Here is a 72,089-nt window from a genome sequence, read left to right on the forward strand (position 1 = left end):
TGCAGATATACAGATATTGTGCTTCCATCCTCAATTTTCATTGTCTTACCTCCAATTTCCTGTTACAGTAGTTTTGCATATAGTAGGATCTTGCTCCTTGCTGGAGTTTGAGGACCTTCTGCCTTTTCTTTTGAAGACCAACTACACCAGATGTGTATATACCAAACACGTTTGAGTGCAAGGGGCAGGACACAAACACTGCTGGAGATTAGGCGAAAGCATCTTTAGGTATCTTCTAGCTGGTTACAGACTGTTCTTGGTGTTTAAGGCATGATAAGTCCTTGTCCAGCTTATGCCTGACCACCTTTTATATGTCAGGTTATCAAGCTTTTGTTGACAATGGTTATCAACTTGTTTATCTTTCAATAGACTGGTCAACTATAGTTTTCAATTAGAGAGATATTCTCAAATTCTCCCTCTAGATGGCACTCTAGTATCAAACATGCCATAGGTTATATATGTCAGGTTGTCAATCTATTATTTACGACAGTTACAGAACAGTTGACTGAACAACAGTCAACTCAAATATAACAATGGTATCTAAGTTCCCATTGTTTGACAGGCTGTGTACTTGACTAATGTATAACATATGTGCATATGCTACCAATCTATATTCCAACCTTCCCCATTTATGTAATAAATAAGAAACCATACAATTTCTGGAGTAAAATAGGCTGTAGCAGCCATTAATTTATTAACCAAATTGTATAAGTATCCAAAAATAGATATCTCTTTAACCACTTTCAGACCGGACCATTTTGCTGGTCAAAGACCAGACCACTTTTTGTGATTCGGCACTGCGTCGCTTTAACTGACAATTGCGCAGTCGTGCGACGTGGCTCCCAAACAAAATTGACGTCCTTTTTTTCCCACAAATAGAGCTTTCTTTTGGTGGTATTTGATCACCCCTGCGGTTTTTATTGTTTGCGCTATAAACAAAAATAGAGCGTCAATTTTGAAAAAAACGCATAATTTTTTACTTTTTGTTATAATAAATATCCCCCAAAAATATATAAAAAAACATTTTTTTCCCTCAGTTTAGGCTGATACGTATTCTTCTACATATTTTTGGTAAAAAAAATCACAATAAGCGATTATTGATTGGTTTGCGCAAAAGTTATAGCGTTTACAAAATAGGGATAGTTTTATAGCATTTTTATTAATAATTTTTTATTATTTTTTTTTTACTAGTAATGGCGGCGATCAGCGATTTTTATTGTGACTGCGACATTGTGGGGGACCCATCGGACATTTTTGACACATTTTTGGGACCATTGTCATTTATACAGTAATCACTGCTATATAAATGCAGTGATTCCTGTGTAAATGACACTGGCAGTGAAGGGGTTAACCAGTGGGTGGCAGTGTAGGGGTTAAGTGTTCCTAGGGGTTTGTTACTAACTGTGGGGGGTTGGGCTTTCATTTAGTGTACACTGATCTCTGCTCCAATCACATGGAGCAGAGATCTGCATCACTAGTTGCTAGGCAGAATGGAGAAATGCTGTTTACACGGCATTTCCTCCATTCAGCCATCCCCTGAGACGATCGCGGGGATGCCCGCGGCGATCGAGTCCGCGGGTCCCGCGACCGGACTCACGGGGGTCCCGACCAGCGATGGCAGGGCGGCATTGAATATTGGACGTACCTGTACACCAATATGCCTGCCCGTGCCATTCTGTCGACGTACATCGTCGTGCGTTGGTCGGTAACTGGTTAAATAACGTAAACATTAACAAAACAATAACAAAAATCAGTTATGACAAACATCAGCTCCTCCTAGTGTTGGTCTTCACATATAACACTCATCTGTATCCAAAATACGACACTGCAGTCCCTCTGACGTGAGTTATTAGGCCTCAAGCTGACAGGCTGGCTCAGAGACACCCATTCCAGATAACCTCCGTTAACTGGGGTACCATCCTCAGGACCCATACCACCGACAGATCCTGACTCTTCATTCAAAACTCTCTTGCTTCACCCGCAAAGACCAAACACCTGCCACTGCCACGACATTTGCTGTCCTCGTCCTGCAAAGAAAAAACAACAACACGCAACACAGAAAAGACAGCACACTGCAACATCTACCACCTAGTCTTAGGGAGAGAGGGTGGGAACTTTTCGGCGCTCTGCTGCCTAGGGAGGGGGCGGGGTCCACCTTTCACATATACTACAGAAACCCCTCCCCCTTTGCAGCCTGCCCAATCCTGCTCCCTCTAACATCCACCGCTGATATGCACTGTTAGACACAGTCATGCCAGCCCTCTGTCTACAGGGTTTTAAACCCTACGGAGCCGGGCTTTCCTTGTTACAAAGGCATTTGTTTGAGAAGCATGCATTGAAACACACTTAACAGTAACCAGATTTCTGTTTCTATCTAAACAGATTGTTTTTCTTTTTTTAAACTAGTCTGATGGAGAAAAATCATTCTTAATATCAAACACAACATAGTGGGGCCATCAAGACAATTATGTAGATTTGGTATTGTGACCTTACCTTGATCTGCAACCTAACACCTATTATTAATTGTTAAACCTTTCAGGCTATTGTTTTGTCTCAGGGTCAACCAATCACAGTTAGGGTTGGTTCACACAGGGGCGACCCGTCAGGTGACTTAGCCGCCTGACAAGTCGCGTCGCGCTCTATGCAATGGAACCGTTCTAATTGGAGCGACTCAAGTCGCTCCGACTTAGAAAAAGGTTCCTGTACGACTTTTGAGGCGACTTGCATTGACTTCTATACAGAAGTCATTTCACAAGGCGCCACTAAAGTCGGATCCCAGTCACCTGAGGCAGTCGCGCTGCAAGTCGTGCTGCCTCAGTGTGAATGGGCTCTTACAGTGCTGATTTTGGGAAACGCACACTTATGAGAGGCCTCTCATACAGAGTAGCTCCAGGCATTTCCCTGAAGGATTCCACTGCACATTGGGGGGTATAGCTGTTACATAGCAATTTAAAGGTTTTTCAATCAAAAATCAGTCACCAATCATAACATGAAGAGTGGATTATACTCAGACAAAAAAGTGTGAGACTTCAATTGGGCTTTATACGGCCTGTATGATGTTTTACCCCTTCCTTGCGCTGCTTGTTTAGGCAGCATATCAGAAGATATGTAGGTCTGCATGTCCCACAAGGGGTCCAGCAGACTGAAGCAGCGTGAACAGCCAATAAAAGTACCTTGCAGGGGAGCTTCAAAGTGCTGCGACTACAGAGGAATGGGGAAGGTCAATTACAGTTTTCACTGTTTGATTACTAAAATATCCAGCAAACAAAAAATTAATTATTAAATACTTTACTACCTCTTTAATGAAGTACTGAAATTCCGTTACAAGTTGTTATATAGATATATATATATAATAGTTAGATATATATAAAATATATAGAAACTTGGCACATTTTAAAACTTATTTAGCAGTTTTATAATTTTTGGGGGGCCCTGCGCTCCCCGCCTTTTGAGCCCCGCACTGCCCGCCGGAGTTTGGCCACCTGCGGTGCTGGTCGCATGCTGGCTGCTTGCTAATGTCACTTGGAAATACAAAAGCGCTGCTTCTGTATTTCTAAGTGACAGCGCTCCTCTCCTGGAGGCCGCTCTGATCATTCTGGTACACACACCGATCTATGAGTACAGAGGAGGAACGGGGTGGGGAATCAGCACACCTCAAACTGGCATGCTGCACGGACATCAGAGGACTGGACAACATGCTGTGAGTAGCATTTGGGACAGATGAAAACTCTGGAATGGTGCGGGGGGGGGTTTGGGGCATTGAGGGAGGAAAGTTTGGTCTTGTACTTAACTTGGGGGAGAGTGGAGTGTGGAGCTCTGTACTGGAATCTGGAGGGGAGGAGAACCATGCATCCCTGCACTCTACAACCACCTCACCCCCTGCACTGTGCACCCACCCCTCACCCCCTGCACTGTACACTCACCCCCTGCACTCTGCACCCACCTCACCACCTGCACTCTGCACCCACCTCACCCCCTTCACACTGCACCCACCCCTCACCCCCTGCACTCTGCACCCACCTCACCACCTGCACTCTGCACCCACCTCACCCCCTTCACACTGCACCCACCCCTCACCCCCTGCACTCTGCACCTACCTCACCACCAGAACTCTGCACCCACCCCTCACCCCCTGCACTCTGCACACACCTCACCCCCTGCACTCTGCACCCACCTGACCCCCTGCACCCACCTCACCACCTCACCCCCTGCACTCTGTACCCACCCCTCACCCCCTGCACTCTGCACCTACCTCACCCCCTGCACTCTACACCTACCTCACCCCCTGCACTCTACACCCACCTCACCCCCTGCACTGTACACCCACCCATCACCCCCTGCACTCTGCAACCACCTCACCACCTGCACTCTGCACCCACCTCACCACCCGCACTCTGCACCCACCCCTCACCCCCTGCACTCTGCACCCACCCCTCACCCCCTGCACTCTGCACCCACCTCACCCCCTGCACCCATCTCACCACCTCACCCCCTGCACTCTGTACCCACCCCTCACCCCCTGCACTCTGCACCCACCTCACCCCCTGCACTCTACACCCACCTCACCCCCTACACTGTGCACCCATCCCTCAACCCCTGCACTGTACACTCACCCCCTGCACTCTGCACCCACCTCACCCCCTGCACTCTGCACCCACCTCACCCCCTGCACCCATCTCACCACCTCACCCCCTGCGCTCTGTACCCACCCCTCACCCCCTGCACTCTGCACCCACCTCACCCCCTACACTGTGCACCCATCCCTCACCCCCTGCACTGTACACCCACCCCTCACCCCCTGCACTCTGCAACCACCTCACCACCTGCACTCTGCACCCGCCTCACCACCTGCACTCTGCACCCACCTCACCCCCTTCACTCTGCACCCACCCCTCTCCCCCTGCACTCTGCACCTACCTCACCACCAGAACTCTGCACCCACCCCTCACCCCCTGCACTCTGCACCCACCTCACCCCCTGCACCCACCTCCCCACCTCACCCCCTGCACTCTGCACCCACCCCTCACCCCCTGCACTCTGCACCCACCTCATCCCCTGCACTGTGCACCCACCCCTCACCCCCTGCACTCTGCATCCACCTCACCACCTGCACTCTGCACCCACCTCACCATCTGCACTCTGCACCCATCTCACCCCTGCACTCTGCAGCCACCCCTCACCCCTGCACTCTGCACCCACCTCACCCCCTGCACTCTGCACCCACCTCACCCCCTACACTGTGCACCCATCCCTCACCCCCTGCACTGTACACCCACCCCTCACCCCCTGCACTCTGCAACCACCTCACCACCTGCACTCTGCACCCGCCTCACCACCTGCACTCTGCACCCACCTCACCCCCTTCACTCTGCACCCACCCCTCTCCCCCTGCACTCTGCACCTACCTCACCACCAGAACTCTGCACCCACCCCTCACCCCCTGCACTCTGCACCCACCTCACCCCCTGCACTCTGCACCCACCTCACCCCCTGCACCCACCTCCCCACCTCACCCCCTGCACTCTGCACCCACCCCTCACCCCCTGCACTCTGCACCCACCTCATCCCCTGCACTGTGCACCCACCCCTCACCCCCTGCACTCTGCATCCACCTCACCACCTGCACTCTGCACCCACCTCACCATCTGCACTCTGCACCCATCTCACCCCTGCACTCTGCAGCCACCCCTCACCCCTGCACTCTGCACCCACCTCACCACCTTCACTCTGCACCCACCCCTCACCCCCTGCACTCTGCACCCACCTCACCCCCTGCACTCTGCACCCACCTTACCACCTGCACTCTGCACCCACCTCACCCCCTGCAATAGGGTGGCTGCCCTTAAGCTGCCCCCAGAGGACATCCTGCCTCATTGGAGTTGTGCCTCCTGCTCTCTTCTCTTGGGCACTCAAGTAAATTCAGTGACCTCATCATCCCCTCCCTCCTCATCACTGGAGCAAACTTGGCAGTATGCTGCAGTTGGGGAACATGACTGCCAGTTTCTTGTCCTTCTTAGGCACCCCCTCTCTCTAGGCTCACCTTACTCCCTTCCTCATCCTGGGAACCAACATCGGAGCCTTCAAATGGCTGCACATCCTCCAGCAGCATGTACCCAGTATTGTGGTTGAATAATTCTGGGGACTTTTCCATGCATGATGGTGGGGCTATGGAAGGAGTTTCTGTGGACAAGGATCCAGTGGACTAGGCTGCTTTGGCAGCTGCGTTGGAAGGCAAACTACTCTGATCCTGGGTGACAGAGGATGAGGAGGATGAGGATGATGAGAATGGCTTTGTTGTTTAGTCTACCAACTCTTCTGCATGTTCGGTGTCAATAACACGGCCAGCAGCAGAAAAAAAATGTCCACGACCAGCACTGTTGACTGTAGACACAGAGGCTGTTTGCCCTCTTTTAGTGGCCTGTGAGCATCTGCCTCTCCCCAGGTGGCCTTCCGGACATGATGCATATTTTGTTTTGCAACACCACACTACACTGTATTAGCAACTGCACTACGCTGCACTGTATTGTGTACTGTATACATTACCAGAAGTGTACTAGAAACTGTACACACTGTATTAGATACTGTGTACACTGCCTGCACTGTATTAGCAACAGTACTACGGCTTCACTGTATTGTGTACTGTGTACACCACCAGCTGTGTAGTAGAAACTTTACACAGTGTATTAGATACTGTGTACACTGCCTGCACTGTATTAGAAACTGTACAATAGCTGCACTATATTTTATACTGTGTACACCACCAGAAGTGTAGTAGACACTGTACACACTGTATTAGACACTGTGTACACCGCCTGAAGTGTATTAGAAACAGTACACCATGGAATGCACTGTAGATATAGGCTACACTGGATACACCTTGCCTTTGGCCAATTATGGCTCTCTTAGCAGACGGCGCTGTGATTGGTCAAAGCATGCAGGTCAGGTGCATGCTTTGGCCAATCATCATACAACAATGCACTGCGATCTCACAGTGCATTATGGGGCATTCCGCGGAGCTCTAATTTGCTGCAAATGTCCAATAATGTTCTCTCGTCTGCGAATGGGCGAACACCAGATGTTCAATTCGAACTTATGTTTGACCCAAACATCAAGCTCATCCCTAATCCCAACATACCTTTTCATTAATATAACATCAGCAATACATACAATAGTAATTTTTGATGGCACATTGCACTTTAAAATTTTGGATTGTGATTATCTGAGTTGCACGATTGTATCTTGTATGGGACACTTTAGTGTGATGCACTGATGTCACTTTGATCTATTCATATGGTTTTTGCCATATTTTATTTCCTTATATATGTTGCCATTTTTGTATAATTTCACTTACCTGCTGCTACTGGATTCCTGTTTGGAACATTCTTATGTTATTTAGACACTTTATCTTTACACAGATATATGCGTTTTTTTGCATGTAACAAACTTCACTTGAATTATGCACTAAGCCACTTGTTATTTATTAATGCACGGATGCACTTTTTTCATAATATTTAATTTCTTGCTATTGTTACAAGTACACTTGTATTTACACTTTGTTAGTATTAGGGTGTTTTTTACTATATTTTTTATTTATTTATTATTCTCTCATTTTACTTGGTTTTTAAAGGTAGCGCACACATCCCCACTTTATTCTAAGTCCACAATACTGAGAGTTAACTCATACAGTGATTGCTGCTTCTTTTTTTACCTCCCTCTTCTATTTCTCATAGAGCGCAGAAGCCCCTAGATACAGTAATTTTTGATGATTCAATATACTGTAAGCTTACTTGAAAAACCTCCTTTTATGTTGTGGGTGCTGCTTGTCTGCTGGTAAACTCCCATCTTGACTTCCTGGATTCCCTGCATGCTTTGCGGTTTCTCCTCTGCTGTTTACTTTCTACTTCTAAAATACTACATATCCCATGGTACCTCGTGCCTGCAAGCAGTGATTCCTGTACTGACTCCGCCTCCTGAAACTGCTCCTCTCACCTCCTATGTAGATCAGAAGGCAGGCTCTGTGAAATGCATGACAGGGCAGTGCCTACTCACAAGGCACAGTGAATAGATTTCATACAATTCGGGGAAGTAAAGGTGTGGGGATTTTCACAAAGTAAATTTACAGACTTCAGGGTGATTCCGATTTATAGGAGTAGATTAGAAAAAAATGAAATGCAATGTACAAATTAACATATCATTTTTTTTTTTTTTTTTTCAAATATACAATTTTTATTAAACACCAACAAAGGGATGGAATCCCAGCGATACATAGAAAATAAACATAAGTGCGAGCTGTGAAAACAAGTCGCATATCGTACATGGCATTAAACATCAGCTCAAATACAATAAAACCGTTATGTTGCAGGCCAAGTGCAAAAAACTTGTTGGCATATAAAGGTCAACCGGTTAATCTAAGTCTGAAGGTAGCTGGACTCCATCCCTACGTTTTCCATTATCTGAGAAAATTAGCGGGAAAATGGATAGAAACAGAATGTGGGGGGGGGGGGGGGGGACACACAAATGGAGTGGAAGGAAAGGGAAGGAGGGGAGGTCAAAGACAGGCCAAAAGCAGCCAGGGCGAGTGTGGGAACAATCAGTGTATCTAGGTCTGCAGAGATGGAGACTGTGCATGCTTGGTTAGGAAGTCAGCAGTTCAATCCCTTCATCCGAATAGATGAAGATTTTCCATTGCGTCCAGGTTTCCAAATACTTCTCATGTTTGTGTTGTGCCGTAAGGACCAGATCTTCCAGCTTACCGACCTCCTCCACCCTCCTCAGCCAGTCTACCACAGAGGGGGGGCAAGTTTGTTTCCAACGTAGGGGTATGCAGGCCTTTGCCGCATTGAGCAAATGGCGGGTCAGCGATCTTTTATATTTTTTGAGTGGGACTTCGGTCAAATGAAGAAGGAAGAAAGCCGCATCCTCTGGTATTTCGTATTCCGTGAACTTCTGAGTGATGCGCCTAACCTCCCTCCAAAAACCCTGCAGGCTGGGACAGGACCAGAACACATGAAGCAAAGTGCCCTCCTCCCTCCCACACCGCCAACAGCGGTCTGAGGTGTCTGGGAAACACTTGGCCAGTCTAGAGGGTGTGAGGTACCAGCGCGTCATGATTTTGTAGTTTGTTTCCTGTATTCTGGTACATGTGGATGTTTGGAGGGCGCAGCTGATAATCTTCTGTTTTTGTGCCTCTGAGAACGTGCGGTTGAGGTCCCTTTCCCACCCAGCAAGATAGGTCAGCTGTGGAGGCGACGAGGCGTTGCTCAGCATGGAATACATGGTGGACAGGGTTTTTGATATCGAGTCATTATGCAAGCACAACGCCTCATATGCCGTCGGTGGTCTGGTGAAGCCTCTAGGATTGGGTAGCGAGTGGAGAAAATGATGTAATCGTATCGCCTTCCAGAAAGGAAGTTGGAATCTCCCCGTCACAGCAGTCAGTTCCGCTATGGAGGGCCAACGCCCGTCTATCACGAAGGCCGAGGCGTAGTCTAGACCGGCCTCCCTCAATGTACCGTACTCATGAGGCTCCATTCCCGGCGGGAACTCCGGGTTGCCCAACACCGGATATAGTGGAGAATAAGCTGATGTAAGGGAAAGCCGAAAGGCGCACTGACGGCTGTGTCGCAGGGTGGTGCCTATAAGGGGATGATTCCTCAACTCCCCAGAAATGGAATCATAACACCAAAGCGTGTTTTGTAGCACGAGGTTCGTTTGGGCCTGCTCAATACCCACCCAGAGCTTGGAGCGCCCATTGCACCTCCAGTCCAGAATGCGGCCCAAGTGAGAGGCTAGGTAATATCGCCTGACGTCCGGTAGCGCCAGACCCCCCTGTCTTTTCGGAAGGGAAATATAGGACCTGCTGATACGGGGCTTTTTATTCGCCCAGACAAAACGGGCGAACATCGTGTGGACTTGCTTGAAAAAGGACAGAGGTATATGAATAGGGAGAGCCTGAAGGAGATACAAAAATTTAGGTAGAATGCACATCTTTAGTAGGTTGCACCTGCCAAACCAGGAGTGTAAACCACTGTTCCATCTCTCCAACAAGACTCGAGCCTTCGTCAGGACAGATGGGAAGTTTAAAGCAAAAGTACGCCTAACATCTGGTGGGATGAGAGTTCCTAAATATTTCAACACCTCACTCGTCCATTTAAAGCGAAAGTGCGTTTGCATGGCGAGCGCAGCTTGCGGAGGTACGGCAATTCCCATGGCAACCGACTTGGAAAAATTAATCTTTAAATTTGATAGACCACCGTATACGCCAAATTCCTTAAGAAGGTTGGGGAGGGAGATTGTGGGGTTGGACAAAGTAAACAGCAGATCATCTGCGTAAGCCGCGATCTTACAGTGTATGTCCCCAACTACAAGGCCTTGAATGTCCGCACTCAGTCGCACCGTACACAGAAAAGGCTCCAGCGAAAGGGCAAAGAGCAGAGGTGATAAGGGACACCCCTGTCTCGTGCCATTAGCAATAGCGAAGGGCGATGAGAGAATACCATTCGCCTTCACTTGCGCAGTGGGGTTCGAGTAAATTTGTCGTATCCAATTGAACATTCTATCTCCGAGACCTATATGTCTGAGCACCGCGAGCATAAACTCCCAATGAACCCTGTCAAACGCCTTTTCAGCGTCCGTGCTCAGGAATACACAGGGAGAGCTCCTTCTATTGGCCACGTGGAGGAGGTTGAGGACTCTTATCGTGTTATCTCGGGCTTCCCTGTTGGGTATGAAACCCACTTGGTCCTGATGCACTAAAGACTGGAGGTGGCGCGCCAAGCGCGATGCCAGAATTTTGGAAAACAACTTCAGGTCCACATTCAGTAGAGAGATGGGTCTATAACTACCACATTGTGTCAGGTCTTTATCTTCCTTGGGAATCAAGGATATATGGGCCTTCAACATTTCCCTAGGGAAGAGCACCCCCGACCCAAGTGCATTAAAGAAGGATATCATGTGCGGGCCCAGGATGTGGAGGAAGGTCTTGTAGTACGATAGCGGATACCCGTCTGGACCTGGAGCTTTGCCAGGCTTCATATGTCCGACTGCAGTACGGAGCTCCTCCATAGTGATAGGCGCTTCCAGTTCTTCCCTTATGTCTGCCGACAGGGATGGCATTTGAGAATTCGTGATGTAGTCAACTATATCGGCGTGGGAGGGTTGGTTACACGTCAAATTATATAATTTAGAGTAAAATTGCCCAAACTCGCCAGAAATCTGCTTAGGAAGGGTGACTCTTTGGCCGTCCGGGTTAGTAATGTAGGGGATGTAGGAAGCTTGTTTCTGTTCCCGTACCGCTCTCGCTAGGGTTTTACCGCATTTGTCGCCAGACACATAGGCAGTCTGTCGGCAGCGCTGGAGTGCCGCTTTAGCTCTGTAGTACAGCAGGTCAGTTATTTGCCTACGGACCGACCCTAGCTCAGATTCAAGTGACCGAGAGGGGGCATGTTTATGGCGTGCTTCCAATGAGGACATGGTGGCCAGCAACCTGGTCAACTGTTCTGATCGCTCCCTCTTTAGTCGTGAACCATGGCTGATTAGTATCCCCCTGACGACCACCTTGTGCGCTTCCCATAAGATGCCCAAGTCGCAGTCCGAGGTGGCGTTCTCCTGAAAATACAAGGACATTGCCCTTGAAACTTCAGCCACAAGCTCAGGGACTTGGATAAGGCCCTCGTTCAGCCGCCAAAATCTAGAGTCCGCCCTATGGTTCCCTGTCAGTATGTATTCTAAGGTAATGGGGGCATGGTCCGACCATGTAATATGGCCAATGGAGGCGTTTTTTACCGCGTGCAGTTGATCATGAGGTATCAGGAAGTAATCAATCCTAGAGTACAATTTGTGGGTGTGCGAGTAAAACGCGTAGTCACGTTCGCCAGAGTGCGTTAAGCGCCATACATCCACCAATTGGGCCTTGTGTAGGGAATTCGTTATGCGTTTTCTATGTAGTGGGGGAATTGAAGAGAGTCCCGAGGACGTGTCCGAAGCGGGAATCAGCGGGGCATTAAAGTCCCCCCCAAGGATCAGCTGACCCGTAGTAAAATCTCCAAGTTTATCTAGGGCCCTCGCTATAAAGGCACCCTGATGTTCGTTTGGCGCGTAAACGGAGGCTAGTGTAAGAGGGGTAGTTCCCACTAAACCTTTGATGAACATAAAGCGACCCTCCGGGTCTCCTAATACTGCTTGGCATTGCCAGGGGAGACTAGTTGATATGAGGATGGAGACCCCTCTAGACTTGGCAGAGGGATTAGTGGAGTGATAAGCAGTCTGAAAGAATCTGTTTTTAAGGATCGGGTACTTCTCTTGTTTAAAATGCGTTTCCTGGATAAAGGCAATGTCCGCGTGTGCTTGGCGGAGGTCATTTAACAAGACACGTCTCTTCTCTGGGATATTCAGACCCTTAGCATTTATTGATACAATTTTTATGGAGTCCATCGCCCTGGCTACTCGAGAGCAACAAAAAGGGGGGGGGAAAGGAGAGGGGGGGGGGGGGAGAGAGAAAGGGTCAGGGAAAAGGGGGGGAGGGGGACAAGGAATGAGGTAAAGAAGTGGAAAAGAGAAAGTGAAGGTGTAGCAGAGAATATAGATAAGAAAAGAGAAGCGACACAGAATAGTGCCGCTAAAAAGGGTATTTCTAAAATAGCCTAAACGGCTGGAGTGCTCCCTAGGGGTTCCCCCAGGTATGAAGCACCGTCCTATGTGGGGGAGTAGCGGGACAAAACCGGGAGATGTACCCGTGTCCATTCCCACCCACCCCCGGCACAGCCTGTTGGGTAACGGCAAAGGAATGAGTAAAAGAGTTAATCTGGGTAACGGTAACAAGAACGAGATCGAAACCGGCGCAGGGCGCCTCCCCCCGCAGAACAGTTTAACGGCCCGGGCGGAAACAACCTTGGAAACATGGTTAAACAGTGAATACTAGACATGCATCTACTATAACCTGGGCAGGTATTATAAAAAAAGGAAAAAGAATAATAATATACCAACAGATCCACCCACAACAAGCATGGTTAAAGTCAGCTCAGGACCTCCCAGCCCCCCCCCCCGCCCAACACTCGGGAGCGCAGCTCCCACCCACCCCCCAATTAACGTACGCCACGGTCCACACATGAAGGCGGGGGGTGCAGAAACCATTCCCCAGCTACCAAACTATAGTGGACCGGCCCCCCGGGGATCCTCTGCGTAGCCCCCTACTCCATAACATACTGTAGCGTCCCCACTCACCCCCCCCCCCCCCCACCCACAACCAAACAACAAAGGAAAAAAAAAAAAAAAATAGTAGTTCAGCCCATAAGTCATATCCGGGGGCAACAGCTGTAAAAAGAAGAAAGAAAAAAAAAAAAAAAAAAAGAGGGGGATACTGGATGATGCCTGTAGCTGCATGCATCATCCCATCCTGGTATAACCACTTCATCCATGGATATCCTACAGTCAGAAAGCAGTTAATACTCTTCTATGTACCATGTCTCTTTCATCGCTTGCTACAAAGATGCATTTAAGTGCTCAACCAGGGTCTTCATTACCTGAAATCCAAAAAAAAAAAAAAAAAAAAAAAAGGGGGGGGGGGGGAGAGGAAGGGACACTCATGCAGGGGCCAGGCCCGGGAAGACGCCACGATCCCCAAAAAATTTGTCTGGCAAGAAACTCAATGCTGAGGGGCAGAGGCAGGCAGTGGGGGGGGAGGCAGGGCAGCCAGGAGGTGCAACAGCAATAGCAGTGGCTCAAAGCCTACTCACGTATGGCGTCCCGGGATCTCGAACGGCGCCTTCCCCTGCCGCGGAGCCGGCGAGGTGACAGGGGACCACGGTTGGCCGTCGGTCCCGATCTGCTCAGTTGTCGTGGGAGTAGCTGCAGCCAATCAGGTACTGGAACCGGATCTGTGCCCAAAAAAAGAAACAGGGCTGGCAGGTCTGCGGGCGTCTGCAGAATGAATGAGCCAGTGTCCTTGCGGAAGATCACTGAAAGTGGGTAACCCCAGCGATATGTTGCTCCATGCTCCTTGGCCAGCTCCAGGATAGGTCGGAGGATAGCTCTACGTCTAAGGGTGGCCCTGGATAGGTCTTGTAGAATCTTGATCGGAGAACCCTGTATCTCCGTGTCTCCGCGCTCCCATGCTCTCCGCAGGACTTCCTCCTTCTGCGTGAACCGGTGCATTCTGCATATGATATCCCGCGGTCTGCCCGGGTCTGCGGACCTAGGGCCCAGGGCTCTATGGGCTCTATCCAGAATGACCTCTGCAGAGGGGTCCCCCAGTATGTCCCGGAATATACGCGTGACCGTGTCACTCACCTGCTCCACCCCAGCTGCCTCAGGGACTCCCCGGAGCCGCAAGTTGTTGCGGCGGCTCCGGTCTTCAATGTCCTCGAGGTGGAGCTGTAGCGACACCGCTGTGTCCCGGTGATGGCCGCGGTCCCGTTCGAGTGTTGCCACTCGTGCCTCCAGGGTGCTCAGAGAGGACTCCCCGGTGGTAACCCGCTCCGCCAGAGTGGAAACCTCGCTCCTGACCTCCTGGATGTCCCTCCTGTGCGTCTCCTCGAGCCGGAGGATCAGGGCCTCGATTGCGGACTGAGTGGGAAGGGCCTGCAGCATCTCCCGAATATCCTGGTCCAGTGGAGAAGCCTCCGAGTGCTGTGAGCCTGCCATCTCCACCTCCCGGGGCAGGTCCTCGGATGGGCTGGGTGATGACCGCTCCACGGGTTCCCAGTCTGCAGGCTCCGCTACTATGTCACGCTGGGCCGTGCAGGGCCCTAAGCCTCGTGGCGCCGCGGCCTTGGTGCCGGGGGATATCTCCTGAAGCCGCCGAAAGTAATGCTGGATTGCGCCCAAATTTTTGCTGGAAGGGGTGTTCCGGGTAATTGCTCTCGTCCTGTACCGCTTTTGTGAGCTCATGCCGATATGGGGAGCTAATGTTAGCCGGGAGGTGAGGGTTCAGGCCGGGAGCTCTCCAAAAGTACAACCTCACTCAGCCATGTCCAGGCCACGCCCCCTCATTTTTTATTTTAACCAGGGGTCAAGTGCTGGGGAAAAAAGTGTGGGAACTCTCACCCAAGATCCACTCCCCCACCAAAAAAAATAAAAATAAATAAAGGTACGCTCATATGCATATATATTTCACAGAAAATACAGTACATTTATTGTAAAGTGCCAGTTTACAAATACAAAATAAGTTAACTTGTCAAACAGAATAATCAACACAATGGGTGATGATCTTTCCCTCGCAGGGAATTTCTAACACAAATACACCCTGTTCCAAATTCAAATACAGCAAATTAGAAAATATCACACAAACTGGAATAACGTTGCCCTTGCCGTGCAAGATTATCGGCAACGGATCAAAAAACTCACGGATCGGATCATTCCTTGGATCTGAGTCACAGATCGGATCTTTTTTCGGATCAGCAAATAATAATTGAATTTGCAAAAACCTGTGAAAAATGTCACCACCATATAGTCCCCACTGCAATATACATCTCCCCTACTGTAATATCCACGTCATCTCACCCAATAATATTTTGGCTGAGCATGGATGGGTATGGCTGGGTATTAGCAGAATATGTACAGTGGTGTGAAAAAGTGTTTGCCCCCTTCCTCATTTCCTGTTGCTTTGTTTCCTGTTTGTCACACTTAAGTGTTTCGGAACATCAAACCAATTTAAACAATAGTCAAGGACAACACAAGTAAACACAAAATGCAATTTGTAAACGAAGGTGTTTATTATTAAAGGTGAAAAAAAATCCAAACCATCATGGCCCTGTGTGAAAAAGTGATTGCCCCCCTTGTTAAAACATACTATAACTGTGGTTGTCCACACCTGAGTTCAATTTCTCTAGCCACACCCAGGCCTGATTATTGCCACACCTGTTCACAATCAAGGCATCACTTAAATAGGAGCTGCTTAACACAGTAAGGTCCACCAGAAGATCCTTAAAAGCTACACATCATGCCGAGACCCAAAGAAATTCAGGAACAATTGAGAAAGAAAGTAATTGAGATCTATCAGTCTGGAAAGGGTTATAAAGCCATTTCCAAAGCTTTGGGAATCCAGCGAACCACAGTGAGAGCCATTATCCACAAATGGCGAAGACATGGAACAGTGGTGAACCTTCCCAGGAGTGGCCGGCCGCCCAAAATTACCCCAAGAGCGCAGCGACGACTCATCCAAGAGGTCACAAAAGACCCCACAACAACGTCCAAGGAACTGCAGGCCTCACTTGCCTCAGTTAAGGTCAGCGTTCATGCCTCCACCATCAGGAAAAGACTGGGCAAAAATGGCCTTCATGGCAGAGTTCCAAGGAGAAAACCACTGCTGAGCAAAAAGAACATCAAAGCTCGTCTCAATTTCTCCACAACACATCTTGATGATCCCCAAGACTTTTGGGACAACATTCTGTGGACCGATGAGACAAAAGTGGAACTCTTTGGAAGGTGTGTGTCCAAGTATATCTGGCGTAGAAGGAACACTGCATTTCATAAAAAGAACATTATACCAACAGTAAAATATGGTGGTGGTAGTGTGATGGTCTGGGGCTGTTTTGCTGCTTCAGGACCTGGAAGACTTGCCGTGATAAAAGGAACTATGAATTCTGCTGTCTACCAAGAGATCCTGAAGGAGAATGTCCGACCATCTGTTCGTGTACTCAAGCTGAAACGAACTTGGGTTCTGCAGCAGGACAATGATCCTAAACACACCAGCAAGTCCACCACCGAATGGCTGAAGAAAAACTAAATGAAGACTTTGGAGTGGCCTAGCCAAAGTCCTGACCTGAATCCTATTGAGATGTTGTGGTATGACCTTAAAAAGGCTGTTTATGCTCGAAAACCCTCTAATGTAACTGAATTAGGACAATTCTGCAAAGATGAGTGGGCCAAAATTCCTCCAGGACGCTGTAAAAGCCTCATTGCACGTTATCGCAAACGCTTGGTTGCAGTTGTTGCTGCTAAGGGTGGCCCAACCAGTTATTAGGTTTAGGGGGCAATCACTTTTTCACACAGGGCCATGATGGTTTGGATTTTTTTTCACCTTTAATAATAAACACCTTCATTTACAAATTGCATTTTGTGTTTACTTGTGTTGTCCTTGACTATTGTTTAAATTGGTTTGATGTTCCGAAACACTTAAGTGTGACAAACATGCAAAGGAACAGGAAATGAGGAAGGGGGCAAACACTTTTTCACACCACTGTATTGGCAGGGTATTGCAGAATATTGGCAGGGTATGGCAGATTATTGCTGGGTATTGCAGATTATTGGCAGGGCATTGCAGGGTAAGTATTGCAGAGTCTTGGCAGGGTAAGTATTGCAGAGTAAGTATCGGCAGGGTATGTATTGCAGAGTATTGGCAGGGTATAGCAGAGTATTGGTGGAGTAATGCAGAGTATTGGCGGAGTATTGGTGGAGTAATGTAGAGTATTGGTGGAGTAATGCAGAGTATTGGTGGAGTAATGCAGAGTATTGGTGGAGTAATGCAGAGTATTGGCGGAGTATTGGTGGAGTAATGCAGAGTATTGGCGGAGTAATGCAGAGTATTGGTGGAGTAATGCAGAGTATTGGCGGGGTAATGCAGAGTATTGGCGGAGTATTGGTGGAGTAATGCAGAGTATTGGCGGAGTATTGGTGGAGTAATGCAGAGTATTGGTGGAGTAATGCAGAGTATTGGTGGAGTAATGCAGAGTATTGGCGGAGTAATGCAGAGTATTGGTGGAGTAATGCAGAGTATTGGTGGAGTAATGCAGAGTATTGGTGGAGTAATGCAGAGTATTGGCGGAGTAATGCAGAGTATTGGCGGAGTAATGCAGAGTATTGGCGGAGTAATGCAGAGTATTGGCAGGGTAATGCAGAGTATTGGCGGAGTATTGGTGAAGTAATGTAGAGTATTGGTGGAGTAATGCAGAGTATTGGTGGAGTAATGCAGAGTATTGGCGGAGTATTGGTGGAGTAATGCAGAGTATTGGCGGAGTAATGCAGAGTATTGGTGGAGTAATGCAGAGTATTGGCGGGGTAATGCAGAGTATTGGCGGAGTATTGGTGGAGTAATGCAGAGTATTGGTGGAGTATTGGTGGAGTAATGCAGAGTATTGGTGGAGTAATGCAGAGTATTGGTGGAGTAATGCAGAGTATTGGCGGAGTAATGCAGAGTATTGGTGGAGTAATGCAGAGTATTGGTGGAGTAATGCAGAGTATTGGCGGAGTATTGGTGGAGTAATGCAGAGTATTGGTGGAGTAATGCAGAGTATTGGCGGAGTAATGCAGAGTATTGGCGGAGTAATGCAGAGTATTGGCAGGGTAATGCAGAGTATTGGCGGAGTATTGGTGGAGTAATGCAGAGTATTGGTGGAGTAATGCAGAGTATTGGCGGGGTAATGCAGAGTATTGGCGGAGTATTGGTGGAGTAATGCAGAGTATTGGCGGAGTATTGGTGGAGTAATGCAGAGTATTGGCGGAGTATTGGTGGAGTAATGCAGAGTATTGGTGGAGTAATGCAGAGTATTGGCGGAGTATTGGTGGAGTAATGCAGAGTATTGGTGGAGTAATGCTGAGTATTGACGGAGTATTGGTGGAGTAATGCAGAGTATTGGTGGAGTAATGCAGAGTATTGGTGGAGTAATGCAGAGTATTGGCGGAGTATTGGTGGAGTAATGCAGAGTATTGGTAGAGTAATGCAGAGTATTGGCGGAGTAATGCAGAGTATGGGCGGAGTAATGCAGAGTTTTGGCGGAGTAATGCAGAGTATTGGCAGAGTAATGCAGAGTATTGGCGGAGTAATGCAGAGTATGGGCGGAGTAATGCAGAGTATTGGCGGAGTAATGCAGAGTATTGGCAGAGTAATGCAGAGTATTGGCAGAGTAATTCAGAGTATTGGCAGAGTAATTCAGAGTATTGGCGGAGGGGTAATGCAGAGTATTGGCGGGGTAATGCAGAGTATTGGCGGGGTAATGCAGAGTATTTGCGGGGTAATGCAGAGTATTGGTGGAGTAATGCAGAGTATTGGCGGGGTATTGCAGAGTATTGAGTAATGCAGAGTATTGGCAGGGTAATGCAGAGTGCTAGTGACTAACCTGGTTTACTTCTCGCTCGGGAGAGAACTGGGTAGAGGGGAGGGAGGAGACAGTCCGTATGCCAGTGGCGTGTGTCTGCCGCTGGCTGCGCTGGAGGCCGCATGCGCACTGCCCACTGACTCCGTGCGTGCCCACGTGTACGGCCGATGTCATGTGACCGGTTGCTAGACGCGGAGCGGCCCTAGCCTAGCAACCAGTCACTGACTCGGGCGGCGGGCTACTCGGGCTGCTAATGGAAACGGCGTTCCCGTTGTGGAAATAGTACGGGAACGCCGTTCCCATGCGTTCCCGCAGGACTCGAGCCCTGATTTTAACCTTAGATACACTTTAAGTAAATACTGTTATGCTGATATACCAGGCATCTGCATGGTTGTTCTAAGCTACTTCTGTTACCTTTTTTTTTAACTAAAGTTAGTAACTTAAAAGCACAATATTGATGTGGCAGAACTGTAGAGAGTGTGGAGTGGAGGACCTCAGCTTTGTAGTGAACAGGATTCAGCCAAACTGACAGAGCCTGTCGAGAGGGAAGAATGCGGCCTTGCCATCTAGTGCCAAAACAGGTAGGCATCCAGAGAACTTGCGACCGTACGCTCTCTCTTCTCATCAGGAACCTTTCCCTGCCACTAGTTCTATGCCTACCAGGTGGTGTACCTGTCCCTACTCTACCAACTCACAAATGCACACCAAACCTAGGAGTCAGGATCTTAAAAAGGCTCTGCCAGACCAAAGATGGCCTCCAGTGTCATATGGGTGGCAGCATCCAATGGGATAGCTTCCCCAGTGGCCCAGGAAACCACAGAAGAACCTGTTCCTTCTAACTTCTTCTTCAACTGCAGGGCAACTGTGGGAGAGTGCCACCTGCCTACAGGCTACATGTTCAAGGGAATTTATGTACTGACACTCAGGGGCGGACTGGCCATTGGGCCACTCGGGCACTGCCCGAGGGCCCCATGCCACTAGGGGGCCCCATCAGGGTTGCCAGCCTCAGTAAAACCAGGGACAGTATGTAAAAATTTGTGTGACCCCATAATCTCTGAATGCATGGGGGCCCCATAATCTCCCATAGCCCGGTGGCCCCATGAGTTGTCAGTCCGCCCCTGCTGACACTGTATGGTTTCTGTAATACTTGGGGCCATGGCCATGCCTCTACTTAAGAGCTATCATCTTGAAAGCATAAACCAAAAGTAACCTGAAGCTGGGTACGGCAACGAGCTGACTTTTGGTCAGCGTGTACAGCTGTCTGTCTAATTGAAGCAGGTCTAAGGGAGTGGAGGAACTACCTCTGAGAGCTGCTTTCCTTCTGAAGGATATCATTATCATTTTATGATCCCAGGAGGGGTTACATGCATTACTTTAGGTCAACACCACAAGGTGAGCAGTTTGGAGTGACATGGGAGATCAGTGCACAACCTGAGGATTGTTTCGCTTACAGAAGAATAGTGGTTCTGCATGAATTGCACATTAGACTTTATTGAGTGGTTACATCAGAGGTGTTAAACTGGCGACCCTCCAGCTGTTGCGGAACTACAAGTCCCATTATACCTCTGCCTGTGGGAGTCATGCTTGTAACTGTCAGCCTTGCAATGCCTCATGGGACTTGTAGTTCTGCAGCAGATGAAGGGCTTAAATAACTAAATATACTGCGCTGTCTACACAATAGCAGCCAGCACAAAAGTGTAAAATAAACAGAGATATATATGGAAAATGTGCAGCGCTAAGCAAATAATGATCAATATCAAAAATAAAATTGACATATGAAAAAATGCAATATAAATAGTGAATTGTGTTCCGTGAGAAATTAAGGTCCAAGGTGTAAACAAAAAAAAAGGGACGCAGACAAGTCCCAAATGTATTCCAAAGGAGTGAAGTTCAAAACATAAATGGGTAACAGTCACAAAAATCCTGAGTGAACATCCGAAATGTGACAGAGGTAACATAGAATATACACCACCAAAAGCACCAGTCGCTTACTAGAAAGGATAGACTCATACAGGTATACACCTAATGGGTCAAACAGGCTTTACAGGATGACCTGGGAATTGAGGCTCACTATGTAGATATGGTCTTCAGGCGAACAATCCAAAACGTGTAAAACAATATGTGTAGCTCTTAAAGAGGAACTAAACTCTCCCACTCTGATGCTTCTTTTCATTTAGTCCATTATAATAAGTCATTATCAGACTATAGTCACTGTAATCCAGCCCAAATCGCATATTACTTACTGTTTAACCACTTGCCGACCGCCGTACGACGATATACGTCGGCAGAATGGCACGGGCAGGCATATGGGCGTATATATAAGTCCCTGCCTGCCCGCGGGTGGGGGGCCCGATCGGGCCCCCCCCGGTGCCTGCGGCGGTCGGCATTCCTTCGAGAGCGATCCGGGATGAGGGGGCGGCCATTCATTCATGGCCACCCCCTCGCGATCGCTCCCGACGAATAGAAATCCCCCGTGACATCACTTCCTCTCCTGTAATGTAAACACAGGAGAGGAAGTGATGTATTCTCTCCTCCGTGTCGGTATTTTTCGTTCCGACACGGAGGAGAGCGGAGCGGTGAGTTGCACCAACACTCTACACACACAGTAGAACATGCCAGGCACACTCACACCCCCCCTTTACCCCCCGATCACCCCCCCAATTACCCCTGCCCCCCAGTCACAGTGACACCAATGTCATTTTTTTTTTTTTTTTTTTGCATTGGTGTCATTTGTGACTGTAATAACTGTTAGGGCAGTTAGAGTTAGCCCCCTTTAGTTCTAATGTACCCCCCTAACCCCCCCAATAAAGGTTTAACCCCGTGATCACCCCCCGTCGCCAGTGTCACTAAGGCTGGGTTCACATTGCAGCGGTTTATGAGAACGAATGTGATTCGCACCGCACTGCAGTGCAAATCACATCCGATCTCTGTGCGATTCGAGTTCAGCCATTCGCCGCACCCGCCACACCCGCCGCAAATTCGCACGGGACCCTTTTTTTGGCCCGCAGCAGAATCGGATCGCATGGGTGTTCACACCATGCGATCCGAGTTTGCAGATCGCACTGCGATATGCGAACTGATCTGGGGGTGTCAGTAACATTTCACTGACACTCCCAGCAGTTCGCATAGGGCAGTGTGAACTGCCGCCGGGAGGCATGCGATGCGGGAACCCGCCGCGGATTCGCGGCGTTTCCGCATCGCTCCAGTGTGAACCCAGCCTAATAAGCGATCATTTTTCTGATCGCCGTATTAGTGTCACAGGTGACGCTAGTTAGGCAGGTAGGTATTTAGGTTCGCCGCAGCTTTTTATAGCGCCAGGGACCCCCATATACTACCGCATAAAGCCCCCTGATTGCCCCCTAGTTAACCCTTTCACCAGTGATCACCATATAACTGTTACAGGTGACGCTGGTTGGTTAGTTATTTTTTTATAGTTTCAGGGCACCCGCCATTTATTACCTAATAAAGGTTTAACCCCCTGATCACCCGGCGGGTGTCATTTGTGACTAATAACTGTTAGGGCAGTTAGGGTTAGCCCTCTTTAGTTCTAAGGTACCCCCCTAACCCCCCCAATAAAGGTTTAACCCCGTGATCACCCCCCGTCGCCAGTGTCACTAAGGCTGGGTTCACATTGCAGCGGTTTATGAGAACGGATGTGATTCGCACCGCACTGCAGTGCAAATCACATCCGATCTCTGTGCGATTCGAGTTCAGCCATTCGCCGCACCCGCCACACCCGCCGCACCCGCCGCACCCGCCGCAAATTCGCACGGGACCCTTTTTTTGGCCCGCAGCAGAATCGGATCGCATGGGTGTTCACACCATGCGATCCGAGTTTGCAGATCGCACTGCGATATGCGAACTGATCTGGGGGTGTCAGTAACATTTCACTGACACTCCCAGCAGTTCGCATAGGGCAGTGTGAACTGCCGCCGGGAGGCATGCGATGCGGGAACCCGCCGCGCATTCGTGGCGTTCCCGCATCGCTCCAGTGTGAACCCAGCCTAATAAGCGATCGTTTTTCTGATCGCTGTATTAGTGTCACAGGTGACGCTAGTTAGGCAGGTAGGTATTTAGGTTCGCCGCAGCTTTTTATAGCGCCAGGGACCCCCATATACTACCGCATAAAGCCCCCTGATTGCCCCCTAGTTAACCCTTTCACCAGTGATCACCATATAACTGTTACAGGTGACGCTGGTTGGTTAGTTATTTTTTTATAGTTTCAGGGTTTCAGGGTATAGTTTCATTTATTACCTAGTCTCACTAGTGTACCCCTAAATTTAGGGGTGTCTACTTTCCAAAATGGGGTCATTTGGGGGGGGGGTTTGTGCCATCTTGGCATTTTATGGCCTTCAAAACTGTAACGCCCTTAGAAAGCCTGAAGGCGGTGCTTGGTTTTCGGGGCCCCGTACGCGGCTAGGCTCCCAAAAAGTCCCACATATGTGGTATCCCCGTACTAAGGAGAAGCAGCAGAATTTATTTTGGGGTGTCATTTCACATATGCCCATGGCATGCGTGAGCAATATATCATTTAGTGACAACTTTGTGAGGAAAAAAAAAAAAAAAAAGTTTGTAATTTTCCCGCAACTTGTGGCAAAATATAAAATATTCCATGGACTCAACATGCCTCTCAGCAAATAGCTTGGGGTGTCTACTTTCTAAAATGGGGTCATTTGTGGGGGTTTTGTGCCATCTTGGCATTTTATGGCCTTCAAAACTGTAATAGGTAGTGAGAAGTGAACTCAAAAATTTACGCCCTTAGAAAGCCTGAAGGCGGTGCTTGGTTTTCGGGGCCCCGTACGCGGCTAGGCTCCCAAAAAGTCCCACATATGTGGTATCCCCGTACTCAGGAGAAGCAGCAGAATTTATTTTGGGGTGTCATTTCACATATGCCCATGGCATGCATGAGCAATATATCATTTAGTGACAACTTTGTGAAAAAAAAAAAAAAAAAAAAAGTTTGTAATTTTCCCGCAACTTGTGGCAAAATATTAAATATTCCATGAACTCAACATGCCTCTCAGCAAATAGCTTGGGGTGTCTACTTTCTAAAATGGGGTCATTTGTGGGGGTTTTGTGCCATCTTGGCATTTTATGGCCTTCAAAACTGTAATAGGTAGTGAGAAGTGAACTCAAAAATTTACGCCCTTAGAAAGCCTGAAGGCGGTGCTTGGTTTTCGGGGCCCCGTACGCGGCTAGGCTCCCAAAAAGTCCCACATATGTGGTATCCCCGTACTCAGGAGAAGCAGCAGAATTTATTTTGGGGTGTCATTTCACATACGCCCATAGCATGTGTGAGCAATATATCATTTAGTGACAACTTTGTGTAAAAAAAAAAAAAAATTTTTTTTTTTGTCATTATTCAATCGCTTGAGGCAAAAAAATAAAATATTCAATGGGCTCAACATGCCTCTTATCAATTTCCTTAGGGGGTCTACTTTCCAAAATGGGGTCATTTGGGGGGGTTTTGTACTGCCCTGCCATTTTAGCACCTCAAGAAATGAGATAGGCAGTCGTAAACTAAAAGCTGCGTAAATTCCAGAAAACGTACCTTAGTTTGTAGATGTGACAACTTTTGCGCAAACCAATAAATATACAATTATTGACTTTTTTTTTACCAAAGACATGTGGCTGAATACATTTTGGCCTAAATGTATGACTAAAATTGAGTTTATTGGATTTTTCTAATAACAAAAAGTAGAAAATATCATTTTTTTTCAAAATTTGCGGTCTTTTTACGTTTATATCGCAAAAAATAAAAATCGCAGAGGCAATCAAATACCATCAAAAGAAAGCTCTATTTGTGGGAAGAAAAGGACGCAAATTTTGTTTGGGTACAACATTGCATGACCGCGCAATTACCAGTTAAAGCAGCGCAGTGCCAAAGTGTAAAAAGACCTCTGGTCATTTACCAGCAAAATGGTCCGGTCTGAAAGTGGTTAAAGAAACTTTAAAAAACCTGTTTCCAGGGGTTAGGCAGCGCCATCTTAAGTGTTGTTTTCTGAGTCCATAGTGGAGTGTATTTCCACCGTTACATTGAGCACTTCCTGTACTGTTAACCAAGCCTCCTTCTCAATCCAACATTTCTATGGCAACCCTGCTTCCCTGTTCATAGCTTACTTGTTTATTTCATAGTATTTACTTGTGCCGATGTCTAATGTTTCCCTTTGTCAGACTTATCAGCTTCAGCTGATAAGACTGCAGTAATGGCCAAGTTTAGACTGTATGTGAGGTCACATGTTCACATGGTGTGTAGGAGGAAGCTCTGAGTGATTAGCAGAGTTCAGTGTTGTGCCGTAGGAAGTCTTGATAACAGATAGATAAGACATAGAGAGTGTGCCTTAAAGAGGAAGTAAACCCTGATGGGTTTACTTCCTCTTTTTTTCCCTGCAAAGGTAAAGCATAATGGACTACTATGCATCGCATAGTAGCTCATTATGTGTCACTTACCTGACACAGGAGCCAGCGAAGTCGCCGCTGTCCCCTGTAGTCCGCCGCATCCATCTTGCTGGTGGCGTCTCGCAGCTCCGCCGAATCACAGCGGCGAAGCCGCGATGACGTCACTCCCGCGCATGCGCACGGGAGTCGCGTCTCGCAGCTCCGCCGCTGTCATTCGGCGAAGCCGCGATGACATCACTCCCGCGAATGCGCACGGGAGTAGACAAATTAGGCAGCTCCATTCTTGGATTTGCCGCGTTTAGTGCGCCTGCGCGCCGCTGTCTACGGCGCATGCGCCGTAGACAGCGGTGCCCATTTTCGGGCAAATATCTCCTAAACCATATAGGTTTAGGAGATATTGCTTGGACCTACAGGTAAGCCTTAATCTAGGCTTACCTGTAGGTCAAAGTGGTTTGAAAGGGTTTACTTCCTCTTTAAATCGGGGGAGATCTGGGCATGCTCAGTGACTTCATTCTACAGAACAACAAGGATTACAACAATACTAAGCAAGTAAGGAGATTTCTACCAGTAGTGTTCATTAGGGTTTTTTATGCTGATTTATGATGGGACAACGTTGTCGGGGAGGGTTTACAACCACTTTAAAATTAAAACCATGCGCATGAACACACAATGGTTAAAAGTGAAGGTAAGTCCCTTAAAAGGGACCCCGTGGGTGCTGTGATGAAATGCAGCAGTGCATAGGCCACTGGAAGAGTCCTTGGTATTCTCCCTTCCTGGAAGCCTTGTTAAAGATGTAGGTGGATCAATCGGATCCCAAAGGAAATAAACACAAGATAGGGTACGCTTACCAGATGTGGTGGACACACATACCAATGGCAGTGAGCCAATTAGGCCTGTAATTCTCCTATGGGTATCACCTGGAGAGGACGGATGAGCGGCTCACAATCCCCCGACCAATGAAGGTGTACGAAGGACTGCAGGAACGCCAGCCAGGTATGTCTGTAGCCTGTCCTCCTCTGAGTGCTATATTATACTGGAGGTTTAAAAGTAATTATGTGGAATATGGGAAAGTTATGCACATTAATTAAGTTTGACAGGGTCAAAAAGGTCTGCTTATGTCCTCATTAAAACTGTTAAAATACATTGAATAAGAGAACACTGATATGTATTAGGGATGAGCCGAACACCCCCCGGTTCGGTTCGCACCAGAACTTGCGAACGACCCCCGCGTTCGGTACGAACGTTAGAACCCCATTGAAGTCTATGGGACTCGAACGTTCGAATTGGAAAGTGCTAATTTTAACGGCTAATATGCAAGATAGTGTCCTAAAAAGGTTTTGGGGACCTGCCTCCTGCCTCAGGGGACATGGGTCACTGCAAAAAAAAGTTTTAAAAACTGCCGTTTTGGCGGGAGCACTGATTTTAATGACGATTAAAGTGAAAAAAAAAAGTGAAATATTCCTTTAAATATGGTGCCTGGGGGGTGTCTGTAGTATGCCTGTGAAGTGCCACGTGTTTCCCGTGTTTAGAACAGTCCCTGCACAAAATGACATTAAACGGAAATAACACCATTGAAAACTGCTTGCGGTTTTAATGTTATATCTGGTTCCTGCAATATGGTTGAAAATCATTGAGAAACATGGCATGGGTAGCCCTCCCTGCCCATTACCAGCCTATTTGGGTCTTGTACGCATATTAAGGGGAACCCCGTACCCATATTAAAAAAAGGAAATGCGTGTGGCCCCCAGGCCCTATATACTCAGAACAGCAGTATACACGCGGTGCAAACAAGACAGGGACTGTGTAGGTTTGTTGTGTTAAGTTGAATCTGTTTGTCATTTTCAACCGGTACATTTTTAAAGTGTAGCTCCAGTCAAAAAAACTATCTTTAAGCTTTTTGGAAAACATAGGGAAGGGTTATCACCCCTGTATAATTTGTTTTGTCGTCCATCTTTTTTCATCTCACTTGCTGCTGTCTCCTTGCATTTGCAAGTAGGAGATGTTTGTAAGTTGGATGTTTGAAAGTAGGGGCCTGCCCTATATTATAGCGGTATGTACTGGGTACAGAGCACGCAGACAGCACGCACTATCTCCTAACACTACTGACTGCAAGCTCTATTATTAACCACTTGTTAGCCCAATGTTTGCATAAAGTGAAAGATGAAGTTATGCTGAGTAAATAGATATCAAACATGTCACTCTTCAAAATTGCACATGCCCGTGGAATGGCGCCAAACGTCGCTACTTAAAAAATCCCCATAGGCGATGCTTTAATTTTTTTTTTACTGGTTACATGTTTTGAGTTGCAGAGGAGGTCTAGGACTAGAATTATTGCTCTCGCTCTAACATTCTCGGCGATACCTCACATGTGTGGCACATGCGAGCACATGGGGACATGGGCGCTTTAATTTTTATTTTATTTTTTTATTGTTCATTTTACTTTATTTATGTTAGTTTGACATTTTTTTCCCCAAAAATATATTTTTGATCACTTTTATTCCTATTACAAGAAATGTAAACATCCCTTGTAATAGGAATATGGGGTGACAGGTCCTCTTTACAGTGAAATCTGGGGGGTCAATATGACCCCACATCTCACCTCTAGGCTGGGAAGCCTGAAATAAAAAATAAAAAAAAGATTCTGGCTTTGATCGTACTGGCGAGTTGGTAGAAGCACCGGAGGGCGGTGAGGGGTGGGGGGCGTCTATGGCTGGGTATTTCAGGGTATCACCGAGTATGGCTGGGTATCTCTGAGTATGGCTGGGTACGGCAATTTATGGCAGGGTATTACAGAGTATTGGCGGGGTATTGGCGGGGTACTACAGAGTAATAGCAGGGTACTGCAGAGTATTGGGGGGTACTACAGAGTAATGGCAGGGTACTGCAGAGTATTGGGGGTACTGCAGAGTAATGGCGGGTACTGCAGAGTATTGGGGGGTACTGCAGAGTAATGGAGGTTACTGCAGAGTAATGGGGGGTACTACAGAGTAATGGCAGGGTACTGCAGAGTATTGGGGGTACTGCAGAGTAATGGTGGGTACTGCAGAGTAATGGCGGGTACTGCAGAGTATTGGGGGGTACTGCAGGTTAATGGGGGTTACTGCAGAGTAATGGCGGGTACTGCAGAGTAATGGCGGGTACTGCAGAGTATTGGGGGGTATTGCAGAGTATTGGGGGTACTGCAGAGTAATGGCGGGTACTGCAGAGTATTGCGGGGTACTGCAGAGTAATGGGGGTTACTGCAGAGTAATGGGGGGTACTGCAGAGTAATGGCAGGGTACTGCACTGCAGAGTAAGGGCAGGGTACTGCACTGCAGAGTAATGGCGGGGTACTGCAGAGTAATGGCAGGGTACTGCAGAGTATGCACTGGTATTGCAGAGTATTGGCAGGGAATTGAGGGGTTAAATTCGGTGAGCAGCGATGTGGGCACTGCAGATGCAGCCCACATCGCTGCTGACACCGATCTCTTTCCCCTCCGCTGTACCGATCGGTACAGAGAGGGGAGGGAGGAACAGGCGTCATAACATGACGCCGGTTTGTTTCCAAGTGATCACTCCGTCATTTGACGGAGCAATCACGTGGTAAACGGTCGCTATGAGCGGCCGTTTACTGTGATCCGTGATGCGACCCGGCGGTCACGGATGCTCTCGAGTGCGCACACCTCGGGGCACGCGAGAGCAGAATTCTGGGAGGCCGTTAATTAACGGCCTCTCAGAGTTAAACAACCCCCCTGAAGCCGTTAATCGGCAATGGGCAGTTGTTAAGTGGTTAAAGCTAGATCACTAGCTATATAGGTGAGGTGAATATAGTGGTGTATACTGCAGTCAGGGCACAGACAACAACCACTACACAGCAGCAAGATAGGAAATCAGCCAAAAACGATTGGTGTGTACTGTGTTGAAGGTACACAGAACACCCACTGCTTCAGATGCTAAGTAACACACTACACGAAGCCGCCTCAAAGGCGGCCTTATATAGTGTGGGGCGTGCACTACACAGCCTGAGCTATGATTGGCCACAGGCAGGATGCCTGTGGCCAATCATGGCTCTCCTCGCTGCCGGCGCTGCGATTGGCCAAGCATGCGGGGTCACAGTGCATGCTTGGCCAATCATGGGGCAGCAATGCACTGCGCCACCGCAGTGCATTGTGGTCCGCGCGCGCGTCACTCGAATTTTGACGCGAACGGCCCAAACGTTCAGAATTCGCCGAACGCCCGAACAGCCAATGTTCGAGTCGAACGTACGTTCGACTCGAACACGAAGCTCATCCCTAATGTGTATGTATGTATGTAAATATTAATAATTAGACAATATTGAATAATGCAGTTAGCTTTGCATGTGTAGATATGTGTATGCGTGTATATATATATATATATATATATATATATATATATATATATATGCAATTTATTATGTAAATAATACAGTAACTTTTTGTGAAACCAATATATGAATACATAGTATAAAAATATGTAAATACTGCACTAAACTCTAAATAAGACTAAAAACCAGCTGCTAGAAGTACGATACATACAGTAAGAAATAGAGAAAATTCATGTAGCAGCGCTAAAAAAATATATGTGTCAGTTAATTGAGTGCCAATGGATTAAACCAAGTAAAAATTTAAAATTATTCGTAGTGACAATATCAAATTAATGAATCATTTCAAACAAAAAAAACATAAATAAAGTGAATTACATGCATAGAAAATAGTGATTGCAAATATATGAAGGGAAATATATGAATCCATACATATAGGATTGTATAGTTAAAAACTATAAGCCCTTGTACATACAGTCAGAGAATCCGTCGGAATGTGTCCTATCGGACCGTGTCGTCGGATAATCCGACTGTGTGTGGTATGCATCGGACTGATTCCGTCGGAATATCCGTTGGACCCAATTTTCCAACATGTTGGAAATATTTCCCGACCAACTGGTTCGATCGAACATACTCCGATCATGTGTAGAGAATTTTGATCGGACCAAGTGCCACGCATGCTCAGATCAAATTCCTACATCAAAGCTATTGGCTACTAGCCTGAACGTAGTCCCATCGTAACAAAATTACGTCATCACGTTCTGAATGATCGGATTTTTCGACAACTTAGTCCGACCGTGTGTATGCAACAGTTTCGGACAAGATCCGACGGACAAAATCCGACGGATTTGGTTGTCGAAATCTCCGACCGTGGGAGTCATGTGACATAATGACATAAAGCCATGTGACAACGCCCCTTGTCCCTATATAAATGGCAGCGCAGCGCGTCCCTGGCATTGCAGCCGGAGAGATCGTCGAGTCAACATCTCCTGGAGAAGAAGAAGAAGAAGAAGAACGGAAGGCGGCGGCAGCGGCAACAGAAGACCGGGCCACCGCCTGTAAAAGAGCTATAAGAAGGCGCGGTGGCCCGGCAGAAGAACCGAAGAGGGGGACAAGACCCCCGAAGTCGGAAGAAGAGGCCGGCGGCGAGGAAGAAAGCCGGACTCCTCCGCTAGCAAAAGAGCTAGAAGAAGATAGCGGAGGAGTCCGGCGAGAAGACCCCCGAAGACGGAAGACCCCCGGAGCTGTGCAATAAAGTATTTTATCTCGTGTGTTGTGTTTTTTTTGTACTTTTATTTTACAGGTGAATGGGTAGGGGTACATTGTACCCCATACTCATTCACATAGGGTGGGGGGCCGGTATCCGGGGGCCCCCTTATTAATGGGGGCTCCCGGATTCCGATAAGCCCCCCGCCCGCAGACCCCGACAACCAACGGCCAGGGTTGTCGGGAAGAGGCCCTTGTCCTCATCAACATGGGGACAAGGTGCTTTGGGGTGGGGGGGCAGCGCGGCCCCCCCTCCCCAAGGCACCCCCCATGTTGAGGGCACGTGGCCTGGTACGGCTCAGGAGGGGGGGCGCTCGCTCGCCCCCCCTTTCCAGGCCGGCCGGGTAGCGTGCTCGGACAAGGGTCTGTTGTGGACTTAGGGGGGACCCCCATGCCGATTTTTTTTGGCGTTGGGGTTGCCCTTTAAGTTCATACCAGGCGGCGGGGCCAGCGACGTCTCCTTCGCGGGCCCCACCTACCTGGAGATCCGCTCGAAATGAGCGGACTTTTCTCCGGGTGGGAAAAGTCCGCTCATTTCAAAAGTACGGCGGACTGGCATACACACGGCCGGATTGTCCGCCGAAATGCGAGTCCGGCGGGAAGATTGGTGTGCAACACGGCATTCTAAGTCCGCCGTACTTTCGGGTCAAAAAAGTATGCCGGAGGCTACACACGCGGGGATTGTTTGGCGGACTTGAGTTTGCCGGACTTTTCCACCGGATTGTTTGATCGTGTGTACGCGGCATTATATTGTAAGTGTTTTGTACAACTGCCCTTCACTTTTTGTGTATTACTCCCCCCCACTTCTTTTATCAATAGAGAAGAGAACACCAGATCCTAGATATACAAGCTTATAGAGGGAGCTATTATATCAGAAAATATTATGTAGAGATTGCCCTTTATTAGGCAAAGTAGAATACAGCCATAAAAAGCCAACAGCCTAAAGGGCAGAAATGGGTTGGCTTTTTATGACTGTATTCTACTTTTTATAATAAAGGATAATTGCTACCTGATATTTACCAATGTGCTGGCTCCCTCTACAGGCTTGTATATTGTGCCAGGCTCCCAAAGACTATTCAGCCTGAGCACTGGGCATTGAGCCATGAAGCTGTTGAGATATCCCAGCAGTGGTTGTAGAGCTGCTACATTTGTCTCCTACCACAGTGGTCATCAGCCCTGTCCTCATGGCTCACTAACAGGCCAGGTTTTATGTATTACCTTGGGGAGCTGCAGACTAGAATACTGCAATCACTGAGCAGCAAATGATATCACCTGCGATGTATTTCAGTTACCTTGCAAACCTGGCCTGTTAGTGGGTCCCGAGGACAGGGTTGATGACCACTGTCCTACCAGACACTAGATACGTGGTTTAAATAAGACACATTCCATCTACATACACCCTAAGGAGGTTCTTATCATTAGCATTAGGGATGAGCTTAGGTTCTGTCCAAACCTAAAAGTTAATTGCCATGAGCCGATTAGCTGCAGACGGGAGATTCCCTGCCCCACAGATACACTTATAAAAAGGATGGGTATTCTTCTGACATCATTGACCTAATATGGCCATGTGCCCATAATAGGTAAAAAATGTCACAAACATTCCTTCCCCTTTGTGTATGTCAGCTATGGGACAGGGAATCTCCCGCTCACAGCTCATTGGACCAGAAATGTCAGCTAACTTCCGGGTTTGGATAAACTTGGGTCAGGACCAAGCCCAAACCTGAACCCAACATTTTCACTAATTGACACTTAATCTGGAGCACTGGATTCTAAATTCATGGATTTTAAGTGGTAGTAACCATATGTACTTACTTTTTCCATTTTAAAAAAATCTGCATTTATGTTAATCTAGTTTATGAGAATTAATACATATCAATTTTATGTGTCAGCTGTAATGTGGGAGGAAGAGAAGTTAGTTCCATGATTTCCCATTCTAGGAAATACCAGGTATTGTTGGGTCTGAATGAAGCAGCTGTGGGGGGAAAAGAAGTAAGTATTGTGACAGACCCAACCAGGACAGAGGCTTTTGGAGGGGACTACTGACTATGGGCCCTATGGGCCCTTGCTTTTAAGGGAACGCTACTGTTTGGGAGGTGTGTGCCTGGGGGAACCTTGGAGTAGTCTTGCTTTGGATTCAAGTCCATGCTTCCACAAAACACCCCAAATATAAATATTTTGGGTCTCTAGGCCCAAACTAGCAATGACTGTTTTACATTGGCATACTCAGGGCAGATGTTAATATCATCAGCTCAAAGCAACCTGACTCTGGTTGCTTTGATATAATCTCCTGATATAATCTGTTTAAGGTGTTATGTGTTAAGTGTCGTTCATCCATTGTGTGCAATCCCATTGTTAATTGTGTTAATTGAGTCATCTATTGTTTCTGTTGGTCTGCTAGTATTGTGTCCACTGCACCTTGTTACCAAACTATTGTGGGATGTTATACATTTGTTGATTAACTTAGTGTTTATTTAAATTACTGTTTCATTAAGATCACTGTTAGTTAGTAGCTGTTAATTAGATTGGTGTTTGAAATTTGCATTTTCATGCAAATATCCTCAAGAGGATGTCCACCTGTGGGGTATAAGGTCTGGGTTTCAATAAACAGTCATTCATTTGTTTTTATCCCAACATCTTGTCTGTGTATATTGCTTGGGGTAAAAAGGGCTGGTATTAGCTCTCTGTCTGCTCGGAACAGTTTGGGGGGCAGGAGGCACTGTTTGGCAGAAGTAAGCACCCAAGCGGAGTGGCAAAGCGGTTCCATCACAAGTATGTAATGGAGGGGTCAGCATAAAAACCATAGAGTTGCCCTGTTTGGGCAAAACACAAGCTTCTTTACTATAGTAATAGAATTTGTAGTTACTGAAAATACACTATAATTGTAAATTATCCAAGGTCTCATAAGAAGAGTATTGTGGTCACAGGGATTGACAGTGAAGGGAATCTCCCCAGTGGAGACAGGAACCAATAAAAAACTGATAGAGTTTCTAACCTTTCTTATTATATACAAAATATGCAACTCCATCTTACTTTTTCAATCACTTTTAGACCAGGTTCATATTATTATTTTGCAGGTAACCCCAGCCCACTAAGTTAGCACTCCTGTGCGTACATTGTATCTCACTGTATTGCACAGCAACACACTGCCACACAGCGTATGCCTGAAAAAGGGTCCTTTGACATTATAGCCATGCTGGGGTATATTAACAGCCCTTTCAAAGTGAAGGCGCTGTCCTAACGCAATGCACATTAAGGTGCAACATAACACATCTATTATGCACTGGACAAATATACACCCAGCCGTAAAATTTGACGGATCCTGCAATTGCCGCTTGCTAGCTTCAGGTTATCCTATGTTTGTCTATCATTTCCAGTTATAGCTGTTTTTTTTTTATTTGTCATATAACTCATGAGAGTGTTGTAGCTTGAATAATAATATCAGCTGAGTGGTGGTTTTAGGACTTACATTTATTCAATATTTGTACTACAAGTACGGTCCTACAAAAGAAATAAAATGTAAAAATGTAGTCGAAATGTATTCAATGAGTCTGGTTATTAATGTCTTAATATCATAATTAATGAGTGGTCCATAGCTTGACTACCTCCTAGGGCCTACTGTTATTTCAGCTCACCACTTTGAGATGCTATAATGTTGGGTTTTAAACTCTTCACGGTTGCCAAAGTCAGGCATTTATTCACTATCACAGCAGCCCACGGAGTACTTAGCGGCTGCTGTTTCCGTGGCATTGAACATGCAATCAGGCAGTGAATTCTCCTGTCAGTTCATTCCTACAGAATCAGTAGGTGCCCCACTGCCCTGGAAATCTGTACAGGCTCAGGAATCACCAAGCAACATAGATGAAAACCTGACTGATTAACCCCTCCAAGGTATTCTGTACGTGGAGGTACACATAGCAAGGGAACTAAACTGAAGAACTTAGAGAGTATCTAAACATTGCATTTTGACAATCATTATAAATGTGGCTGCATTTTGTTTTTACCCTGATATTTTTTTTAACCTTTATTTTTATTTGTTGATTCCACCAGTAAGTCTGCACATATTTTCAGTCAGTTGTATGCAAGGCCGGGACAAGGGGTGGGCAGAAGGGAAGTCTACCGTGGGCACTGTGATATCATGAGAGGTGGGGGGGGGGCACCGCAGGGATTTTTGGAGGGGGAGGGGATTTCTGTTGGGAGGGAGAATTTGGAGGGCGGCAGGTGATAAAGATTGTTCTAACAGGGGAAATTTGCTGGGGGGGTGCTAGTAGTTGTGATTTGGGGGGATTTGTGTAGGAAAGGGGGAACAGGGGAAGAGGAATTGTGCTAGAAGGGGGGAATTGAGGGGTTTGTGCTAGAAGAGGATTTATGCTAGAAGGGTAAGGATGGATGGGGGAATTTGTGTTGGGAGAGGGGATTTGGAGTGGGGGGGGGGGGGGGGGTAAGATGTGAACTATAAGGGGACATTTGAAGGTTAGAGGATTTGTGCTAGGAGCAGCAATTTTTTGGGAGTGGATTTGTGAGGGGGGTTTGCATAGAAAGAGGATTTGAGCTGGGAGGGGATTGCACTTTCAGTGCAATTTCACGTGCACTTTGCACTTGTAGTATACACTTGTAGTGCAAAGTGGTTTTGCCTTTCATAAATAACCCCCACTGTAATCATTTGATAAAGATTTTTCTTTTGTTTGTTCACTTTGCTGCAATTTCAAATCAAAAACAATATAACATTTTCGTTTCGACCGATTCAAACCTTTCGAAACAAAAAAATCTGTAAATTCGAAGAAAATTTGAAAATTCCAAATACGAATTGATCGAAGCAACCAAATTGAACTAAACGAAATAACTAGATTAACAAATCAAAATGAAACAAAACCAATTTTTTCATCATGTACATATTTAGTAAGCATGCAGATTAGTGCTCAATTTTTTTTTTGGAGGGGGGGGGGGGGATTTTTGCTGATATATAATGCTCATACATATTCGGGGGGGTTGGCAAGTTCACCTTGACTCTAGATGGCCTTGTCCCAGCACTGGTTGTATGGATTGTGTTCAGTGGACGGTAGAGCCTTCAGACAGACGGGGTTTAATTCATTTTTAAATGCTCTCCAACTGCAAGTTTAAACATGTCCTTAAAGGGTTGAGGCAAACCATTTAACACTGACAAGGATGCTTGCAATGATCAGCTTTTATTTATGTATGTAAAACCTTTGTCTCAAAAGGAAAAAAAAAAGATTCATGTAAAGCCCCATACACACTATCAGATTTTCTGCAGATTTTTTCCTTCAGATTTACCAAAACCATATAATATGAGGTCAAACCTTAGGAGTTTCAATTTGTATGCAATCAAGCAGGCCCTTACACTACATGGTTTTGGTAAATCTGAAGACAAAAACCAGCAGAGAATCTGATAGTGTGTATGGGGCTTAAGTATTAGCTCTAGTTTGTCTTCAATGTGTTAGTCAAGTCCAGCTAAATTTGCTAGTTCATCTAACATTCCCTTCTCCCTGGAATGACAATGCTGCTGTGCAAAGGTGTCTCTGTTGCTCCTCCAGTGGAGTAGATACACCCGAACACCTGATGTGTGCTACTGGCCAGATCAGCAGGTGGAAAAAAAAAATGGGAAGAAGGCTGAAAAAGAAAAGGAATGCAGCCACCACAAGATTGGTAAATTTCAACATATTGCATTTTGTTTTGGGGCTTAGATAAATTTTAAATGTTAAAGTCTTACTAAACCCACAACAGTAAAATCAGTCTGTATATGCAGCATAGAATGCTTGTTATACTCTCTGTGGAACTTAAGGGGTTAATCCTCTGCATTGTGTAAAAAGGCTGTTTTATCCTGCGTGCACCGATCCTGGTCCAGACCACTGCCTTTGCAGCTTAACCACTTAAGCTGCGGAAAGGTTTTACCCCCTTTAAGACAAGAAAATATTTTGCTTTTCAGCACTGTGCTACTTTAACTGGAACTGCGCGGTCATGCAACACTGTACCCAGATGAAATTTAAATATTTTTTTTTCACACAAATACAGCTTTCTTTTTTGGTATTTAACCACTTGCTTACTGGGCACTTAAACACCTTTCCTGACCAGACCAATTTTCAGCTTTTGGTGCTCTCACACTTTGAATGACAATTACTTAGTCATGCAACACTGTACCCAAATTAATTTTGTGTCCTTTTTTCCCCACAAATAGAGCTTTCTTTTGGTGGTATTTGATCACCTCTGGGGTTTTTATTTTTTGCGCTATAAATGAAAAAAGACCGAAAATTTTGAAAAAAAAACCCGCATATTTCTTTGTTTCTGTGATAAAATTTTGCAAATTATAATTTTTTTTCATAAATTTTGGCCACAATTTATACTGCTACATATCTTTGGTAAAAATAACCCAAATTAGTGGATATTATTTGGTCTTTGTGAAAGTTAGAGAGTCTACAAGCTGTGGTGCGAATCATAAAAAATTGATCACACCTGATGTACTGGTGGCCAATCTCATTTCTTGCGACCAGAACAAGTCAGGAAAGTACAAATACCCCCCAAATGACCCCCTTTTTTGAAAGTAGACATTCCAAGGTATTTACTAAGATGCATGGTGAGGTTTTTGATGTCATTTTTTTCCCACAATTCTTTGCAAAATGAAGATTTTTTTTTTCTCACAAAATGTTCAATGTAATAGGTTAATTCTCTCACATGGCATGTGTATACCACAAATGACACCCCAAAATACGTTCTACTACTCCTCCTGAGTATTACGATACCAAATGTGTGAGACTTTTACACAGCCTGGCCACATACAGAGGCGCACTGGCAGATGGTGCTGGCTATTTGCTCTGGCTAATTGCTCTGGCAAATGGGGCTGGCAGATGGCACTGCGGCTGGCAGATGGCACTGGCGCTGGCAGGTGGCACTGGCAGGTGGCACTGGCAGGTGGCACTGGCACTGGCAGGTGGCACTGGCGGCACTGGCACTGACGGCACTGGGGCTGACGGCACTGGCGCTGGCAGGTGGCACTGGCGCTGGCAGGTGGCACTGGTGCTGGCAGGTGGCACTGGCACGTGGCACTGGCGGCACTGGCGCTGGCAGGTGGCACTGGCGCTGGCAGGTGGCACTGGTGCTGGCAGGTGGCACTGGCACGTGGCACTGGCGGCACTGGGGCTGACGGATGGCACTGGCACTGGTGCTGGCAGGTGGCACTGGCACTGGCAGGTGGCACTGGCACGTGGCACTGGCGGCACTGGCACTGGCGGCACTGGGGCTGACGGCACTGGGGCTGACAGATGACACTGGCGCTGGCAGGTGGCACTGGCGCTGGCAGGTGGCACTGGCACTGGCGGCACTGGCACTGGTGGCACTGGCACTGGTGGCACTGGCGGCACTGGGGCTGACGGCACTGGGGCTGACGGATGGCACTGGCGCTGGCAGGTGGCACTGGCGCTGGCAGGTGGCACTGGCGCTGGCAGGTGGCACTGGCAGCACTGGCACTACTGGCAGATGGCACTACTGGCAGATGGCACTGGGCTGACAGATGGCACTGGCACTGGGGCTGACAGATGGCACTGGGGCTGACAGTTGGCACTGGGGCTGACAGATTTTAGTTAAGGTAAAAATATGTCACTCACAGATCCTCTCCCTCCTCACACGCTGTCTCTGTGTGAGGAGGGAGAGACACGGCAATGGGAGATGATCTCATATGTTTACATTTGAGATCATCTCCCATTGGCAGCTGCGATCGCGCTGTGAACAGCCGCTTTGATTGGCCGTTCATGGCGATCTATGTTTGCCTGTCTCCGGGAGACACGGCGAATACAAAACTTCCGCGATGCGCGCCCCTGGCAGCGTGCATTGCGGAAGTAAACACAAGGACGTCCAGGGATGACCGCTCGAAGGAACCCGCCTGCTCTACGGCCGTCATTCAGCTATAGGGCGGGCGGGAGGTGGTTAATCACACTGTGTTTTTTGTTTTATTATAAAACAAAAAAGAAAAATCTGAAAAAAATAAACAATATTTTCTACTTTCAGTTAAAAAACATATCCAATAAAATCAAATTTCTTCGTACATTTAGGCCTAAAGGTATTCTGCTACATGTCTTTGGTAAAAAAAAAAAAAAAAAAAAATCACAATAAGTATATAGTAATTGGTTTGTGTGAAGGTTATAGCATCTACAAACTACAGTATATATATGAAGATTAATCAGTTGCGATGTACCAATGGCCGATCTCATTTCTTGAGGCCCCAAAATAAAAGTAAAGAGTTTGAGTTATTTATGTAAGAGGCATGAGAAGTTTTTTGAAGTTGTAATTTTTTGGGCAAAATGTTTTGGAAAATTAAGAAATGTAATTAAATTCTTTTTTTTTATTTTTACATACATGTTACATGTATGTTACATACATCACCAGTGCAGTACATCTTCATCATATGACTTGGAGTGGGGGTGACCAGGGAAACTGACTAGTGACAGTATGTTAAAAAAAAGTAGACATTTCTTTATTTTTTTAAGTCCTTTTTCTTCTCTTTTTTTTTTTTTACACTCTGTCATTGGAGCTGTTCATTGTCACCATAGTGACACTACTACTCTAGAGGGGCGATCAGTGTTAGCTCTTGTACACACGGTCAGACATTCCGATGGTAAATGTCCGATCGGACCGTGTTGTCGGATAATCCAACTGTGTGTGGGCTCCATAGGACTGTTATATTCCTGTGATATTCCGACGGACAAAGTTTTAGAGCTGGGCTCTAAAACTTTCCGACAACATGATCCGATCGGAAAGTGCCACGCATGCTCAGATCAAATTCCTAGACCAAAGCTATTGGCTACTAGCCTGAACGTAGTCCCGTCATAACGAAATAACATCATCACGTTACGTACGATCGGATTTTCGGACAAAATCCGTCCGACAAAATCCGATGGATTTTGTTGTCGGAATGTCCGACCGTGTGTACAAGGGCTTATAGTGTATACAGTGATGATCAAGCAATAGTTTAGCCATCATGAATGGGTTAACCAATTTTGAACAGCTTGCTTATGGTTGTGATCTGTGATTGGCTAAGCTAATCACATCGCTATGACCAATAAAAGCAATCACATGATACCCAGTTACCGGATACCAGTAAAAGTGATTCGCTGTGGGTTTAGCATGCTGCGCACTTGACCGGACACGCTGCTCACTCCCAACCCAGAACGGGCTCAATCATGTACATATATTGGACTGAGTCTGCCGTGTCGCTGGTGGTTAAAGTGGTTGTAAACCCTTCCATATACCCAGTGAAATGACTGGCCTCGGGTGATATATAGAAATGAAACAAATCCTCCTACGTAAGTTGTACCTGTTTATCTGCAGCCTCTCTTCTCTACAGCCCCTCAAAGTCTAGAATTTATAAAGCTTGTCTGAGCTGTCAGAAAACAGGGGGCGGAGAGCTGAAATTACACACTGCAGGGCTCAGTGAGGAGAGCTCTGAGAGCTAATTGGAGGGAATGGACACACCCTCCTTCGCACAGCACACAGAAACAGAGCTGAGGCTGTCAATCACAGGCAGTGTGCTGGATATCCCTCTGCTGTCACTTTTTTTTTTTTCTTGGTGTCAGAAGAACTTGTCAGAAGTGGCACATGCAAATAGCAGAGAAACGGGGCAGCAGACAGAAATGACACTTAGTCCTCTGAACTAAGACAAGCAAGCACTATAGAGGGACTAGGCTTGTGCAATTCGTTTCGTAACTAATCGAAATTCGGACGAATTTTGCATCTTTCGGACATTCAGATGCATCCGAATAAAAAAATAGCAAATAACAACGAATACGAAAGAAATATAACGAATGAATTTGAATGAATTTGGTAATTCTTTAAAGATCTAATGAAACAAAAGGTCAGCTCAAAGTAAATCTTATAGTGCAATAGATATAGGCAATATGTCAAGTACTTTTCTGCAGCAGAGAATGACATTTTGCGACCCGACTTTGGGGCCACATATCTCGGGGTCACTTATAGCTAGAAACCCCAAATTTGGTATACAAACATAATAGTACTAGCACTACAACATATCCAAATTTGGAGTTTCTAGCACCAAGTGACCCCGAGATACATGGCCCTAAAGTTGGGTCACAAAATATTTTCGAATGGGGTTGAAATAATTTCGAATCATGTTGAAATCATTTCGAATGCGGTTGAAATAATATCGAATCATGTTGAAATAATTTCGAATGCGGTTGAAATAATTTCGAATCATGATGAAATCATTTTGAATGCGGTTGAAATAATATCGAATCATGTTGAAATCATTTCGAATGCGGTTGAAATAATATCGAATCATGTTGAAATCATTTCGAATGCGGTTGAAATAATTTCGAATCATGTTGAAATCATTTCGAATGCGGTTGAAATAATATCGAATCATGTTGAAATCATTTCGAATCCGGTAGAAAATATTTTCGAATTTGGTTGAAATATTTTCGAATGTGGCCGATTTTTCGAATTCGGTAGAAAACTAAACGAAATCCGATAACGAATTTAAGGAAGTTAACGAATATAACTAAATGAAATTAATGAATTAACGAATTAAAACGAAACAAAACTAAACAAATTTTTTCCTTTTGCACATGTCTAAGAGGGACATGCTTTTGTTTATATTTCATGCCTGAGATTTACAATCACTTTAAGGGGGAGTGGTTGGAGGGTAAAAGGCAGCTCGGTTTTGTGTTTTTACCGCCACCCAGAAGCAAATGTAAAGGAGCCGTTAAACTGTAAATCTATTTATAATTTTAACATAACTTTTGCTTACCTGTGCAAGCACACTCCCCCAAATGGTATACTGTTTTTGGATAGAATCATGTAATGCAGCCCCTCTTTCAGCTGCATGGTGTACCGTCTTCCCATCCTCTGTGGTTCTATCGTGCTCTCTCTCTCTCTCCCTCTCTCCTCATCCCATTAATTCACAGTGTCACCATAGTGTCACCACTGTGTCACTCTGCTTGGCCCCGAGACATACAGCAGAGTAGATTAATCAGTTCCTGGATAGCTATTGATCTCTGTTGCTCTCTCTCTCTCATCAAGATCTGACCCCGGTATAAGAAATGGAAACCCACTGCAGTGCAAATTCATCTTTTCTAACAAAAGCAAAAGAGAGGAGAGAATATTTTCATGTGATTTTATTTAAAATATGAATTTAAAAAGAAAACAGCTACAGGATAAAACATCACAAGAATGATAAAAGCAGGACTGTGCTAAGGTCTGATTTTTATTTGTCCAAATTTGTAGGTCAGACGAGTAGGTCTTCTTTGTGTTCTTATGCAGGCGCAGAACTCTACCATGTACTTTGTGGCAGGGTACCTCCAGATATAACATCAACGTCACCCAATGTGATAGGCTTTGGACAAATCTGATGTCTGCAAGCAATCCTTGACCTTGCCAGACATCTCCAACCCAAGCCTTTCCATGGAACCAATGATCAGCTGTCTTGGAATTTCCAGGTCATTCAGTTTTCATTATTATTCTCTTTACAGTGGTCCCCTTCCATGCTCCTAATTATGCACATAGGAACATATTAAAGATTTCTCCATGGCCAGATCATGCCCTGGACGTCTGAAGGCCATCATAGGCAGCTTATATCTTCCAATCGCCCTTGACAGCTGAATCCATGTCTACTAATAATTTACCAGTGCAAACTACCCAGTGAAGAATTTTTTTCGCTCAGATTTTTCTCTTCATCTTTTTTATAATTCTGACAGTTCTCTACCAGCTTCTCTTTCTCTGATTCCACAGGCTAATTGTCACATATGTATGAAGGACTGAATTTTAATAGGATTGCTGTGTGATTTTAAGTAGAGTCACCACCAGAGGGCAATGTTCATAAAGAAAAGGAATGGAAATATATTAACCCTTTTTTTTACTATGGGATTCACCGGTTCGGAGTTTCTCAGCTCCATTCCTCAAAGACCACATCAGGTCATGTTTTCCATACTTTTTGTCAAAAGCGAAGTTGCGTTGATTGATCACAATTTCATCTGTGATTGTGTGAGGAGATCTAAAAACACAACCTGTTAGTGGTCCTTTGGGGCTAAAATAGAAGACACTGGACTAGTCTTTTGCAAGCCTAGAAAGCCAGGCTTATGTATTTGAGAGGTCCATTTAATCCAGCACTTATTGTGAATAGTGACATATATTTAGGGCTGTACAGAAAAAACATCTCTCATGAGATCATATTAGTGACATCAATAAATGTTATATTTTATAATATAATATTGATATAATTTATTGATATCAATAAATGATATCAATAGGTGATATCATTAAATGATAATCCATCATAAATCAATATTTGGTAAAAAGAGAGGGTGGACATCCGTTAAGTTGTAAGGGTTTAATGTTGCAAATTATTCAGCTTTTTAAGGTTTGCAGAATGCCAGTATAACGATATGGATGTCAGCCTGTAAGATAAATAATGTATTAGAGTACAGAGGTCAATTTATTTATTTTTTTCTGTTTTATGATGCTTATCAATGTTGTCAGTTAAAGCAATGCATTTCTAAATTTCAGTAAAGACTGCTTGTAAACGAAAAACAGGATTGAACAAGATGAAATCCGATTAGTCGATATCAGTTCTTACAATTTGAACCCCTTTATGTTTTTTATTGAATCAATTTCTTTTTTATCTAAATTATAACTCTTTAAGTCAAACTTGACAGTAAACCTGTTACAAGCCTGTTACAAGCCTGGGTAAAGCCTTAGTCAATTTGAGCATTAAATAAAAAAAATATATCATTGAGAGTTCCTTAAAGCGGAGTTCCACCCACAAAATTAACTTTACATAAATTAACTGGAAAAAACATGATTTTTTACATACTTGTTTGGGGCTGTTGCTATGGGTTCTCTTGTAATCTGCCCCCTTCCTCTCCACGGCGCCTCATGTCACTTCCCTCGTAACCTGTGTTCGCTAGTGCTCCTGGGAGATGTGTGTCATCATTTCCCAGGAGTCACTGGGCAGCACCAAGGACTAGAATCCGGGTATTCAATAGGCTTATCATGGTTGCCATCACAAGGGAATGGGCACTTCCTCTGCTGCCGCCCGTTGTGATGGGAACTGAAGAAGTTTCCTGTGGTGCTAAATGAGCTTACTGCGCGGGAACGGGCTGTGCATGCTGGTTATTCAGCAGTACCGAAACCCAGAAGTTTATGCTTGTGGGCTTCGTATGCCCACAAGTAGGGATGAGCCGAACACCCCCTGGTTCGGTTCGCACCAGAACTTTCGAACGGACCCCAAATTCGAACAAACTTTAGAACCCCATTGAAGTCTATGGGACTCGAACGTTCGAAATTAAAAGTGCTAATTTTAACGGCTAATATGCAAGATACTGTCCTAAAAAGGGTTTGGGGACCTGGCTCCTGCCCCAGGGGACATGGGTCAATGCAAAAAATGTTTTTAAAAATGGCCGTTTTGGCGCGAGCACTGATTTTAATGACGATTAAAGTGAAAAAAAAAGTTAAATATTCCTTTAAATATGGTGCCTGGGGGTGTCTGTAGTATGCCTGTGAAGTGCCACGTGTTTCCCGTGTTTAGAACAGTCCCTGCACAAAATGACATTAAACGGAAATAACGTCATTTAAAACTGCTTGCGGTTTTAATGTTATATCTGGTTCCTGCAATATGATTGAAAATCATTGAGAAAAATGGCATGCGTAGCCCTCCCTGCCCATTACCAGCCTATTTGGGTCTTGTACGCATATTAAGGGGAACCCTGTACCCATATTAAAAAAAGTAAATGCGTGTGGCCCCCAGGCCCTATATACTCAGAACAGCAGTATACAGGCGGTGCAAACAAGACAGGGACTGTGTAGGTTTGTTGTGTTAAGTTGAATCTGTTTGTAATTTTCAACTGGTACATTTTTAAAGTGTAGCTCCAGTCAAAAAAACTATTTTTAAGCTTTTTGGAAAACATAGGGAAGGGTTATCACCCCTGTATAATTTGTTTTGTCGTCCATCTTTTTTCATCTCACTTGCTGTTGTCTCCTTCCGTTTGCAAGTAGGAGATGTTTGTAAATTGGATGTTTGAAAGTAGGGGCCTGCCCTATATGCTCTGCAGAAATGGCGGAACAAGGTGTTGGTTTTGCCACAACATTGTAAGCCCTCAAAGTGACTCTTGGTGGGCGCTGGAGCGCCCTGCTGTGAACGATTATATCAAGAATTGTAATTACATGCCATTGTTGAACAATGGTAGAAAAATTGACCTTTGGTGGTTGTGGTGCTGGTGCCACAACACTATAAGTCCTCACCGTTACTCTGGGTGGGCACAGGAAGGGGCCCTCCTGTGAAATATTATATCAAGAATTGTAATTACATGTCCCTGTTAAACAGGGGCAGAAAAATGTGGCCTTAGGCACTGCTGCCACCACACTGCAACCTCTCCCATATACTCTAGTTTTATTGCAGGAATTAGCCCTGCTGCAAAGCATTGCATCAAAAATTGTAATTAAACGCCCTGTTAAACAGGGGCAGAAAAATTGGGCCTTAGGCACTGGTGCTGGTGCCACCACACTGCAACCTCTGCCATATACTCTAGTTTTATTGCAGGAATTAGCCCTGCTGCAAAGCATTGCATCAAAAATTGTAATTAAACGCCCCTGTTAAACAGGGGCAGAGAAATTGGGCCTTAGGCACTGGTGCTGGTGCCACCACACTGCAACCTCTGCCATATACTCTTGTTTTATTGCAGGAATTAGCCCTGCTGCAAAGCATTGCATCAAAAATTGTAATTAAACGCCCCTGTTAAACAGGGGCAGAAAAATTGGGCCTTAGGCACTGGTGCTGGTGCCACCACACTGCAACCTCTCCCATATACTCTTGTTTGATTGCAGGAATTAGCCCTGCTGCAAAGCATTGCATCAAAAATTGTACTTAAACGCCCCTGTTAAACAGAGGCAAAAAAATTGGGCCTTAGGCATCACCCAGAACCAGAAATGTTCTTCCAACATATCAGCGGAGGAGGAAGAGGATAGACAATCAACATAACAGGACAGTCACTCAGCATCAGCATAGGCAGTCTTGAAGGGATGTGATATTTAAAAAAAAATTATTCTGTTACATCAGCTTCAGGTGCTTGGTAGCTGTGGGTGATCCAAGACTGATTCATCTTGATGAAGGTCAGTCGATCAACTGATTCGGTGGACAGGCGCACCCTGTGATCGGTATCAAAGCCACCAGCAGCACTGAAGGTGCGTTCCGAAAGAACGCTGGATGCAGGACAGGCCAGTAGCTCAATTGCATACTGTGCAAGCTCTGGCCAGTGATCCATCCTCAAGACCCAGTAAGCCAGAGGATTTTCGGTGGGAAAGGTGTCCAAGTCTGACCTTGCCCCTAGGTATTCCTGCACCATGTAAATCAGACGCTGGCGATGGGTGCTGGAACTGATCATACCTTGAGGCTGCGGACTAAAAAATTGTCTGAAAGCATCAGTCAGACGGCCACCTTCTCCACCGCTCCTTCTGACCGATGCCTCAGCAACACGTTGTCCAGGACCAGGAGTTTGTAACCTCCCAGTCTCTGGGAACGCGTTGCACAGACCTTTCTGCAAGGCCTCCCGGAGATGTCTCATCCTCTGCTCCCTCTGCGATGGCAAGATAAGGTCGGCAACCTTACCCTTCTACCATGGATCAAGGAGAGTGGCCAGCCAGTAATGGTCCCTCTCCTTGATCCGAGCGTAGGTTAGCTGAGGCATTCGGTCCGGAGTCCTCTGGGTCACTAAGGACAACATGATCCGCAGCTACCTCCTCCCAGCCACGTACAAGTCCACGTGTTTCTTGGGACTGTAAATCATCCCTACAAGACTGCTGCTGCTGCTGCTGATGCTGAGTGCCAGCCTCCACCTCCATGCTGACACAATCATCCTCCTCCTCCTCTTCCTCCTCCTCATCCTCTTCCTGTGTGATGGGTGGCACAGCAGGAACACTGTCTGGATAAAGGGGGCCTTGAGAGGCAAGGAAGTCCTCCTCTTCCTGCCTCTGTTCTGCCTCAAGTGCCCTGCCCCTTATTCCACGCAGCGTATGCTCCAAGAGGTGGACAAGAGGTACAGTGTCACTGATGCATGCACTGTCACTGCTCACCATCCTTGTGGCCTCCTCAAACGGTGACAGGACAGTGCATGCATCCCTGATCATGCCCCACTGGCGTGGTGAGAAAAAACCGAGCTCCCCTGACCCTGTCCTGGTGCCGTAGTCGCACAGGTACTCATTGATGGCCCTCTGCTGCGTGTGCAGCCGCTGCAGCATGGCCAACGTTGAGTTCCACCTGGTGGGCATATCACATATAAGGCGGTTCTTGGGCAGGTTCAACTCCTTTTGGAGCTCAGCCAGCCAAGCACAGGCATTAAATGATCGGCGGAAATGCACACAGACTTTCCTGGCCTGCTTCAGGACATCCTGTAAGCCGGGGTACCTGCCCAAGAACCGCTGCACCACCAGGTTAAGGACGTGAGCTACACAGGGCACATGGGTCAGTTGTCCCTGTCGGAGGGCGGAGAGGAGGTTGGTGCCATTGTCACAAACCACCATTCCTGGCTTAAGCTGGCGTGGCGTCAACCACCTCTCGGCCTGCCCCTGCAGAGCTGACAAAACATCCGCCCCAGTGTGGCTCCTGTCCCCCAAACAAACCAGCGCAAGCACGGCATGGCATCGTTTTGCCTGCGTACTTGCGTAGCCCCTGGAACGCCTACGAAGCACCGCTGGTTCTGAGGACAGAGCACTGGAAGAGGCCATGGAGGAAGAAGAAGAGGAGGGGGTGGAGGAGAGAGGTGTGTCACAACCAATAGTAGCATTTTGGAGGCGTGGTGGTGGAACAACCTCCAACACTACTGTACCTTGTCCTGCATCCTTCCCAGCTGCCAGAAGAGTGACCCAATGGGCCGTGAAAGACAGGTAACGTCCCTGTCCATGCCTGCTGGACCATGAGTCAGCGATAATAATGCACCTTACCGCTGACCGCCCTGTCCAGCGAGGCAAGGACATTGCCTTCCACATGCCGGTAGAGAGCCGGAATCGCCTTCCGTGAAAAAAAGTGGCGTTCGGGGACCTGCCACTGAGGAACCGCACATTGTACAAACTCACGGAAGGGGGCCGAGTCTACCAACTGAAAAGGCAGCAGTTGAAGTGCTAGCAATTTAGCCAAGCTAGCATTCAACCACTGGGCATGTGGATGGCTGGGAGTGAACTTCTTCCGCCGGTCCAGCAGCTGGGGCAGGGACATTTGCCTGCTATAATCGGACGTGGGTGTACCGCTAGCAGAGTTCCCGGAAGCACTTGGCTGTGACACACCTAATTCTACACCTTCATTCCTCTCAGAGCAGGTTTCAGAGAGGACTGAAGGTCTAGTGGGGTTGGAGATGCCAGCTGATGAGGAGCAAGGAGAGGTCCGCTTTGTTCTTTGGTGTGGGTCTTTGAGGTACGCTTGCCAACGAGCTGCATGGCAGGTCAACATATGTCTGGTCAAGCATGTGGTGCCCAAGCGGCTGATGTTTTGGCCACGCAAGATACGCTTGAGACATATGTTGCAAATAGCAGTGGTGCGATCTGATGCACTCGTCTCAAAAAAGGCCCACACCAAAGAACTTTTAGAATAACGCGCAGAGGCAGCGCCCTGCACAGGCGGAGCTCTGCGGTGTGATTCAGTCGGTGTGCTGCCCCTAAGCTGGCCCCCGGAGGGCATCCTGCCTCATTGGACATGTGCCTCCTCCTCCTCCTCCTCCTCTCTCCTTCCAGGCACCCACGTGGAGTCAGTGCCCTCTTCATCGCTGTAGCAAACCTGGCAGTATGCTGCAGCTTGTGGAACATGACTGCCAGATTGCTGTCCTTCTTGAGCATGCCCTCTCTCTGCGCTCACGCTACTGCCTTCCTCTAGCTGAGTGTCATCATCAGAGCCCACAAAACACTGGGCATCCTCCTGGAGCATGTACCCAACACTGTGCTCAAAGAGTTCAGGAGACTCCTCAGGAGGACGTGGTGGGTCTAGGGAAGGAGTCACTGATGATGACATTGAGAGGAGGGAAGACGATGCGTTGGCAGCTGCTTTGCTAGTACCCTGAGACTGGGTGAGAGAGGATGAGGAGGATGAAGAGGGCTTGGCCATCCACTCTACCAAGTCGTTGGCATGTTGCGGTTCAACATGCCGAAAAGCTGCCGAAAAGAAGGACAAGCGTGTCCCATGGCCACGTGCTGATGACAATGCACCGCGTCCACGACCAGCACTGTTGTCTCTAGACACAGAGCCTGCTTGCCCTCTTTTATCGGCTCGCGCCTGTCTGCCTCTCCTTGCTGGCCTTCCAGACATGGTAATGGCCTGAAGGGAGTTGGGTAAAACAGCAGTGTAATGGAGTCACACAACACCCACTAAGCCCTGCAGATGGCTCTATTAGAGAACAGCAATAAACGGTAGATACGGGTGTATATTGTGCTGGAGTCACACAACACCCACTAACTCCTGCAGATGCCTTTATTATAGAACACCAGAGATAAAGGGGTATACTGTAATTGAGTCACACAACACCCACTAAGCCCTGCAGATGGCTCTATTAGAGAACAGCAATAAAGGGTAGATACAGGTGTATATTGTGCTGGAGGCACAAAAAACCCACTAACTCCTGCAGATGCCTTTTTTATAGAACACCAGAGATAAAGGGGTATATACAGATGTATACTGTGCTGTGCTGGAGGCACACACAACTTTCAATAACTCCTGCAGATGGCAAGTGAGCTCAAATAGAGAAGAGCTATGTAGGTGGATATAGCGGTGTGTACTGGGTACAAAGCACGCAGACAGCACGCACAAGCTCCTAACACTACTGACTGCAAGCTCTATTATAAAAGATAGATCACTAGCTATATAGGTGAGGTGAATATAGCGGTGTATACTGCGGTCAGGGCAAGCAGACAACAACCACTACAGAAGAGCAAGATCGAAAATCGGCCGATAACGATCGGTGTGTACTGTGTTGAAGGTACACAGAACACCCACTAACTGCTTCAGACGCCAACGCACTACACAAGGCCGCCGCGCTGGTGGCCTTATATAGTGTGGGGCATGTACTACACAGCCTGAGCTATGATTGGCCACAGGCACCCTGCCTGTGGCCAATCATGGCTCTCCTCGCTGCTGGCGCTGTGATTGGCCAAGCATGCGGGGTCACAGTGCATGCTTGGCCAATCATGAGCCAGCAATGCACTGCGATGACGCAGTGCATTGTGGGCCGTGAGCGCCACACGAATTTGGCGCGAACGGCCCATAACGTTTGGAATTCGCCGAACGGGCGAACAGCCGATGTTCGAGTCGAACGTATGTTCGACTCGAACACGAAGCTCATCCCTACCCACAAGCAACATGGAACCGCACAAGACAGGGAAATATAAGGTTAGTTTAAAAAAAATACAGTAACAACAAATATACCGGCGCTATTAGTAAGAATAGTGATTGCAGCATTGCATTAAGATCATCTTAACAGATGCCTTTAGATTTTTTTTTTAATATGTCGGTGAAACTCCGCTTTAAGTAAAAACCACATGCAAGTGTAGCCACCCTACCCTAAGAAGAGGTGACTATAAAATTTAGGTTTTCTAGGTGGTAAACTGATCAAACTGATTTGTAGTCTGTACTTATTTTGTCTCAGGAGGATCAACGAGACATTGTTGCTACTACAAATACTGCTACTTCTGGAAAAGGTACAGGTTGCCAGTTTCAGCTTAAAGCGGGAGTCCACCGGGACTCCGCGTTTTTTTTTTTTTTTTAAAAGCCAGCAGCTACAAATACTGCAGCTGCTGACTTTTAAATAGTGACACTTACCTGTCCAGCGCGCCCGCGATGTCGGCACCCGAAGCCGATCGCTCGCTCGGCTGCCGGGTCCCGCCGCCATCTTGGGTATGGGAATCAGGAAATGGAGCCTTTCGGCTTCATTTCCCGGTTCCCTACTGCGCGAGCCGCGCGGCGCAATCCGGACGGTCCCCGCTGCCTCTGGGAGCTGTGTGTTTCCCAGCAGGCAGCGGGGCACTTGCTGAAGGGGGCGGGCGCTTGCGGAACGGGGCGTAACGTACGCCCCGTTCCGCAGAGAGCTAGCCCGGAAGTGGGTGCAGTTACCTGGATTATCCAGGTAACTGCACCCCCCTCCCCCCTGAAAGGTGCCGATTGTGGCGCCGGAGGGGGGGGGGGGATTCCGATGAGCGGAGGTCCATTTTAGGGTGGACCTCCGCTTTAAAGGCCCTTTTTGCTTGAACAGAGCTTTAAGGATGGAGTCTGTAAGTCTGCAATACAATAAAGGTGGTCTGAACTCTCTTCCATGAAATGCTGTGTGAAATAAAACCAATTATAAAGACCTTAGAGTGACTGGTGCCCAATTAATATGCACTCCTAGTAAAGGATCCAGCCTCAGATAAATGCTAGCCAATTCTGTCGCTGAGGGTGGCACAAATGCCCCTGAGTGACGGGGGGGGGGGGGGGGGGTGCTACATAAAAGGCAGCTGACTTTATAAGATAATCCCATCTGTATCTTTGAAAGTGAGACCCGAAGCGAAAAGAAAAAAGAGAAAATAGTGCAGGGCTGGGCATGACAGTGTGTAAAGGGGAGACAACAAAGAGTTAAAAGCAGGAAGTTTGCAAGGAAGGGGATGGTACGGATTGGTAAATGATCAGAGTGGGAGGGTTGTTGTTTTTTTTAGGGGAGGTGGGACTTCCGGGCAGCAAAGGCTGGGGCAGAAAGGAGGAAGCAGTTTCTACGCTGCTGGCATTCCTCACCATGGCTGACATTGACCTCATCCTGGCCCAGCTGAGGGCAGCTGCTGCAACCAGGGGACGGGAGTGGCTTCACAGCCAGGTGTCCTCCCTGCTCTAGGACCAAGCATCGGGGTTGGCAGTGGGGGGGTCAGGTGCCTCCATGGGCTCTGAGGTTTAGGCCTCCGGAGCGTTTTTCACCGGGACCCTCCCCCAGAGCTTTGCGTCATGTCAGGAGCCCCCCACGGGTCCCGTTAGACCCCCACGGCGAAGCACCCATCGGCTTCCGTCGGTGGGGGTCCTGGTCAGAATCCTCACCATCGCCGGAGCTTGGTGGGCGGGGGTACGGGCCACCATCGCACCTCTCCCTCGTCCGCTCATCGCACAGGTCAGCAGCCAGCGGGCTCCTCCCCCTCAATGGAGGCCTGCGACGGGGGAGTCTCACGAGGAAGAAGCACAGCCACGGCCGCCCGGCCGTTACCAGACGCGGCCGGCGGCTCCACTGGTGTGACGGGTCCTCCAGTGGTGTGGGAAAGGAGGCAGAGAGGCAGCAGACGATCGGAAACGGCTGGCCAGAGCTCAACACGACACACGCAGCAGTGCATCGGTGGATCGGTGATCCAATGCTGTGGGTGGGGCCAACAATGGCATGGATCCACGGCATCCAGGCCCCCCTCGTCTGGGATGCTGCAGATGCTAGATCAACAGGCTCATGAAGTGCGGTTGGAAGGCGAGCTGTCCTGCTTGGAGGAGGAGACGGATATCTACATCCCAGATATCCTCCCCCAGCACTCTGACCCCTCTACATCCCAGATATCCCCCAGCACTCTGACTACCTCTACACCCCAGATATCCCCCCAGCACTCTGACCCCTCTACACCCCAGATACCCCCCCAGCACTCTGACCCCTCTACACCCCAGATATCCCCCCAGCACTCTGACTCCTCTGTATCCCAGATATCCCCCTAGAACTCCGACCCCTCTACATCCCAGATATCCCCCAGTATTCTGACCCCTCTACACCCTAGCTATTTCCACAGCACTCTGACCCCTCTACACCCCAGATATCCTCCCAGCACTCTGACCCCTCTACACCTCAGATATCCCCCCAGCACTCTGACCCCTCTACAACCCAGATATCCCCCCAGCACTCTGATCCCTCTACACCCCAGATATTCCCCCAGCACTCTGACCCCTCTACACCCCATATATTCCCCCAATCTGACCCCTCTACACCCCAGATATCTCCCCAGAAATTTGACCCCTCTACACCCCAGATATCCCCCAGCGCTTTGACCCCTCTACACCCTAGATATCCCCCAGCACTGTTACTATATACCATAATATACCCCTTATATTGTGACCCCACTACATCCCTGATACCCCCTACATCCCAGATATCCCCCAGCACTTTGACCTCTCTACACCCTAGATATCCCCCAGCACTGTTACTATATACCATAATATACCCCTTATAATGTGACCTCACTACATCCCTGATACCCCCTACACTGTGGCCTCTCTACATCCCTGTTAACTCTAGCACTATAGCCCCCCAAGCCACCTCAAGCATTGCTACCCCCTATACACCCCAGATCCCCCCTCACCATTGTTTGCCCTCATACACCCTTGATATCCACCAGCACCATTATTGCATCCATGTAGTACCCCCTTTTCCAGTGGAGATACAGTGCATGTAAACTTTTGGCTCTGTGCCCACCTCCAGCACTGGACTCACCTATACCAATCAAGCAGGCAGAAGAAGGGGCGAAGGAGGTAGCATCCCTCCAGGCATTCCAAGCCCTCAGTGCAAACAGTGCTGCACAGCTGGGCTTACCATGACACCATCCACAATGCTACTTCCACAGGTGAACTCTTAGTGCTGCTGACTCAGCAGCACCCACTCCAGCTCCTACCCCACAACCTTCGAGTCCCGAGCATTCAAGCTGCATGGGGCGGGGTCAGAGCATCACTGCCGCTCCAGCACTGCCCCCCCCATGCTGGCTGTGAAATAATAGTTATCGTTCTGCACAGCGCGGCACACCGCTGCCAGCCTGCCACCCCTGTGTATACATCACCCTCAGTGCCATCATGGGGCCTTGAATTTTGGGGCAGCATGGGCTCAAGGACCAGCTACTTTGGGGAAAGTGCAGGGGCGCCCCATACACCTGGGGCCCCTCGGCAGCACCCAGGTGTGCCCACTCATTAAAGCGGGAGTCCACCGGGACTCCGCGTTTTTTTTTTTTTTTTAAAAGCCAGCAGCTACAAATACTGCAGCTGCTGACTTTTAAATAGTGACACTTACCTGTCCAGCGCGCCCGCGATGTCGGCACCCGAAGCCGATCGCTCGCTCGTCTGTCGGGTCCTGCCGCCGCCATCTTGGGTATGGGAATCAGGAAATGGAGCCTTTCGGCTTCATTTCCCGGTTCCCTACTGCGCATGCGCGAGCCGCGCGGCGCAATCCGGACGGTCCCCGCTGCCTCTGGGAGCTGTGTGTTTCCCAGCAGGCAGCGGGGCACTTGCTGAAGGGGGCGGGCGCTTGCGGAAAGGGGCGTAACGTACGCCCCTTTCCGCAGAGAGCTAGCCCGGAAGTGGGTGCAGTTACCTGGATTATCCAGGTAACTGCACCCCCCTCCCCCCTGAAAGGTGCCGATTGTGGCGCCGGAGGGGGGGGATTCCGATGAGCGGAGGTCCATTTTAGGACCTCCGCTTTAAGACAGCCCTGCCATGATCACTAACATCCAGTCAAAACCCAGGAGAGGCACCACATGACTTCAACATGCCCAATTATGCTGAGGTGTGGAACAGACAATCCTGGGAGAGCTAGAGAACAAAGGAGGGGGGATGTGAAGTACACAGAATGCCTCTCTCAGGCTTGTACATGAGATAAGGAAATTACCTGTCACTCACAGCAAGGGGGAAGAACTGATACCTATTTCTCTGTGTGTATGTTTTTATCTTACTGAAAAAAGATAAGAGGATTTCTCAGAGCTGGATTAACTCTTTGTGGCAAGACTGGGTGCAGATGAGGTACAAGCCTTAATAAAAAAAAGAAAATCGGGTTTACATCCACTTTGTCTGTTCTATACTAAAGGCAAATAGACTGTGCACTTTGCAGTTGCTCCAGAGCGTAGTAAATGAGGTAAAGCTTCACTTTGCAAAGAGTTCCCAACCATGTGCAAGGAAAATAAAAATAAAAATTGGATTTTTGTTTGCATGTGATTGGATGATGGAAGTGAGCAGAGCTTCTGCTTATTGACTATTCTTTGGAGCAACTGCTCTTGCAGAGTGCAACTGCACTTTACAAAGTGCACAATGTATTTATCTTTAGTAAATCAACCCCTATATATGCATAGCTAAAAATCCAACTTCACCCAGCTTTGAATAGACTAGGGAAGAGTTTGAACCTTTGTCAGGTTTTTATTGCTCTATTGCTAAGTGTCTCAGCAGCAGCTCTGTGACACCAGGGCAAGAAATTAAGGGATACAGTGTTATCAGAACAGGAATGCATGAACAGCAATAAAATTCTGACTGAGGTGCTTTTTCCCACTGTACTAAAAATGTGTTTTTGTTCTATTTCTGCCTCGATTGAAAGAACTATACCATGGCTTCCGGTCTCTCTCAACCCCTGTTACTGGAATAGGATGCGAGAGGAAATCTTCTCTATGGGGACACAGATTAATAAAAAGATAAAAATGTTATTCCTTCCCAATTTGATCAAAAATGTAATGTAATAATGTTTTAGTTGGAATTGGACTGGAACTTTTGGCCTTAACACCGCATATATATATAAATGTATATATAAATGTATATATATATATATATATATATATATATATATATATATATATATATATATATATATATATATATATATATATATTGAGCTGTGCACGATTCTGGATAAAATGAGAATAAAGATTTTTTTTGCTTAGAATAAAGATCATGATTCTCTCACGATTTTGAAATCATCTATCACATTATACCAAAAATTGGGCTAACTTTCTGTTTCATTTTTTTTAATTCACTGCAGTCTATTTTGCTTTTAAAATACCGCTGCGCAAATACAGTGTGACATAAAATATTTGAACAATCTCCATTTTATTCTCTAGGGTCTCTGCTAAAATATATATATATATTTCAGTGTAATTTCTTGGCCATTTTTCAGAGAATATGAATAACTCAAAAACATTTCTTTCTCTCATGGTTAGTGTTTGGCTGAAGCTATTTATTATCAATCATCTGTGTTTACTCTTTTTAAATCATAATGGCAACAGAAACTACCCAAATGACCCTGATCAAAAGTTTACATACCCTGGTGATTTTGTCCTGATAACATGTACACAAGTTGACACAACGGGGTTTGAATGGCTATTAAAGGGAACCATCCTCACCTGTGATCTGTTTGATTGTAATTAGTCTGTGTGTATAAAAGGTCAATGAGTTTCTGAACTCCTGACATACCCTTGCATCTTTCATCTAGTGCTGCACTGAAGTTTCTGGATTCTGAATCATGGGGAAAGCAAAAGAATTGTCAAAGGATCTACAGGAAAAGTTAGTTAAACTGTATAAAAACAGGAAAGAGATATACAAATATATCCAAGGAGTTGAGAATGCCAATCAGCAGTGTTCAAACTCTAATCAAGAAGTGGAAAATGAGGGGTTCTGTTGAAACCAAACCACAGTCAGGTAGACCAACTAAATTTTCAGCCACAGCTGCCAGGAAAATTGTTTGGGATACAAAGATGTAACGGAAACCTGCGTTACATCAGAGGGGGGCGGGGTCACCCACACGTCATTGGGGAAGCCAGGCTTTCCCACTTGTGTCAGAGGGGGTGGGGTCGGGTGACGGGTGACCCGCCCTCCTTATATAAGAAATGTCAGGCTGCAGGGCTCCCCAAAGTGTCTCCGCCAGTAGAGACAGAGGATGGATGCGCTGCGCTGGAGGGAGAGATCACCCGTCGCTGGATCAGATCAGCCATCGCTGGACCCCAGAGAGATGATCATCCGTCGCTGGATAACAAGAGTGGAATCTTTTTTTAGTTATTTTTATACTTAATAAAGGACTTTTGCAATGGTGTGTGTGCCTTTTTTAACATTCTTTTACACTTTCTTTGTGAAATGGTAGGGGTACTTTTGTACCTCCTTACCATTTCAAACAGGGGGGGGCGGGATCTGGAGGTCCCCTTGTTAAAGTGGGCTTCCAGATTCTGATAAGCCCCCCGCCCGCAGACCCTCACAACCACCGGCCAGGGTTGTGGGAGTGAGGCCCTTGTCATCATCAACATGAGGACAAGGTGCTTTGAGGGGTCACAGACCCCCAAAGCATCCTCCCAATGTTGAGGGCATGTGGCCTGGTACAGTTCAGGAGGGGGGCGCTCTCTTGCCCCCCCTCTTTTCCTACGGCCTGCCAGGTTGCGTGCTCGAATAAAGGGTCTGGTGTGGATTTTTAGGGGGAACTCCATGCCATTTATTTTTTATTTTTTTTGGCGTGGAGCTCCCCTTAAAATCCATACCAGACCTGAAGGGTCTGGTATGGATATTCGGGGGGAACCCCACATAATTTTTTTTCATTTGACGCGGGGTTCCCCTTAATATCCATACCAGACCTGAAGGCCCTGGTAATTCAATTTGGGGTAACCCCACGCTTTTTTTTTTTATCAATGACTTTCAATGACTGTTCTCTGTATTACGGGGAGCCAATTCATTACAGCCACGAGTGATTTAAAATGACTTTTTTTCCTGCAGAAATAACACTTTGTGCAGGGACAGTTCTAAGCACGGGAAACATGCACCCCTTTACAGGCATACAGGCATACTATAGACACCCCCCAGGTACGAAATTTAAAGGAATATTACACTTTTATTGTTTCACTTTAAGCATTATTAAAATCACTGCTCCCGAAAAAATACTTCAGTTTTTAAAACTTTTTTTTACATTGATACATGTCCCTGGGGCAGGACCCAGGTCCCCAAACACTTTTTAGGACAGTAACTTGCATATTAGCCTTTAAAATTAGCACTTTAGATTTTGAACGTTCGAGTCACATAGACTTTAATAGAGTTCTAAAGTTCACACAAAGTTTAGGTCTGTTCACAGGTTCTGGTGCAAATCGAATCGGGGGGTGTTCGGCTCATCCTTACTCCTGACCTCAATATCATTGAGCCACTCTGGGGAGATCTCAAACGTGCAGTTCATGAAAGTCAGCCCAATAATTTACAGGAACTGGAGGCTTTTTGCCAAGAGGAATGGGCAGCTTTACCATCTGAGAAGATAAAGAGCCTCATCCACAAATACTATAAAAGATGTCATTGATGTTAAAGGGGGCAATACACGATATTGAGAACTGGGGTATGTACATTTTTGATCAGGGTTTGTCAAACAGTCCGCTCAAACTTTTGAATGAACGAACACGCCCACACACGGCACTTTTTGAGCGGACAAATACGGCAAACTTTGTTCGTCGTACTAAGTCCGCGCAACTTTTGAAATGAGCGGACTCGCCCACACACGAGGCAACAGTCCGCTCATTTCGAGCGCGTGTCAAGGTAGGCGGGGCCCGCGACGGAGACGTCGCGGGCCCCGCCGCCTGGAATGGACTTAAAGGGGAACCCCAACGCCGAAAAAAATCGGCGTGGGGTCCCCCCAAAGTCCACAACAGACCCTTGTCCGAGCACGCTACCCGGCCGGCCAGGAAAGGGGGGCGAGCGAGCGCGCCCCCCCTCCTGAGCCGTACCAGGCCGCGTGCCCTCAACATGGGGGGTGCCTTGGGGAAGGGGGGGCCGCGCGCCCCCCCCCCCCACCCCAAAGCACCTTGTCCCCATGTTGATGAGGACAAGGGCCTCTTCCCAACAACCCTGGCCGTTGGTTGTCGGGGTCTGCGGGCGGGGGGCTTATCGGAATCCGGGAGCCCCCTTTAATAAGGGGGCCCCCGGATAACGGCCCCCCACCCTATGTGAATGAGTATGGGGTACAATGTACCCCTACCCATTCACCTGTAAAATAAAAGTACCCAAAAAAAAACACAACACACGAGATAAAATATTTTATTCCACAGCTCCGGGGGTCTTCCGTCTTCGGGGGTCTTGTCCCCCTCTTCGGTTCTTCTGCCGGGCCACCGCGCCTTCTTATAGCTCTTTTGCAGGCGGTGGCCCGGTCTTCTGTCGCCGCCTTCCGTTCTTCTGCCGGGCCACCGCGCCTTCTTATAGCTCTTTTAGAGGCGGTGGCCCGGTCTTCTGTCGCCGCTGTCGCCGCCTTCCGTTCTTGTTCTTCTTCTTGTTCTTCTTGTTCTTCTCCAGGAGATGTTGACACGTCGCTCTCTCCGGCCGGAATGCCAGAGCCGCGCTGAGCGGCCACTTATATAGTGACAATGGGGCGGTGTCACATGGTATATGTCACATGGGTTGGTCACATGGTGACCCCGCCCCCTTACGATGTCATAGTCCCCATGTGACATCAACCCATGTGACCAACCCATGTGACATATACCATGTGACACCGCCCCATTGTCACTATATAAGTGGCCGCACAGCGCGGCTCTGGCATTCCGGCCGGAGAGAGCGACGTGTCAACATCTCCTGGAGAGGAACAAGAAGAACAAGAAGAACAAGAACGGAAGGCGGCGGCGACAGCGGCGACAGCGGCGACAGAAGACCGGGCCACCGCCTGCAAAAGAGCTATAAGAAGGCGCGGTGGCCCGGCAGAAGAACCGAAGAGGGGGACAAGACCCCCGAAGTCGGGAGAAGAGGCCGGCGGCGGGGAGGAAGAAAGCCGGACTCCTCCGCTAGCAAAAGAGCTACAAGAAGATAGCGGAGGAGTCCGGCGAGAAGACCCCCGAAGACGGAAGACCCCCGGAGCTGTGCAATAAAATATTTTATCTCGTGTGTTGTGTTTTTTTTTGGGTACTTTTATTTTACAGGTGAATGGGTAGGGGTACATTGTACCCCATACTCATTCACATAGGGTGGGGGGCCGTTATCCGGGGGCCCCCTTATTAAAGGGGGCTCCCGGATTCCGATAAGCCCCCCGCCCGCAGACCCCGACAACCAACGGCCAGGGTTGTCGGGAAGAGGCCCTTGTCCTCATCAACATGGGGACAAGGTGCTTTGGGGTGGGGGGGCCGCGCGGCCCCCCCTTCCCCAAGGCACCCCCCATGTTGAGGGCACGCGGCCTGGTACGGCTCAGGAGGGGGGGCGCGCTCGCCCCCCTTTCCTGGCCGGCCGGGTAGCGTGCTCGGACAAGGGTCTGTTGTGGACTTTGGGGGAACCCCCACGCCGATTTTTTTCGGCGTTGGGGTTCCCCTTTAAGTCCATTCCAGGCGGCGGAGCCCGCGACGTCTCCGTCGCGGGCCCCGCCTACCTGCACACGCGCTCGAAATCAGCAGACTTCCCTCCGAGCGGGAACAGTTTGCTCATTTCGAAAGTAGCCTACACACGGGCGGACTGTTCGCTCAAACCAAGTTTCAGCGGACAGTTTTTCGGAATTTCCGAAAAACTTTGTTCGTCAAACTGTCCGCTGAAACTGTCCGCTGAAGCCCCACACACGAGCGGACTGTCCGCTGAAACACTGTTCAGCGGACAAAGTTGAGCCAACAGTCCGCCCGTGTGTACGCGGCCTAAGATGTTTGGAACAACTTACTGCCTTGTTGCTTCAAAAACTGTGTGCAAGTGTACCTGGAAGAATTGATGCCGTTTAGAAGGCGGTGGTCACACCAAATATTGATTTGATTTGGATTTCTCTTCTGTTCATTTACTTTAATTTACTTTCCATTTTGTTAATTAACCAGTTGCCGACCGCCGCATGACGATGTACGTCGACAGCATGGCACGGGCAGGCATATGGGCGTACCTGTACGTCCCTGCCTTCCCGCGGGTCGGGGGCCCGATCGGGCCCCTGTCCGGTGCCTGCGGCGGTCGGTTTTCGTCCGGCAGCGATCCGGGACGAGGGGGCGGCCATTCATTCATGGCCACCCCCTCGCGATCGCTCCCGACGAATAGAAATCCCCCGTGACATCACTTCCTCTCCTGTAATGTAAACACAGGAGAGGAAGTGATGTATTCTCTCCTCCGTGTCGGTATTTTTCGTTCCGACACGGAGGAGAGCGGATTGGTGAGTTGCACCAACACTCTACACACACAGTAGAACATGCCAGGCACACTCACACCCCCCCGATCACCCCCCCAATTACCCCTGCCCCCCAGTCACAGTGACACCAATGTCATTTTTTTTTTTTTGCATTGGTGTCATTTGTGACTGTAATAACTGTTAGGGCAGTTAGGGTTAGCCCCCTTTAGTTCTAATGTACCCCCCTAACCCCCCCAATAAAGGTTTAACCCCGTGATCACCCCCCGTCGCCAGTGTCACTAAGGCTGGGTTCACATTGCAGCGGTTTATGAGAACGAATGTGATTCGCACCGCACTGCAGTGCAAATCACATCCGATCTCTGTGCGATTCGAGTTCAGCCATTCGCCGCACCCGCCACACCCGCCGCACCCGCCGCAAATTCGCACGGGACCCTTTTTTTGGCCCGCAGCAGAATCGGATCGCATGGGTGTTCACACCATGCGATCCGAGTTTGCAGATCGCACTGCGATATGCGAACTGATCTGGGGGTGTCAGTAACATTTCACTGACACTCCCAGCAGTTCGCATAGGGCAGTGTGAACTGCCGCCGGGAGGCATGCGATGCGGGAACCCGCCGCGGATTCATGGTGTTTCCGCATCGCTCCAGTGTGAACCCAGCCTAATAAGCGATCATTTTTCTGATCGCCGTATTAGTGTCACAGGTGACGCTAGTTAGGCAGGTAGGTATTTAGGTTCGCCGCAGCTTTTTATAGCGCCAGGGACCCCCATATACTACCGCATAAAGCCCCCTGATTGCCCCCTAGTTAACCCTTTCACCAGTGATCACCATATAACTGTTACAGGTGACGCTGGTTGGTTAGTTATTTTTTTATAGTTTCAGGGCACCCGCCATTTATTACCTAATAAAGGTTTAACCCCCTGATCACCCGGCGGGTGTCATTTGTGACTAATAACTGTTAGGGCAGTTAGGGTTAGCCCCCTTTAGTTCTAAGGTACCCCCTAACCCCCCAATAAAGGTTTAACCCCGTGATCACCCCCCGTCGCCAGTGTCACTAAGGCTGGGTTCACATTGCAGCGGTTTATGAGAACGGATGTGATTCGCACCGCACTGCAGTGCAAATCACATCCGATCTCTGTGCGATTCGAGTTCAGCTATACAGATAGTATGGCTGAATTCGTGTCGCACCCGCCGCACCCGCCGCACCCGCCGCACCCGCCGCAAACTCGCACGGGACCCTTTTTTTGGTCCGCAGCAGAATTGGATCGCATGGGTGTTCACACCATGCGATCCAAGTTTGCAGATCGCACTGCGATATGCGAACTGATCTGGGGGTGTCATTAACATTTCACTGACACTCCCAGCAGTTCGCATAGGGCAGTGTGAACTGCCGCCGGGAGGCATGCGATGCGGGAACCCGCCGCGCATTCGTGGCGTTCCCGCATCGCTCCAGTGTGAACCCAGCCTAATAAGCGATCGTTTTTCTGATCGCTGTATTAGTGTCACAGGTGACGCTAGTTAGGCAGGTAGGTATTTAGGTTCGCCGCAGCTTTTTATAGCGCCAGGGACCCCCATATACTACCGCATAAAGCCCCCTGATTGCCCCCTAGTTAACCCTTTCACCAGTGATCACCATATAACTGTTACAGGTGACGCTGGTTGGTTAGTTATTTTTTTATAGTTTCAGGGCACCCGCCATTTATTACCTAGTCTCACTAGTGTACCCCTAAATTTAGGGGTGTCTACTTTCCAAAATGGGGTCATTTGGGGGGGGTTTGTGCCATCTTGGCATTTTATGGCCTTCAAAACTGTAACGCCCTTAGAAAGCCTGAAGGCGGTGCTTTGTTTTCGGGGCCCCGTACGCGGCTAGGCTCCAAAAAAGTCCCACATATGTGGTATCCCCGTACTCAGGAGAAGCAGCAGAATTTATTTTGGGGTGTTATTTCACATATGTCCATGGCATGCGTGAGCAATATATCATTTAGTGACAACTTTGTGAAAAAAAAAAAAAAAAAAAAAAAGATTGTAATTTTCACGCAACTTGTGGCAAAATATAAAATATTCCATGGACTCAACATGCCTCTCAGCAAATAGCTTGGGGTGTCTACTTTCTAAAATGGGGTCATTTGTGGGGGTTTTGTGCCATCTTGGCATTTTATGGCCTTCAAAACTGTAATAGGTAGTGAGAAGTGAACTCAAAAATGTACGCCCTTAGAAAGCCTGAAGGCGGTGCTTGGTTTTCGGGGCCCCGTACGCGGCTAGGCTCCCAAAAAGTCCCACATATGTGGTATCCCCGTACTCAGGAGAAGCAGCAGAATTTATTTTGGGGTGTCATTTCACATATGCCCATGGCATGCATGAGCAATATATCATTTAGTGACAACTTTGTGAAAAAAAAAAAATAAGTTTGTAATTTTCCCGCAACTTGTGGCAAAATATAAAATATTCCATGAACTCAACATGCCTCTCAGCAAATAGCTTGGGGTGTCTACTTTCTAAAATGGGGTCATTTGTGGGGGTTTTGTGCCATCTTGGCATTTTATGGCCTTCAAAACTGTAATAGGTAGTGAGAAGTGAACTCAAAAATTTACGCCCTTAGAAAGCCTGAAGGCGGTGCTTGGTTTTCGGGGCCCCGTACGCGGCTAGGCTCCCAAAAAGTCCCACATATGTGGTATCCTCGTACTCAGGAGAAGCAGCAGAATTTATTTTGGGGTGTCATTTCACATATGCCCATAGCATGTGTGAGCAATATATCATTTAGTGACAACTTTGTGTAAAAAAAAATAAAAATTTTTTTTTTTGTCATTATTCAATCGCTTGAGGCAAAAAAATAAAATATTCAATGGGCTCAACATGCCTCTTATCAATTTCCTTAGGGGGTCTACTTTCCAAAATGGGGTCATTTGGGGGGGTTTTTTACTGCCCTGCCAATTTAGCACCTCAAGAAATGAGATAGGCAGTCGTAAACTAAAAGCTGCGTAAATTCCAGAAAACGTACCTTAGTTTGTAGATGTGACAACTTTTGCGCAAACCAATAAATATACAATTATTGACTTTTTTTTTACCAAAGACATGTGGCTGAATACATTTTGGCCTAAATGTATGACTAAAATTGAGTTTATTGGATTTTTCTAATAACAAAAAGTAGAAAATATCATTTTTTTTCAAAATTTGCGGTCTTTTTACGTTTATATCGCAAAAAATAAAAATCGCAGAGGCAATCAAATACCATCAAAAGAAAGCTCTATTTGTGGGAAGAAAAGGACGCAAATTTTGTTTGGGTACAACATTGCATGACCGCGCAATTACCAGTTAAAGCAGCGCAGTGCCAAAGTGTAAAAAGACCTCTGGTCATTTACAGCAAAATGGTCCGGTCTGAAAGTGGTTAATAAAAATAAACACTTCTAATTCTGAAAGCATTCTTAATTTACAGCATTTTTCACACCTGCCTAAAACCTTTGCACAGTAGTAGATAGATAGATAGATAGATAGATAGATAGATAGATAGATAGATAGATAGATAGATAGATAGATGTTTTCTTCATTCTTTATGTGCTTGGCTGGTTTCATACATGGCTTGCTCAGTCTAGCTTCCAATTGTGGACATAATGATAGAATTTTATAATTGTATTGCTGGCCCTGTTTGGAAGCAGGATTGAACTGCAGATCTGTATTCATGCCATTGCCAGTACTTCTATGTTACATATTCCATGGCAGCAGTTTGCATGTTTTTCTGTATGTTGGTTTTCTTCCCTGGCACTAACGTCTTCCAGTCTATGGCAGCTGGAGCGCATTGGCGTTTCAAGCCACTGCTTTCTCTTCCAGGCGTCCCTGGGTTACTCCTGCTAAGGGAGGAGTCAGCGAATGTGCGCTGGGGCGGTGGTGGCATAATTTTAGTGGAGAAATTCAATCAGCGTTCAGTACAGTTGATATTGGGATTTCTCTGTAAGCAGCTTACAGCAGTTTCCCTAATCAGGGGTCTCAAACTAGCGGCTCCAGCTGTTGCAAAACTACAAGTCCCATCATGCCTCTGCCTGCAGGAGTCATGTTTGTAACTGTCATCCTTGCAATGCCTCATGGGACTTGTAGTTTCACAACAGCTGGAGGGCCGCCAGTTTGAGACCCCTGTTTCATATAGTGCTACATCAAATGCTGTAACTGTGGCCATCAAATAGTGTCACATCAAATTCTGTCACCGTGCCCATCAAATAGTGCCACTGTGACCCCCCCGCCCGCTTGTCGTCTGCCCGGCACTTATCGTGTCTCGTGACGGCGGGTGACGGTGGTGAGTGGTGGGACCTTGCAGCAGGTCAGACAGCAGCTCATGTGATCTCCATGCATCTCCTCCTGATAGGCGGCAATCGTAGTTTCAGCCAATCAGGTGACCGGTAACAGCACCTGGTTGGCTGAGAGGCAGTTCAGTTTTAGGAAAGCGAATATTCATTCACTTTTCTAACACGCCTGGGTTTTTGTTTTTTTGCTTTTTTGAAGCCTATTAGAGCGTATGGCTCTAATCAGGTGCTTCAAAAACACCCTCCCGCTGCTGGAATTCAGGTGCATGGCATCCAAAAAGAATGCCATATATTCTATATCAAAATTATGAATAAACTGACCATACAGACTGTAACTGTTCAAAGTATCCTGCATCCAAAACGGGGGAATGTATTTAAAACGTACTGGGATTGTATGCCTGATCGGTTCAATGTGATGGGATGAAAAAACTGCTCAGGGCGCATCTGGACCCAGAAAAAGGAAATGGTTCCTCACAGAGGATGTCCTGACACAGCCCAATGTGGTTCACCTCGTAGGATCCTCAGACAACAATAGTTGCTGAAAGGTAAAAGGGAGGGTAATCATTGATATAATATATAAAACAAACGCATATAGAACAAAGCTTAAAAAATGGAGCATATCTCTCTTTTACTTTCACCTAGCCAAGTGTTTGATCCAGTAACCTTATCTGGATTTCTCCATTGTTGTCTCTCTATCAGACTGCAGGCTGTCTTGTTTGGCCATTTGCTTGGTATCTTTGAATCCTGTGGCGGATAATGTGCACCATGCAGCATCTTTAGGTCCCTGTCCCTCTCCCTGCCTGAGTTTCGGGCACCCAGCTGGGCAGGTACATGTACATTCCCATTTCTATATACAGATATATATTCATATAGTGCCATACATATGTCATATATGATTTTGTTGTTAGGACTGTACACCTACCTTCCTCCCTTTCATATATTTTTTAGATATGCTTCTACATATGTTCCATTCTTTAAGCTTACAATAGATATGCCTCTACATATGTTCCATTCTTTAAGCTTACAGTCTGTATGGTCAGTTTATTCACAATTTTGATATAGAATTTAAAATGGTGTGACACTATATATGCATGTTTTGTTGCTGTATCATATCCATCGTATACTTATTTGTATCTTCTTTATCAATTGTAGACATTTTTTACGTCCTGCCGTTACCACATACCACTGAAGAAGAGAAAGTATTTTTACAGACTTGAAACGCGTTGGTACCTCTGTGGTCCTCATTTGTACTTCAACAGATCTAATTGTGGTTATTTGTGATATTAACTGTTTTTTCTGTATAAGCATCACACCAAACTTTTGTGTAATGTATATGTATGTAATTACCCTTTTAACTTTAAACCATTAAAAGATTTACATATTTTTCTAAAACCCTAGCTGCATTCTGTCACCTTTTTAAAGTCCCACCCAGAGGAGAATTTGTCTTTATCTAGTAAATCAATCTTTGAGGCTTTTTATGCCGACGTGATAGCCAGTTGTCCTCATTTGTACTTCAACAGATCTAATTGTGGTTATTTGTGATATTAACTGTTTTTTTCTGTATCCGCATCCCACCAAACTTTCGTGTAATGTACATGTATTTAATTACCCTTTTAACTTTAAACCATTAAAAGATTTATATATATTTCTAACACTTTTGTGATGCCCTAGCTGCTTTCTGTCCCCTTTTTAAAGTCCCATCCAGAGGAAAATTTGTCTTTATCTATGTAATTTAGGGATGTGGGCCAGTAGCTGTTTATTTTGTGACAATTAGCACCATTTCTTAATAATCTCTAAAGATTGATTCCCTGGTCATTGAGAACTTTTCTTATGTTCTTTCCAGTTGAGCGGTGCTGTTACCATTGCTTGACTCAATTCCCAAGGGTGCATCAGTCTTTCATGGGAGCCAAGAAATTGTTCTGCCAACCTTCATGCCGTGTACACACAATCAGAATTTTGGTTGGAAAAAGCTCTGATGGTTTTCCTGACAGAATTCCGATGGGATTTCGCTCAAGCTGTCTTGCATACACACGGTCACACCAAATTCCGAGAACGCGGTAACGTACAACACGTACGACTGGACTAGAAAAAGGAAGTTCAATACCCAGTAGCCAATAGCTTCCATCTCGTAGTTGAATCTGAGCATGCGTGAGTTTTTGCACGTCGGAATTGCATACACACGATCGGAATTTCCGATAAAAAGTTTTTCCGACGGAAAAATTGAGAACATGCTCTCAAATTTTTGCTGGCGGCTATTCGGCCAGCTAAATTCCGATGGAGCATACACACGGTGGTATTTTCCAATGAAAAGCTCTCATCTGTCTTTTGCTGGCCAAAATACCGATCGTGTGTACGCGGCATTAGAGTTCTAACTTGCGACTTTTAGACGCGGGTGAAGGTGCACTGTGGCTTAGTTGTTTAAAGCACATGTCTAGTAAACAGGAAATCCTGAGTTGACTCCCGGCAGGGCCTTCCTTCAGTTTTAGGAACCCCTCAGATATTGTGAAGTGATATCTACAAGCAACAGCTTCCTTCATGGTTCAGAACACCTGTTCATTCTTTTGCCAGAAAGGACAGAGAAAACGTGCCTCATCTAGGAATATTGTGGCATGGATTGTGTAGGCCATCCAACAGCCTCACGGAGCCAAGGGCTTGGCTCCTTTTGAAGGTAGTGACTGCTCACTCGACCAGGAGTCTACATCTGGGGCAGCATGTGGTTCCCAACGTAATCTAAGCCGGCCTTGTGGTCCTCAATCAATACATTTGTGGCTCATTATTAGGTAGGGTCTTATCCTCTGTTTATTTTGTCTTGCAGGTCCTGTCTGTTGATGACACAATTTAAAGCCTTTGGGTTAGCATTACCCGCCCATTGGGTGTGTGGCTATTTAGTTCCCATACGTATGCTGCCATGTCTGTCTGTCAGGAAAATGGAAAATTTCCTATCAAATACTTACTGTAATTTTCCTTTTCTGAGAGACTCCATGGCAGCAGGAGTTCCTCCCCCAGTGTCTGGAGTAGGCTACTTTCAGAACGCTGACTCTGGCTCTGAGTAAAGATTTATGGGAGTCCTATAGGGGAGGAGTGGAGGTGGGGTTAACCCATATGTATACTGCCATGGAGTCTATCGGGAAAGGGAAATTACAGTAAGTATTTGATAGGAAATTTTCTGTTTTCTTAATCAATTTAGGCCAATATGTATTCTGCTACATATTTTTGGGAAAAAAATCCCAATAAGCGTATATTGATTGGTTTGCGCAAATGTTTTAGCGTCTAGAAAGTATGGGATATATCTATTTATTTTTCTTTCTTTATTTTTTTTACTAGTGTTGCACCCTCTATCTAGGTAAGTGCTAGAGGTGAGATTTTTGTCAGAGCAGGTAAATTTAGCAAGGCCTAGTTGGAAGCTAGACCTGTTTGTTTTGATCTGTGTGGGGTGGGAGTGGCTCAGAGTAGGCTAGTGATTCACAGATAGCATCATCCTTGGTTACCTCCCTCTGGCTTATAGAGAATTCTAGAAGAGAAGAGGAAAAGAGAGGTGAAGTTGTCTGAGGTGTCTCAGGGAGCCCTGACCAATTCCCGACTAGGATTGGCAGGGAGCAGGCCTCCTTGATATGCCCAGGGTCAGCCCAGCTGGGGAGGAGTTGTCGGGTGGAAGAAGCTGGAGATGGAGCACTAGGTTGTTGGGGCCCTTGGGCGTTCCAAGTCTGGGGGGGTGACCTTGGGCCTGCGGGGTTCAGGTGCAAGTCAGAGCCTTTCTGAGTAACAGAGAAGGATCTGGAGAGGAGGCACAGAGGGGGACTGAGAAGGACAATGGGAGCTAGTGTTTCCGGAAAAGTCTCCAGGAGAGATCCACCGGAGTGCAGCCAGGAGGGCTGCTGAGTGACAGGCACAGTCGGGAGAAAGCTGGGGAGGCTTTCCAGAGTGGACTGGGAGTGTGCAGTCTGAGATGGATGTAGAGCCAGCAGGAGAGACTGTGATGTCATGGGCAGTGGAGTCAGGCAGTTGCAGACAGGAGGGCTGGCAGGGTCCGAAGAGGACTGACTGGGAGCAGTAGTCCACCAAAGGTCAGCTAGCACTAAAGACTTTCCTATTTTGGTTTCTATATCAAAGGGGCCCGTGGTCCCTGCCTGCAAATAGCAGTTGTTAAGGTCTGACAGAGTCACAGTTGGGCCTACCATGTGCTAGCTGAACCAGGAACCAAGTATTGTATAGGAGAGAGAGAGTCTGCAAATAAGCATTGTGCTGGAGGAGGCCAGAGCTCATCCTTAGTACTAATGATACTGGCAGGGAAGGGGTTAACATCAGGGGCGATCAAAGGGTTAACTGTGTGCCTAACTAATGTTTCAGTGCAGTGGGGGGGTGCTTTTTCTATCGGAAGGCATGGATCATGGATGGATCCATGCCTTCTATACTGATAGAACGACAATCTGCCATGTTTACATAGGCAGACTGGCATTCTGTCAGTGTGTCGAACGATTAGTGGATGCCGGCAGACATTGGTTCCGTGGGACCCACTGTGTAAAATCACAGCGTGCACTCACGGCCAATACCCAGAAGTGCAGGATTACGTATATATACATGATCCTGTGCAGTGCGGCTGCCCTGCAGGAGTAAATATGCTATCCCACGGGCCGGCAAGTGATAACTAATTAAACAACATATTATGAATCCTACTGGGCACCAGTGATTAGGGTGTTGATTTGCAAACCCTCCAGAAAAGCCCGGTGCTGGGTGAGTTAACAAATTAAGCAAAGGGCTGCCATGACTGTGTTAACAGTGCAGTCATTGGCTGTTGTAAGTGTAGGTAGGATTGGCCAAGGAAGCAGCAAGGAGGGTTTTAGTTAGAATGTATGGGCAGACCCCTCCCCCTCATGGCAGCAGAGTGCCAAGGAAAGTTCCCGCCCACCCTCGCTAAAAAAAGCAATGTTGTTAGGTACAGGTGTTGGTGTGTTTGTGCTTGTTTTTCTTTTCTTGCAGGACAAGAACAGTTGGATGTCGTGGCAGTGGCTGGTGTGGTCTTTGCGGGTGAAGGAAGAGATTTCGGAACTGTCAGAAACCATTAATCAGACTGAGACAGAAGTACAATTAAATCACACTTGTTTATTAAATAAAAATAAAAGGTAAATAGAGTAAGCATAAGTCAAAGCATAGCTAGAGTCCAGAAACTGAACCGAGTAGTCAGCCAGGCCAGAGTTCAATAACCAGATCGGGTAATCAGCCAGACCAGAAGTCAGGGATCCAAGTGGAGGAACAGCAACCTCTTTAAACAGGTACGCAGGAGATGGTTTCTTGTGATGTGACCAAGGAGAAGGCAGAGATTAAGTGAGCTGGACAGCTTTAAGTAGGCAGGTCAGACGAGCAGGGTCAGGAACAGCTGGGTAACTGTGGAGAGAGATGAGAGCTGGCAATTAGCTGACAGCTGAGCAGCCAGCCCAGAGAAGGAAGGGCTAAGCCAGAGTCAGGACCTGTTGGTGGTATGGGTCCGGAGGGTGGTACCCCAGTTAACGGAGGTTATCTGGAAATTGGTTATGGGGGCACTGTGGTAAGTGTGTGTCTCTGAGCTAGCCTGTCGGCTTGAGGCCTAATAACACACTTCAGAGGGACTGCAGTGTCGTATTTTGGAAACAGATAAGTTGTAATTGGTGGACCTGCGAAGACCAACAGGTCTGTTTGTTCATAACAGATGTTTTTTAATGTTTATGTTATTTAAATATATATTGATTTTGGTTTAATAAATTAAGGCTCTGGCCTATTTTACTCCAGAAGTTGTATGGTCTTTATTAATAAGTTGGGTAAGGTTGGAGTATAGGTTGGTAGCATGAAAGTATATCTGTTATACAATAGTCATGTGTTGTAAGGTGTGCCCACTATAAACCCTTCAATACCTGTTCATTGCAGGAAACACTATGGCATTTGTACTTTTCAGCTTTGGATAACCGTGACATCCACTGCTGAAAACAAGTAGAATAGGCATACCTTGATCCAGATCAGTATAAGTGTATTAAGTCATCAGTGCTTGAAACACAAGGCTATCTGAATTGACCTATATATAATAATCCAAGGTCTAGTGTGACAAGACTCACTTCATTTAAAAAGTGCCCATTACGGAAACAATAAGAAATGAAAGATCTCTCAGTGTCAGCTGAGACTTGAAAGCTTTTCATAAATTTTGTGCAGACACTAAATCCTGTGGCAAGAACTTGGCTTGTGTTAAATATGGATTTAGGGATTAAACTACTCTTTTATAGAATTAGACAAATTATATTATATAGTATTAATTTGCTAAGCTAGAGCATACCCCATTCTTCTATAAACAGTGACCTTTTACTATTTTTGCAATTATTAAGTGATTTTTGTTACTGACAGAGATGTTCAATCATCCTAGAGAATCTGCATTTAAAAAAAAAATTGGTCTAGTCAGGATATGAACTGTTTAAAGCCTAAAGCTTAACTGAATCCTTCCTGTTTAGTACTGTAAGCCAGGCTACATGTACAGTAAGAAATATCGGGCTCTATGAAAATATTTTCACTGGTGCCTTTCTGTTCACTGGTTCAGGTGCGATTCATGTGCATATTTTTGCCAGAATTTGCATCTGAACCAGACCCAAAAATGCACAGGACCCACGCCCTGGACATATGTGAACTGGCTCCGTTGAGAGCCAGTCACATTCACATGTTATGCAAATTGGATGCAGTTAAAAACGCATCCAATTCACATTTATGTGAACCCAGCCCAGATGCTGCAGCAAATATGAAAATATACTGTGTTGCCAGCAAATTAGAGAGTTGGACCAGGGCTCTCACATACAAGTTGGCTCTCCAGCAGTTCGAAGCACCCCTGAACACTGCTCTATTAAACAAGGGTTTGATCCCTGAGCAGCGCTGCTGATTGGAACAGTGTTCAGGGGTGGGGGATACTCCGGGCTGCTAGAGAGCTGAGCCAGTGCAAGCAATGTGGTCCAACTCTC

This window comes from Lithobates pipiens, unplaced genomic scaffold (assembly GCF_037356315.1).
Source record: "Lithobates pipiens isolate NorthernLeopardFrog02 unplaced genomic scaffold, aLitPip1_a1.2 Scaffold_16, whole genome shotgun sequence".
Taxonomy (NCBI): Eukaryota; Metazoa; Chordata; class Amphibia; order Anura; family Ranidae; genus Lithobates; species Lithobates pipiens.